This window comes from Humulus lupulus, chromosome X (genome assembly GCF_963169125.1).
Source record: "Humulus lupulus chromosome X, drHumLupu1.1, whole genome shotgun sequence".
NCBI lineage: Eukaryota > Viridiplantae > Streptophyta > Magnoliopsida > Rosales > Cannabaceae > Humulus > Humulus lupulus.
This window is the reverse complement of record NC_084802.1, coordinates 2837557-2909645: the sequence shown is the minus strand read 5'-3', so window position 1 is coordinate 2909645 and position 72089 is coordinate 2837557. Positions and strand designations below refer to the sequence as shown.

General features: G+C 32.8%; 4 protein-coding genes and 1 pseudogene across 6 annotated transcripts; 3 read left to right on the top strand and 2 right to left on the bottom strand.

Moving 5' to 3' along the window:
• Positions 1 to 23487: 23487 nt before the first annotated feature.
• LOC133803307 (omega-amidase, chloroplastic) lies at positions 23488 to 27297 on the bottom strand. Of its 3 annotated transcripts, XM_062241301.1 has the most exons (11): positions 26941 to 27294; positions 26695 to 26811; positions 25901 to 26125; positions 25420 to 25513; positions 25235 to 25309; positions 25010 to 25088; positions 24663 to 24678; positions 24325 to 24405; positions 24114 to 24196; positions 23894 to 24016; positions 23488 to 23801 (listed from the first exon to the last, which is right to left on the bottom strand). In XM_062241301.1, exons 1-10 carry the CDS (start codon positions 27229 to 27231, stop codon positions 23938 to 23940), a joined length of 1140 nt encoding a protein of 379 aa, XP_062097285.1. In that variant the 5' UTR covers positions 27232 to 27294; the 3' UTR covers positions 23488 to 23801; positions 23894 to 23937. The 3 variants fall into 3 exon arrangements, 2 of the variants coding, with proteins under 2 accessions (XP_062097285.1, XP_062097286.1); XR_009877875.1 differs by lacking the exons at positions 23488 to 23801; positions 23894 to 24016 and having other exon boundaries at positions 24113 to 24196; positions 24325 to 24413; positions 26941 to 27297; XM_062241302.1 differs by lacking the exons at positions 23488 to 23801; positions 23894 to 24016; positions 24114 to 24196 and having other exon boundaries at positions 24320 to 24413; positions 26941 to 27297.
• Positions 27298 to 31207: 3910 nt separating this feature from the next.
• Positions 31208 to 34495, top strand: LOC133804494 (uncharacterized; annotated as a pseudogene).
• Positions 34496 to 36575: 2080 nt separating this feature from the next.
• LOC133804843 (pentatricopeptide repeat-containing protein At1g05670, mitochondrial-like) lies at positions 36576 to 38297 on the top strand. Its single transcript, XM_062242967.1, has one exon. It carries the CDS (start codon positions 36602 to 36604, stop codon positions 38258 to 38260), a length of 1659 nt encoding a protein of 552 aa, XP_062098951.1. The 5' UTR covers positions 36576 to 36601; the 3' UTR covers positions 38261 to 38297.
• Positions 38298 to 49623: 11326 nt separating this feature from the next.
• LOC133807430 (PHD finger protein ALFIN-LIKE 4-like) lies at positions 49624 to 52211 on the top strand. The gene is made up of 5 exons (XM_062245762.1): positions 49624 to 49829; positions 49911 to 49943; positions 50907 to 51135; positions 51271 to 51415; positions 51743 to 52211. Exons 1-5 carry the CDS (start codon positions 49733 to 49735, stop codon positions 52004 to 52006), a joined length of 768 nt encoding a protein of 255 aa, XP_062101746.1. The 5' UTR covers positions 49624 to 49732; the 3' UTR covers positions 52007 to 52211.
• A 6703-nt stretch (positions 52212 to 58914) lies between these two features.
• LOC133803468 (uncharacterized) lies at positions 58915 to 60801 on the bottom strand. The gene has a single exon (XM_062241520.1). The coding sequence runs from the start codon at positions 60175 to 60177 to the stop codon at positions 59092 to 59094; it is 1086 nt and encodes a 361-aa protein (XP_062097504.1). The 5' UTR covers positions 60178 to 60801; the 3' UTR covers positions 58915 to 59091.
• Positions 60802 to 72089: the final 11288 nt, after the last annotated feature.

Below are 72089 nucleotides of genomic sequence, written 5' to 3'. Positions count from 1 at the left end.
AGACAACGGTCTGTAGATTTTGAGATAAACCTACCTAATGCCGCCATCCTGCTAGTCAAACTTTGGATATCCTTATGTTTCTGAGGTGAAGGCATATCGATTAGAGCCTGGATTTTGTCTGGATTAGCTTCTATTTCTCGAGCATTTACAATGAAACCCAGGAATTTTCCTGAAGATACTCTGAAAGAACACTTCTGAGGATTAAGTTTCATGTTATATCTCCGTAACACGGCAAAGCATTCTTCGAGGTCATCAACATGGTTATTGTTAAGTTGAGATTTAACTAACATATCGTCAACATAAACTTCCATGTTATTCCCTATTTGTTCGGAGAACATCATGTTCACAAGCCGCTGGTAAGTCCACAAGGCCTAATATAGCCGAAAATACAAGGAGGGTTTTTTTAGACAAATAAAAACCCTAAAATAACCATAATGAAAAGGCCCAAAACAAAAGCCCAAAATGACATGTCTTTTGACTCCAAATAACAAAAGCCCAAAATAATAAAAGGAAACAAGCCCCTAAACTGAATCAACTTTGATGAGCAACACAAGCTTTTATTCACCCTTAGTAGTGAACTCGACCTCTTCCTGTTGTATAATTCTCCGGACTAAGTGGTTAAGTTCTTCTTTGAATCTCCTAGCTCGCGCCCTCGTCACCAAACCAACTGGAACTTGAATTGGGTCGTTAGTCTTGATGTCCTCATCATTCCCCCCCTCTTGAGAAGGATTTGTCCTCAAATCGTCACCTACATCAAAAGGACTCAGATCAGAAACATTGAAAGTAGCACTAACATTGTACTCACCTGGTAAATCTAGTCGGTAGGCATTGTCATTGATTCGTTCTAGCACTTGAAACGGACCATCTCCTCGAGGTAGCAATTTGGAACGTCGTTGTGCTAGAAATCTTTCTTTCCTTATGTGCAACCACACCCAATCACCGGGCTCAAAAACCTACTTGTGACGTCCCTTATTAGCTTGCTTAATGTATTGTTCTGTCCTCCTCTCTATGTTGAGGCGTGCCCTCTCATGGAATTGCTTCACAAATTCTGCCTTCTTCTTGCCATCTAAATTCACATGCTCAGAAACAAGTAATGGTGATAAATCCAAAGGAGTTAAAGGGTTAAAACCATAAACAATTTCAAACGGTGAAAACTTAGTAGAAGAATGTATGGAACGATTATAAGCAAACTCAACATGTGGTAAACAATCCTCCCAAGTCTTAATGTTCTTACTAATGATAGCCCTCAACAAAGTGGATAAAGTTCTATTAACTACTTCTGTTTGACCATCAGTTTGAGGATGACAAGTAGTAGAAAACAACAGTTTCGTTCCAAGTTTACCCCACAACGTCTTCCAAAAGTAACTCAAGAACTTAGCATCCTGATTTGACACAATTGTCCTAGGCATACCATGTAATCTCACAATCTCCCTAAAGAACAAATCTGCAACATTAGAAGCATCATCAGTTTTATGACAAGGTATAAAGTGAGCCATCTTAGAAAACCGGTCTACAACCACAAAGATTGAATCCCTCCCACGCTTACTCCTCGGTAAACCAAAAACAAAATCCATTGAAATATCAACCCAGGGTGAACTAGGAATAGGTAGTGGCGTGTAAAGACCATTTTGTTGGACTCTCGATTTAGCCTACCTACAAGTGACACACCTACCACAAATTCGCTCAACATCTCGTTTCATGTGTGGCCAATAAAAGTGCTCTTGTAACATAGCTAGAGTCAGTGACTCCAAAATGTCCCATCAACCCTCCACCGTGGGACTCTCGAACTAACAAATCTCTCAAAGAACAATTAGGTACACACAACCGATGCTCCCTAAACAAGAAACCCTCATGCCTATAAAACTTTCCCTCAGCAGATTTTTCACAAGCACCATAAATCTCCCCAAAGTCATGGTCAACATGATAAAGTTCCTTAATGTGCTCAAAACCAAATAATTTAGCATCAAGAGTAGAGATTAAGGTATACCTGCGTGAAAGTGCATCAGCAACCACATTCTCCTTACCTTGTTTATACCTAATGACATAAGGAAATGTCTCAATGAACTCAACCCAGCGTGCATGTCTCTTGTTTAGCTTATGTTGTCCTTTCAAATGTTTCAAAGATTCATGATCCATACGAATCACAAACTCCTTCGGCCACAAATACTGATGCTATGTCTCTAAAGCTCGAACCAATGCGTACAATTCTTTGTCATAAGTGGGGTAGTTAAGTGCAGCCCCACTTAGTTTCTCGCTAAAGTATGCAAGTGGTCTCCCATCCTGCATAAGAACAGTGCCAATACCAATACCAGAAGCATCACATTCAACTTCAAATGTGTTAGAAAAGTTAGGTAAAGAAAGTAAAGGAGCGTGAGTAAGCTTGTGTTTAATAAGCTGAAATGCCTCCTCTTGTGCATCACCCCATTTGAAGGCAATGTTCTTCTTGATAACTTCAGTAAGTGGTGCGGCGATGGTGCTAAAATCCTTTACAAACCTCCTGTAAAAGCTAGCAAGTCCATGAAAACTTCTAACATTACTTATACTGGTGGGGATCGGCCACTCTTGGATGGATTTGATCTTCTCCTCATCAACCTCAATACCTGTAGCACTCACAACAAAACCTAGGAAAACAAGCTTATCGGTGCAGAAAGTACATTTCTTGAGGTTAGCATATAATTTCTCTTTCCTAAGTACATCCAAAATCGAATGCAAATGTGAGGCATGATCATGCAAACTCTTGCTATAAATAAGAATATCATCAAAATACACAACAACAATTTGTCCAATGAAAGCACGCAAAACATGATTCATCAAGCGCATGAAAGTGCTAGGTGCATTAGTTAATCCAAAAGGCATGACTAACCACTCATACAATCCATGTTTAGTTTTAAATGCGGTCTTCCATTCATCACCTCCTTTCATTCGTATTTAATGATACCCATTCTTAAGATCAATCTTAGAAAATACACAAGAACCATGCAACTCATCCAACATATCATCTAAACAAGGAATGGGATGTTGATATTTTACCGTTATGTTGTTGATGGCTCGGCAGTCAACACACATTCTCCATGTCCCATCCTTCTTGGGAACTAGAATTACTGAAACAGCACATGGACTCATGCTTTCTCTCACATGCCCTTTCACCAACAATTCTTCAACTTGCCTTTGAAGTTCCTTCGTCTCCTCCGGATTGCTCCTGTATGCTGGTCGGTTTGGGATAGAAGCACCGGGAACAAAATCAATTTGGTGTTCAATCCCTCGGATAGGTGGTAAACCATGTGGTACCTCCTCGGGAAACACATCCTCGAACTCCTGCAAAATAGAAACAACAACTGTAATGCCCCGAATTCTCCGTTGTGTTTAACGGCGTGAATAGTAGGCCAGGAGGGCCATACTTGCTTAATTATGTTATTAATTGATTAAATTCATGTATATGTTGATTATATTATGATATGATGTGAAATGCATGCATGTGAGTCCATATTTCTTATTACAGGGGTGTGATGGTAATTTGGCCCGTTGAGGGTAAATTAATTATTTGTACGCATGTTGGTGATATATCTTGAGACCACATTATGATGTGGGTTTGTTCGAGCCATTTGGCATGAGACGATCAAGGAAAGTTAAATATCGGTTTGGTCATAACGGGCTTAAGCTCGGGGCTCGGGGTGAGTCTCGGGGTGTTTTAATGATTAGAGTGTTACCGGGCATTAAAGGGTAACGGGAGGTTAATTATTGGTGTTTGAGAATATTGAGATTAGCAGGAATTGGGAAGCGTTAGTTATGATTAACGGGATTAGTGGAAAGTGCCAAAATTGCCCTTGAGTTGGTTTTAGAAGCTTTAAAGGACCTAGGGGTATAATGGTCATTTGGGATTTGGATATATATGATGTTAAGATGGCTGTAAAACAGAACCAAAAACAGAGTTTACTTCTCCTCCTTCCCGTACCTTCACCTTCCTTCATCTTCCTTGTGAGTTTTGTGATCTTGTTGAGGATTTGAGCTTAGGAACTAAGCCTTGGTACTTTGGGAGAGTGTTCCACTGTGGAAGAGCACCATAACCTGAACTTGAGGTAAGATTTTAGCCATTAGTTTCCATGTATGCTCTGTTTTCGTTTTAGGATTTCAGCTTTAGAATTTGGTGTGGAAAGTTGGAATCAAGGGGAGTTCTTGGGATGTTTTACTTGGGTTATGATGAGGGATAGTTATGGGTGGTGTTTGGTGATTTAAATGGGTATTTGAAAGAGGTTTGGGTGGTGTTTAAATTGGGTTTGAAGGGTTGGTTCCAAGAGAAATCGTAGGGGAAGAAAAACAGGGGTTTTGGCTGAACTGGGTGTTGCGCCGCGGCATGGCTAGGGAGAGCCGCGGCCCTTGGTGAAATCTGAGTTTGGGCGCCTCTGTTTGAGGGGCGGGCCGCGGCATGGCCAAGGAGGGCCGCGGCCCTTAAGGCATTTTTGGCCAAAGTGGAGTTTTTAGCATGGGGATTCAAGCCTAAGGCCTCGGAATTGAACCTACTACCCGGTTGAGTAGTGTTTGAGGTCCCGGAGGTTAGGTTTTGGTTTGTGAACCTTTTATTATTCATTTTATTGATGGAATCCCATAATTTGGTTATGACCAGGTAACTGCTAAAGGACCAAAACGTCGATCGTTCTCAAGGTCACTCTTTTATTCATTCTTGCTCGAACCCGAGGTAAGAAAACTGCACCCAAAGTGTGACATGCATGGATATTTGTGAGGCATGTTAATTGTATAAATATGGACATGGACTGAATAGAGAATCGAAAAAAGTGTTAGTATCAGCTGTGAGGCTGTGACTTATTTGTCAAGCTCGGCAGTGTTACTGGACACAGGTCAGGAAGCGCTGATTTATTTGTCAGAACAGCCTTAGCGTGAGTCACGCAAGCCAACAGAGATTAGATCTAATCGACTACTAGCATTGAATGACTCAAGGAGCATTAATGCCTGACCGACCCTGAGGGTCGATGAACAAACAGAGCTTGGAGGCCAGTGGCTTACCTAGCAGCCACTCTCCCGCTACAAAGCAGAGCTTGGAGGCTAGTGGCTTACCTAGCAGCCACTCTCCCGCTACAAAACAGAGCCTGGAGGCTGGTGGCTTACCTAGCAGCCACTCTCCCGCTAAAATCATGTGTTATTCATTTGTTTGAAAGCTTTATGCTCAGTGTGATTATAATGATAATCATTTGATAATGTTTATGAAAATTATTATGTTTTCTTGCTGGGCTTTGGCTCATGGGTGCTATGTGGTGCAGGTAAAGGGAAATAAAAGCTCACCTAGCCTTGAGTGGAGAGCTGATGTGGTGTTGTGTACATATGCGGCCGCTTGACCACCACGGCCAAGGAGTTCTCAGAGGAACTAGGGGGTTTACCCTATTTTTGCCGCTTAGGTCGGCGGGATTGTAAATTTCGAACACTAGTGACCATTTTGTACTGAGAACAACTTGTAACCATTTTGTTTAGCTCTGCAGAGCAGTTTGTAATAAAAATCTCCATTTCCTTTTTATTGGTTTAATACCTTAACCTGTTATTTACACTTAGAGCACGTTTTTGACCAAAGGACTCAGGTAACGAGTCAAATTTCTGGTCCACTGTTCACCGTAACTGTTCTGGGGTAGCCAGGGCGTTACAACAACACTAGGCAGTGAAGAATCAAGTTGGTTAGTGTTTAAAAGAGCCTACTTGTACATGAGTACAACGACCGTTTTGCAATCAATGCTCGCTTAACCTCACTTGTTTTTGCATAAAAATTTCTTTGTTTTCTCTCTGATTTTCCTTCTTTGGCTGAACTCTTCTCTCTCTCACTTGATTCGACCTTGCTCTTTGTTTGTCTCTCTTTGCCCTCACTCTCATTCATCTTTTCACTCTCTTTCTTTTGCTCACTCAATTTCTTTTGATCACTCAACTTTTGCAACCTCACTTGATCTTCATATACTTGTTTTGGTGTCAATGGAGCTAGAGTGATTGTTTGTTGATGGAACGTGAATGAGTACTTGTTGGTGAAGCCATCATGCTGCACTCGCCGATCAAATTGCCAAGGTCTTCCTAGAAGGAGATGTCCAACATGCATTGGAACCACATCGCACAATACTTCATCCTCGTACTTGCCAATTTGAAATGATACAACAACCTGCTTTGTAACCCTTACTTCACCACTATCATTCAACCATTGCAACTTGTATGGACGAGGATGTCTAAGTGTTGTGAGCCCCAACTTCTCAACCATGGAAGAACTAGCAACGTTAGTGCAACTACCACCATCAATAATAACACTGCATACCTTGTCTTTCACATGACAACGAGTGTGAAAGTTGTTCTCTCGCTGCACCTCTTCTTCCTCTTCTTTTGCTTGCGAATTTAAGGCCCGTCGTGTGACTAGTGCAAGCATCTCACCAGATTATGCCCCAAACTCCTCACCACCCATAGAAGCGTCCTCCAATGGTGGCATGTCATCAAGATCATCTTCCTCTTCAGAATCTATCTCCTCATTATCCCGAATTACCATAACTCGCTTGTTTGGGCATTGGCTAGCTATGTGTCCTCTCCCCTGACATTTGTAATAATTAATCTCACTAGAACGGGACAAAGTAGGGGCTGTTTTACCTTGAGAGGCTGTGGTTATGGTGGCTGGTTTTGGCTCGGTTTTAGGCTTGAGAGTGAAAGTGTGTTCTTCCATCTTTGGATAATTCGACCACCAAGGTGTTGCACTTGAATTTTGTGGGATTTGTCTCGGATTTGAACTTGTACTACCCCTCTTGAGCTGCCTCTCAACTTTCATTGCCATATGCACCAAATCTTCTAATTCTACATAATGGTGTAGCTCAACTGTATTAGCAATCTCTCGGTTCAATCCATTCAAAAACCTTGCCATTGTCGCCTCCCGATCTTCTTCCACATTGGCTCTAATCATAGCCATCTCCATCTCTTTGTAATACTCATCAACACTCTTGGAACCTTGACGAAGACCCTGCAACTTAAGGTATAGATCCCGATAGTAATGAGCTGGTACAAAACGTCGCCTCATCACCCTCTTCATATCATCCCAAGTCTCAATAGGACGATCTCCATTTTGCCTCCTATTGATGCACAATTGATCCCACCAAACAACAACATACTCAGTAAATTCAATTGCAACAAGTTTTACCTTCTTCACTTCGGAGTAGTTGTGACAATCGAAAACCAACTCCATCTTCTTTTCCCACTCAAGGTATGCCTCAGGATCACTCTTCCCTTGAAATGCGGGGATTCTCATCTTGATATGTCCCAAATTATTATCTACCCAGTTCCTAGCTTCTCTATCTCGGCCATACCTCCTATGGTTACCCTCTGACATCCTATCATACTCTTCCTCTAAATCTCCCCCTTTAAACTCTCTTTCACCCTCAACATCCCGTTGTTGCACCCTGTTCCTCCGTGCCCTCCATTGCGTTCCCTCTTCTACCCTATCCAATCTCTCATGTATTTGCTCACACTCTGCCCTCATCATCCTCCGCATCTCCCCCATTAATGCTTGAATTTGTAGATTCGGAACCTCAGGTGGTGGAATCTCATTGCTTGCATTTTTCTCTGGATTTTGTGCCATGATGGAAATCTGCAAAATAAGGTTAGAATAATATGGAGAAAAGACCTCACCAGACTCCCTCACGTGTTTCACTCGAACAATATTTTCACTCAAATCCACTCATGTTTCACTCAATTTCAAAGGCTTTTACCCTCAAATAGGCTCGCACCTTTGCCTTTTTCCACTCGTATTCTTCTTTAAGTTCTTTCAAAACTAATCACACAATATCATGTAGGATTCAAGTAGCAAATCAAACCAGAACAAACCAAACGAACATAGCAAAACTGATGATTTTTAATACACTTGCATGAGGATTTGGCAAAAGAACCTCTAGGACATATGGAACAAGATTAGAACAATTTTTTTTTTTAGTTCGAATCCTCTTGATTTTTCTTCTTCTTTCTTTTCTTTCTTTCTTTCTTCTTCTTTTTTTTTTTCTCAAATGCAGATACAAGGAATGATTCGAAATCAAAACGAATTGGATTTCACAAGAGAAACAATAGAGACTCAATGCAGATTCAGATTTCACAAAAAGAAAAGAGAAACTCAACCCACATTCGGATTTCACAATAAGAATAAGAGAAACTCAATCCCAATTCAGATTTCACAATAAGAACAAGAAAAAAAACTCAATCCCAATTCAGATTTCACAAAAAGAACAAGAGAAACTCAAAGCCCTAATTCACGTTAAGAACCCTAATTCACGATTTCAGAAAAAAAAAAATAGATAGATTTTCAACAACCCTAATTCAAACGCACCAATTGAGAAAAGAATCGAAAAGAAAAACAAGGAAAAAGGATAGGCCAAACCGTATGAACCTAGTCTCTGATACCAACTGATACGAATCACACCAACAAGTGTGACGAAACCCGAACCAAATCTGGACAAACAACCCAAGAACACTCGAAATTGGAATGGATAACCGCGACCCAATACTTAGTAAAGCATGAACCTTGGTATAGTGAAAGACGCCACAAACGGGGATGGAATATCCGTTTGATAAGTCAGGTTGAACGCCACAAGGAAACCCTTGATAAGTTCGAAAAGTCTCTTCAAGAACTCAAGAAGAAAACCTCACAATATTTTTCATTAACCAAAATAATCTAAATTCCAAGTTGTCCACAAGGCCTAATATAGCCGAAAATACAAGGAGGGTTTTTTTAGACAAATAAAAACCCTAAAATAACCATAATGAAAAGGCCCAAAACAAAAGCCCAAAATAATAAAAGGAAACAAGCCCCTAAACTGAATCAACTTTGATGAGCAACACAAGCTTTTGTTCACCCTCAGTAGTGAACTCGACCTCTTCCTGTTGTATAATTCTCCGGACTAAGTGGTTAAGTTCTTCTTTGAATCTCCTAGCTCGCGCCCTCGTCACCGGACCAACTGGAACTTGAATTGGGTCGTTAGTCTTGATGTCCTCATCAGAGTTCAATGGACCCCATACAAGCAATCCCCTCTCCTGAAAAACTGTACAGTGTTGTTGCACAAGCTTTTAGGTCACGAAGCGCGAGTCCCATATTTTCTAAGGTGGCCTTATAGAGAATGTTCACTGAGCTCCCATTATCAATGAGGACTCGGTGAACCCTCTTGTTCATGAGCTGGAGAGTGATGACCAGTGGGTCGTTGTGAGGAAACTGAACATGGGATCCATCGTCCTCAGTAAAGGTTATAGGTTGAGATTCAACCTTTTGGTACTTTGGAGCTCTGGGTTCGGGTTCATAAGGGGACCCGTCCCCATTTTTCAGCTCGTTCACGTACCGCTTCTGGGCGTTCTTGCCAGATCCTGCGAGGTGAGGCCCACCCGAGATGGTTACCACATCTTCTCCATCAATCAGAGGGGGTCTCTCTTCTTCCTTAGCATGGGAATTGTTGTTTTGAGCAGGCGGCAGCGCAGTTGTCCTCTGGCTGGTAGAAGCCTGATTATTGTTCTGGTTCCTAACATACTGCCTGAAGTATCCTCTCGAGATCAGTCATTCGATCTCGTCCTTCAGTTGCCTGCATTCATCAGTAGTGTGCCCAGTATCTCTGTGAAATCGACAGTATTTACTGGAGTCTCTCTTGGACTTTTGATTTCTCATGGGGTCTGGACACCTAAAAGGGACCAGGTTTTCATTAGCGAGGTAAATATTCTCCTGAGACCCGTTGATCTCGGTGTACACCTTGTACACGGAGAAGTATCTTTCCCCTTTCTTCTTCTTTCCCTCTTCTGCCTCAGGGTTACTTCCTTCATTCTTCTTTCTTTTGGAAGGCTTTTCTGTAGGGGGTTTTGAGGCTGATGGGTCTGCCGAGGTCGAGGCAGAGTTTACGTTTATCATTGTAGTTATGGGCTGATAGGTCATATTCAGCGTTGACCTCGCCTCTTCTACATTGACAAGCCTCTGAGCTCATCGATTAAACTCAGTTAAGGACCTCACAAGCTTCCTCTGCATATCTTCCCAGAGGGGACTTCCCGACATTACCTCAGCTTGGACGACCATTAAATAACCGTTGTCGTCTACATCCCGAGCTCGGGCGACTTCGAGATTGAATCTTGTAAGGTAGCTCTTTAACGTTTCATTTGGTTGTTGCCGGACGTTGGTCAGGGTCGATGCCTCGGGTCTTACCCCAATCATGGCTCTAAACTGCTTCTTGAAATCTTTCGACAACAAATCCCAAGAAGTGATAGAATGTCTCTTATATTTTTTGAACCAGTTTTTCGCTGTCCTGTAAGCGATGCTGGAAATAACATGCATCTGAGCTCGTAACCCACATTACTTGCTCTCATTATAGTGTTAAATGTACTCAAATGACTATACGGGTCGGATTTCCCTTCAAAAGGTGGGACATGAGGAATCTGAAACCCTTGAGGAAACAGAGTGTTGGAAATGTGGGGAGCGAATGGCTCGAGCTCCTCATCAGAATCTTTGTCCCGATTCCAACCTTGCTCATTCTATAAGAGCCTAAATGCTCTTTCCAGTTGGTCAATTCTATCCTGAACTGGGTCCACAGAGGGTCTCGCCTGAAATTGGTTATCATTGATCACAATTCTAGGCTCGCGCCTTCGCACGGGATCCTTGCGCTCATTTAGGCGATATCTCAGATCTGGGTTCGAGGGATTACCACTACCCCGATTCAGATTCAGGTGTTCTTGCAGGTCAGGGTGGTTCCGTTGGCTCCCAGTATTTCTACTTCCTTGATCATACATACTGACTGATCTGGTGTCCCCTGATTTGTCACTGGCGAGGCTCGTCGCATGATTGTTTCGAGATGGATTCCTTTTAGGCTGCCTTGTCTCTGCAGTGCGAGACCGAGACATTTGGCTTCCCGTACGTTGGGCGCCTCTCCGTTCTCTAGTCGCTTCTCCATTCCCCTGCTTTTGTCCAGCCCGACTTTCCCTGTCACCCTTAGTCGGTTGTGTGTTCCTCCGAGGCGGCGGGGGATATCTTATTGGCGATGGAGGGAACGGTATGGGTGACGGTGGCTACCACCCATTTCTAGGTCTGGATGGTCCCGAGTTCGCCTGTGCCAGCTCAGTAACATTCTGCATGTTACCATGATTCTGAGTCCGAGCCTCTGCAGGGGCTCGGTTATTCCCAGTTTCAGCTGGTAACTCAGCAGTTGAGTTAACCAGAGCTCTAGCCCGGGTGTTTCTTCGAGACCTCGAGAGAGCAGGTTGCTCTGCCGGTGGCGGAGGATGCTCCCTTCTTCTTGTGGCAGCATTTTTGCGAGGTCGCCCACGAGGCCTGCGGTGAGGAACATGAACGTCCCGTGGAGGTGGGGCTTGGTTCTCAAGCGAAGGTTGAGGCTGAGTAGCCTGCGCCTTCGCAACTAACCTGGCGAGCTCCTTGTTCTGCTTCTTGGCCTCAGCCAACTGTTTTCTTAACTGTCAATTTTCTAGTTCCACAATGGGGACATATCGCTCGGGATTATAATACATGTCCTCATCGTCCCTGGGAGCCGGAGGTGCCGGAGGTCCTCGAGAATCGGAGGACTCACTTATTTCTTTTGGTTCTAGATTCATCATTGGCTGCGTCCCAGGACGTCGTGAATAGTTTTCTTCAGGAACATTCTGATCATTTGCAGCCATAGCTAATCAGGGATTGTACTGCTTAAGGCTCTCAATGAAAGTACCAAACTGTTGACGTCGTTTTTTGTCAACTTAAAATGTAGAGCAATTAAACAATAAGAAATATGGCGCAGACGAATAATATGGTAAAACAACAAGAATTTTACGTGGTTCAGCAGTTAACTCTGCCTAGTCCACGAGTCTATTTTATTAAGACTTGGAGATTTCTAGAAATCCTTCAGGGATGAATTCTCCAGAATTTCTCTCGGTATATCAAAAGATCTGTCCTCTACAAATGTTCACGAACTCTCTATTTATAGAGAGTTTTCAGAGTTCATTCCCACATATTTCGGGAAGGTACTTCTGTTTATTAATTAAAATAATGATATTAAATACTGTAATTCCTATATACAAGGAAACGTCCCCTGAAGACCAGGGGGCGAATAACATATTTGTTAATGTAACGCCCTGGATAGCCAAGACCGCTACACTGCGTGTTTATAAAGTGCTAGACTTGCTAATCAAGTCATTTAGTTAAAAGCGTGTTATTGAAACTATAAAGGAACTAGGGTTAAAATGTTTTGGTCTCAAAAGTCACATTTTTCATAAAGAGAAATTTCCTGTTTACACGGGATCCCAAAAATATTAAGTTTAAAGATTTTTTACAAAAGACGCAAGGTTTAAATACAATATCAGGCCATATTAAGGCAAAACAGACAGTTAGGCAATCCCCGTCTTGATCCACTCCTCGACCATGGCGATCGAACTGCTGGCTATGTACATTCAACCCCACAGCTCTCCATCTCAGGGTTGGTCCAGCTTGCCTTTGCCTTTACCTGCACCACGTAGCACCCGTGAGTCAAGGCCCAGCAAGAAAACACAACAACAGAGCATAAGCAATCAACAGACAAATCAATATTCCATATTGCATAACATATTCTCAACCATACTAAACATATCAACTCATATCATATATCAGTTCACAAATGATAACTAGGGCTAGCGCCCTCAGGCCGCTCCCTCCGTTATCCCACTGACTCCGGCCCGCTTAAACTGAGCTCAGTGAATATTAAGTTGTCATCGGCTACCAGTGGCCAAGCAGCGCCCTGTGCGCAAATATTGTGTACGGCACCCTTAGGCCGCTATCACATGTCCCATGGCATGATACCATCATTGGCATAATACAAATATCGGGAGCACTTAGTCCCATCACAAACATATAACCGGGTGCAGTTTTCTTACATTTCGATACGTTAGCTTTGATCACTCGACTCCTTGAGCACGATCCCTTTCGAGCCCTAGCGCTCACCTATACACAACCATAGGCCAAAGTCATCATCAAACCTCAAATCCAAAACCTAGCCTCAGGGCCAATCCCGAGCCCCCGGGAAATCCTAGTTCCACCAAACAAGGTGGTGGAACCAAACCCCAAACCCTTGGTCAAAAACCCTTGCAAACAACCCTAAAATCCCCTTCTGAAAACAGGGCAGCGCTACAGCGCTCTTAGGAGGGCACTACAGCGCTACAAGCAGAAGCAAAATCCCCCAGGAAGCTTGACCTAGCGCTACAGGGCCCAAAGGTTAGCGTTGTAGTGCTAGTCACAGATAGCCAACACTTCAGTTTTCCCTCCTGCGATTTCCTCGAACCAAACTCAACCAAAACTTCTCCAAACCTTCACCAAACTCAAAAACAACCTTATGAACATACTCCACTCATCCCAAGTACCCCAAATACTCAAAACCCAATCACATGCATCCCTAATCCCAACATTCACCATGGCCACCTCTAGACATCAAAACCCAGCAGAAATCAGTTAAACATCAGAGTTAAAGCTCAGAACTTCATACCTTTAATGGGAATTCGATTTCTATACAACCTCTACACCTCCTTAGCTTGCTCTTCCTCAACCTTTGCTCTGAATTCCCTAAAGTTCCCATCAAACTCAGCTTATACACATAGTTCAAAAACCAAAACCATCAACAGAAGAAACTACAAAACCTTACCTCAAGTGTTAGGGTGTTCTTGCTAAACCCCTGCCAATTCTCCAAGCCTAGCTTAGGATCCTTGATGCTCAGCCTAACCCAGCTCTCCTCTGAGCTTTGCTCCAAGAAAAGTGTTGAGAGAACCACAAACCAACCCTAGAGAATACAACTCTGTTTTTCCTTCCTTTTCTCTTTTCTTTCTTTTCCCTCTTTCAGACTTCTATACTTTTCTACAACTTCCACTAACATAAAGCCTTAGCATATCTATTCCTTGCAAGCCAAATGACCTTACTGCCCTCCCCTTTAATCTCAGGTCCTTTAATCCACTTAAGGGCATTTTAGTCATTTCACCCCAATTCCCGCTAACTCCTCGAGTGTCTCAAATATTTACCGCTTAATTCCCAATACCTAATTAATCTCCAATTATATTCCTCGATGTCAAAATAGACTCCAATATACTCACTAAATTCCCATTTATACCCCTAGGCTCACCCTGAGCCTGGTATAAATCCCTGCCTTGACTTTTTCGCTACTTTGCTCACAAGGATCGTCTCGAGTCACAGATCACAGATATATCCACATAATAATGCGGTCTCAACAATTATCACATATATTAATACAGTTATGCCCATAATGGCCAAAATTACAATTATGCCTTTCTAACCTGATCAGGGCCTACATGCATACTAATACACATAGTCATGCATCTCAAATATTCAAATAGTCATACAACATGCTTTAAATCATAATCACGTATCTTACTCATTAAAATCACACATAATTCCCATTATGCCCTCCAGGCACACTAATCAAGGCATTAAGCCTTATTAACGAATTTGGGTCGTTACAGTTAATATCCCTTTAATGTTGGGATGTTACAACAATAAATATCTTTAAATGCATGGAACGCGTTACATCAGATGACCCATTAAATCTTTCAAGGTCAGCAATCAGCATCATGTCGGTTCAGGTCAATAGATAGGTTACGAGCTAACCGCCTTACTCCAAGACTAGCTCGGAGCGAGTAGATAACATCGAGGCTGTTACTCTCCGAGCTTGTACTCCTGCTGAGCTCGGGCTACTTGATCCGAAGACACCCGACAACGGATATACCCCGATGCTAAGTTCTTTCGATCTCAGAGAGAACTTCGAGGTTAAATGTCTTCGAGGTTGTCATCTTGCTTCGAGGGTTTGACATATGGGCCACGAACATGCGTTTTAGATATCTCGAGCTCACACGTGTCGAGTCTAGCTTTCGAGGTCACAATCTCGGGTCTCGAAATCTAGGTGTAACAGTAAACTATTCGGAATGTTCTGAAAATTTACAGGATGCGCTCTAAATAGCTACAATATACATGGTCATAAAAAAATCGCAATGAAATTTGTTCATGGGTCGAGAACACTGAGAGTCCCACCGGTAGGACTTAAAGTGAAACCTCTATAAGAGAATTGTCATATATATATATATATATATATATATACTTCTCTTCATTTGTTTTCCTTGTCTGAAGTTTACAAATATTTAAGTTATTCTAACTAAAGAAACAAACTAATAATTAATTAAATTTGCAAACTTAAGAATTTTGTCAAAATTAATAAATGGATCAATAAAAATATATATTTTTCAAAGTGTGTTTTGAAAGGGAAAATCACGTTTTTTTTTTTTTTTTTCATTTTCAATGATATGTCGACAATACCACTGCACATGTTTAATATTTTCGAATATATATTAATACTCTTAAGAAAAATAAACGCTCTTTTCATCAAGCGAAAAAAGAAACTAAATCACCAACACAATACAAAAATAAAATATAAATTTAATGACTATAATTATTTGTTTTTTTTGTCAGGCATGACTATAAATTCTTATTTGCGATAATTGAAGATATTTTATTTGTTGATCAACAAGTTCTTTTTTTTTAATCTGTGGTATTTTATTCATGTGAAATCTCGCAAAGGCGCAATTGTATTATACTTATAATTAAATATATATTTGACAAAATACTTATAGGTATATAAATATATTTAAAATTTATATAATTTGTATTTTTACACTAATTTATAATAATCCTTAATAAAATCTTGATTATGTCTAAAGAGACAGATATACAAATATCAATATATATATATATATGTGTCTGCTTATGTATATATATATATATTTATAATACATATATAATAACACACATATATATATTAGTTCGTATAATACTAAGTATCTCTAATATTAGATTCGATTGTATTTATTATAGTGTACTTATATGCATGAGAAGTACGTATATACTATCTACCCATTTTCGTAGCTATATATATTATAGAAAATTAGTTTAGTTGGTACTATTAAGAAACCGAAGTAATAGCCTTTTTTTTTATGTACTACCATTCCTAAAAGCGAAGTAAAAACATATTGAATGGCTTTTACTTCAGTTTTTTTATATTCTATGTGTCAAAAACGAAGTAAAAGCCTATATTACTAGTAGTGGGGAAACATAAGCTCACAATATTGTTAAAATATTAGTTTGAAAATAATTCGAACTCTCTATTAGTTTATTATTTTCACCATCTTAAATTTTTTTATAGTATTTAGTTTAATTTAATTTTAAGTACCAAACATGACTTGCAATTAATTATATTAATTAATAATTACTGATAAAAATAAGTCTAACTTTAAGTACAAAAACTGTAAGTGTATATGATAATAATGTATATCAGACTAATTAAATATGGTAATGATGAACAGTTACACCTACCATATAATATTGCTCTTTTTTAATTTATATTAAACGAAATATTGATTTCTTTTCTAAATTTTTAATTATTGATCACACATAATTATTATGTGACCCACATTTATAAACAGTCTTGCTTGATGATCAACATAACAAAAATGTGTTTCTTCAAAAAAAAAAAAAAAAAACTCTCTTTTTTTTTGTTTTTTTTCTTCTATTAATTTTCGTTATTGCTTATATGCATACAATGTATATATAGGAATATTAAAGTTTAGGGTTTGACAATTATAGCGGAAAGTCATGTATTTGAAATGAGGACCTAATAAAATTTGTAAAAATATCATATAATAAATAAGAGTACAATTATATTAGGTTGCTTTTTTTAATCAATATATGCATGATCAAAAGAACTTATATGTATATATATATATATTAATATGGATTTTTTTTTTTAAAATACGATTTTTTTTTAATAAATATGGCTTTTTCATATTAATAAGTTTTTATACCTAGCATAAGTTTCAAAAAGTGATATATAAATATATCTTTTTATACGGACAAATAAAATTATGGCTTATTTTCTTAACGTTACATTTATATGAAAAAAAATTCTCATATTTTTCAAAAGAGGGCAAACAAAACTATATATATATATTGTAAATTCCACTATTGATAATATGAGTAATTGGTTAAAAGTGATATTTTTTTAATATAAATTTGAAAAAAAAAAGTTTTCTTTTAATATTTTTTAGCAAATAAAGTAGTATTTTAGGCCGAGTATCAAGTTTATCTAACAGAGTATATCAAGTATGTAAGTGTTATTTTATAAAGACTTAAAGAAGAAGAAAAAATCCAATAACTCCCGCTAATATTTATATATATATATATACTATTACTTAGTTTTAAAATTATAAATATTATTTATAATTTTAATAAAAATTAATTCATTATTTTTTTAAATATATATAATAAAATAAATTATAGTTCTATAATATATATAAATATTTATATCTATAATTTCTACATAACATCTAAATACAACATTGACTTAGATATATAAATTTACATGGCTACATTACATATATATATAAATTACAATAATATTTAAAAAACAATTAATAATAAAAATAAAATAAGAATCGAAAAAGTTATAGTGCAGACAATAATATATGCATCAACTATTTTTAGTTTCTAATATATCTCGCAATGTCCTTTGGTAAATTTGATGAAGAAAAAGAGTTCCAATCACTTGATAAAAGTTAAACTATATCACACAAAGTTGTTGCACGCATGACTAATTTTTTTTATACTTGTGAGAATTAACATGTTTTAACCTTGTTTTTGGTACTGTAAATTATTCAGAATTTTCAGAAAATTTACAGAATGTTCTAAATAGCTACAATATACACGGTCGTAAAAAAAAATCACACCAAAAACTATATACTGGTAAAAAAACACTGAAAATCCTACCAGTAGAACTTAAAGTAAAGCTCTTATTAAAAAAATTGTCCTATCTATTTATAGGACAAACAATAATTACCAAAGCTAGGGTATAGCTAGGGTTGGTGCTTAATTATATTGTGTTCATAATAATAGATAATTATTGGGTCTCTTTTTCTTAGAGCTATATATAAGTTTGTCTCTCTGTCTAGCCATATATCTAAGTGATGGCCTCTCTTATATATTAATTCAAATAATAAATTAAAACCCTTTATTGTTCATCATCATATGGTGCACCCCACGTGCACCCGCAACACCTTATGAAGTGCTTTCTTTAGGTCTCTCTATCTGTCACGTGCGCCTCATATATGATTCAAATATGTCTCTTTCATAATTATTATATGATATATATATTTATATAATGTAATACATTATTCACATGAGACATGACCCATTATATATATATATATATATATATATATAATGCCCTAATAAACTTAAGCCTATCCATTGGCTAGGGATGTTATTAATATTGATATGTATGGTTCATTCCTATTCCCTACTTGAAAACAATGGCTAGCTCATTGTACAATGGATCTTATAAGAGAATTTGGTTCATCATCATCATCATCACCCCAAGACGAAGGAACACTTCTAAATTCATATATATACTTTCTTCTATCATATATGGGATGTATATCTATATATGTATTTATATATATATATATATTATGGAGTGTGGGTTTGTTCCTTCCTTTGACTCTCTTGTCACATATTCCTCCAACAAAGCTATTTAATTGATGTTGACAATTCTATCTTTCTCTCTATATATATATTCAAAGAATGAAGTGGAACTTATTTTATGAGTCAAATAAAGAAAATTCAAAATTTTATTTAAAAATTTATATAATTTTTTTTTTCAAAAATTTGGGAGAGCCATGGCTACCTCACTATAGTTGTAGTTACAGGAAATTAAATAAAATTTCAAATAATTTATGATTGTACAACTTGAGGCGCATGCATATTAATATAGAAACAAGTTCACTCTTGTATCTAAACAAATACGAGTTGAATTACTCATTATAAGGTATAACTAGCAGACAAGTGTATGAAAAAAGCGTACACATATGAAGTAACTTGGTAACTCTGTTGAGTGAGAAATTCGAGTCAACTTAACAGTCTACGACAACTAGATAGTCCCCAGATCGTTTCTTGCGCCAATAACTTAGTTTAAATAATGCATTGCTGAATCGCCAACAACTTTTGACATAACTTATGTTACTACGACATACATTGTTATATAAAAAAATAAAGTTGCAACTAATTCTCATGTACCGAAAATACCAAAAGTATCTATATAAGTAGTGATTAAAAAAAATCACTACTATAATAGCTCCCCCTATATAAATATTAATCTTTATATAAATTTTATCACTTAGAATATTTTTTTAGAATTTTACTCAATGATTAGATTGATTAAGCAGTAATCAAGAGTTTCTTTTAAAATATTATAAACAAATAAAATGAACATTAAATCTGTAATTATAAGAACATAAAAATTGGTTAGTCGGTAAGAGTGCAGATGACAAGATTTGTATTTTTGGAAAATATTTAAGACTTGTTATTTATTACAGTTATATCATTATATAACAAGTTTTATGTGAACAATAACAATATTAAGATTCAAAAGTTTCACTTTCCATTCTTTTTTGAGTGCTTTTTCATTAATTATATTTTGTTTTATGTTGGAGTTGATTAGTTAGTTCTTCTCAAATTGAATTGTTAAAATTTATTAGAACAAAGAATGTATTTTGTTTTGTTATTTTCACAAACAAATTAAATCAAAGTACTCTTTTTGTATGAAAGGGTCTAGTCATTACCCAACATTTTGGACCCAGATAGAAACTACATCCATAGATTCATTCATTTTGAGAATTTTCAACTTTTGATATAATTTTGACCAAAATCTGAAAGCTTTATTTCTATTCTGTTTTTAATGCTTTTTATTTGTTTGAAATATTATATATTTTTGCGATTATATATATATATATATGTCTGCGATTATATTTCGCCCAAAAATAATGACAAGCCAAGGGGACAAGTGGCCATGGCTTTTCTAATAATATCCAACATTTTAATATAATATAATTATTTTAGGGAAATTCACAAAAAATATTTAAGGTTTAAAAAAAATACTAAAAATGTTAAATCTGTAAAAAAAAAATTATAAAAATATGGAGTGGTATAATCATAAATGGAGAGTTTTTTTTAACAAAATTTACAAATTTATAAGAATACAATTTTTTTGTAACTAAAATTTATATGTTTGTAATCATATGTTACAATTTTATAAACAACAATTACTGACTAAATTAAAAATTGTAACAGGTGATTACAAAACGTAACAAATTGTTATCCGTATTTTTCAAATTTTTTAAAATTTACAAGGCGAGGTGTAATTTTTTCATTCTTTAAAAAAAATACCTTAAATATTAGTTAGTACATCTTTATTGAAAGAAAAAAAGAAAAAGAAATTAGTTCCTTTTATACATTGATTCTGGTTTCGTTACTATAGTTCAAAACAATTGTAGTGAGGATTATTTTTCTTCATGTTGGACTATGATAATAATGAAACTATTTTTTTTTTTTTTGAGGGTGGGTCTAATGTTTATAAATATTAAAATAAAAGATTTAATATTGTAAGTTAAATGATAATGTCACATTGAATTGGTCATTTCGTGTTTGTATATATATTTATTGGAAAGAATTGATTTTTCGGTCATTTCGATATGGTCACATTATAATATAATTTTTTCATAAACTATAAACTTTGTAGAGTTTTACCTCTTAAATTATTATTATTTTTTGACAAAAATGCTCTCTAAACTATGGAAATTATTGCAAATATGTCTCTTTTGTTACATCTTGTTATTTTTTAAGCAATTTATTATGTAACCATATGTCACATGCATAATTACAGTACGATGATCTATTTAACCAATTAAAGTTCGTCGAAATCGAGTTTATTAACGTTAAATATACAAAAATTAGTTCTAAAAATACAGATATATATTTTCAAAATTTGTCATTATATCACTATGTATATATGTATTATTTTGTTAGGACTGTCGAATTCTTTCACATTAGCACAATCTCAGTGCTCCGTAAGCAAACTTTTTTAAAAAAATAAACGAAATATAATATAAAAAGCACATTTACAATAATTGTTTTAATTTAGAGGAATTTTCGCTATGAAAAAAAATTCGAGGGCAAAACTTTATAAAGTACATAATTCAGGGAGAAAATTTTCTATTTAATATAAATATATTTATTTACCGATATAATAATGTGTGATATACTCACTCACTATAAAAGCTTTTAGAAGCTAGATCCTAGAGTAGTGAATGAGACAACACCCATTGGTTTTTTTTTTTTAATGCAATTAAGTTTTACATTTTAGTCCTTCTTGTTTAGATTGTTATTATTATGCCTAGCTAAATATCTTTCAATTTAACTTTAACATATAATTTTTATATTTTGCATTTTACTTATGTTTTTATTTATAGCAGGGTTTATACTTTTTTGGACCCTGTATTTTGTCTCATTACTTGTTTGGACTCTGTGTTTTGACAAATTACTTTTTAGACCCTATGTTTTGTAAAATAGTTAAAATAGAACCCTAAACTCAATTTTGATGTAGGAAAAATTGAATATAACAACACAGTTTTTAAGCAGAATGATTTTATTTTTGTTATGAATTATTAGTTTGGTAAATTATTTGAGATTTTAGTTGAGAAAACATTGACTAAAATCGGGTTTAGGATTCTATTTTAACCATTTTACAAAACATTGGGTCCAAAAAATAATTTGTCAAAACACAGAGTCCAAACAAGTAATGAGACAAAATACAGGGTCCAAAAAAGTATAAACTCTTTATAGTATTGTGTTTTTAATAATATTGTATCTCTATTATATAAATCATTTAAATCCAAATAAATAACATCATTTTACCTATAAATCAAAAGTAGTCCAAACTAAACTATATTGATAATATTTATTCAGTTTTCTTATATAATTAAAAAATAGAAAGAAAGAAAAAAGAAGAAGAAGAAGAAGAAGAAGAAGCTTGCTCTTATTCGAAGCAAACTAATTGTACGTTTTGCTTTTCAAAAGTTGAGTCTTTGATCAAACTTTGTGCGTTGTTTCATTCCTCTCTTAAATATATCTTTGTATACTTTCAATAAAGGAGAGTTTTCTAACATTTTATTGTGAATTTTTTGGAGGTTCCATTCTTTAAAAAAAATCTTCTATTTTGATGGTTTTTTTTTTTTATAAATATATATATATATGGTAGGTAACCATTTGGTATCTGTGTTTTTGCAAAGTATCATTTTAGTACCCTCTGTTTTCAATAATGTTCATATGGTACTCTGTATTTTAAAATTGTACATATTTGGTACCCTAAATTCAGATTTAATTAATAGAATTTTACCAATTTAATAAAACTGTTGTCAATTATGTAAGTTCCAAATTTAAATTTAATTACTTAATTACATATAACTGATGACAGTTTGATCATATTGACAAAATTTTATCTATCAAATCTGAGTCTAGGGTATCAAATATATATAATTTTAAAATACTGGATACCATATGAGTATTATTGAAAACAGATCGTACCAAAATGATACTTTGTAAAAACATAAGGTACCAAATAAATAAATTTTCATATATATATATATATATCAAATAAATTATTAAAGTGAGAATGTAACCAAGTCGAAGAAGAAGACCGTAGAAAGAATAAAAAAAAGAGGAAAAAAATAAGTTAATTAACCATAGAAGGTGACCAATCCATGAGTAAAGAGAATTTTTAACTTTAATTTTTTTTTAATGAATAAACTATTGAAGTGATTTCACATTTCATTATATGTTTAGATTTTGTGTTTTGACAAATTATTTTTTGGATCCTGTACGATTTTAATGAATAAAAAATTGAATATAATAACACAGTTGTTAGACAGAATGATTATGATTTTATTCTAAGTTGTTAGTTTAGTTAATTATTTGTAATTATAGTTCAATTTTTTTTTATTAAAATCAGATTTAGTTGTCTATTTGAACCATTTTATACAACATAGGGTTCAAAAAATAACTTTTCAAAATGCAAAATCCAAACAGATAACAAAACAAAATACATAAATTATTACAGTAAAACAAATCTCAAATTATTATTATTAATAATAATATTATTAGAGAAATGAATTATAACAAGTTATCTTGTTTATATAGCTTAATCTATTTTAAGGATTCAATAGTTAATAACGTTCTAAAAAAATTAAAAACCCAACTCAACTTCGAGGAATTGAAATCTAATATCAACCAAATTTAAATGGAACATTAGATAAAATAACGTAGACATGTTGAACTGTGGATTTATTATTTAAAAAAAAAAAAAAAAAAACTAATTTCTTTAAATTATTGTTTATATACTTCTTTTGTTCATAAACTAAGATATTTTCCATTCAATATCTAAGGTTATGTAGTTTTAAAAATTAAATACATAAGACACTTGATTCATTATTTATTTTTTTTAAAAATTTAAAATTTATTTTCAATTTGAAAATATAATTTTTAAATTTTCTTTATCTTAAAAAAAATAGTTAACCAATCAAAATTCTATAAACACATGTTTTGAAGGCATAATATATCAAACTAATATAGTAATATTTATGTCATTTGCAATTAGCAACAAATGGATGGTCCCAAAGAAACGACACTTTAGTTTTGTCTGAAGTTTTTAACAACAATTTATTTATAAACTACATGTTGTCGTTTTTCTCAGCAGCCGATGTCGTTTTTGTAGAATCAAAAAACGACATGTAGTTTATTGGTTATAATCTGCTGTCGTTCAAGTAAGAAAAAAAACACCTTCAAACAAACAATTGGAACATCCTTTAATGGCATATGGTGGGAGCAATCCTTGTTTCAGACAAACCGTTCTAGCCAATTCCTTCCAAACCTTCCTCGTACAAACCAGATAGAACTACATTAACATATTGTTCCAGAACACAAGTTGATTAAGATTATCCTATCAAATGTGTTGATACAAACCTTTTTTGGATAAACCCCTTTGTCCAAACCGGTCTCGGGTTCATTCATTCAGAGTTCAATCTTTGAACATCTGCCAACTGGTAAAGATCCCCTCGCCGCTGCTTCTGTAATGGGAGGTTTGTCCTGAACAGTTTTGAAACAAAAATGTTACTGAATCTGCGACTCGATAAGTTTAGAAACTGAAAGCATTGTTGAGTATTGTTGGGGAGGGTGAAATAACCTTCGAAGCTCAACAATGGAGTAATCAATCTCTGCGATGATTATCGTCTCTTCGTGCTCTGTAGTAGCCAGAACTTCTCCAAACTGTTTCAATCGATGTTTCGGTCAGTGTTTTGTTATGCTAATAACACAAGGTTATTGAACCTTCAACGGTGTTCATCAAATATTAGCTTTGCACAGGAAAAAGAAGCTAATTATTGGTATCAACTTACTGGTCCGACGAGAGTAGAGTGGCCCCAAGCTACATACCCAGATCCAGTATCTCTAGCAGGAGAACAAGTCGCTACATACAACTGAAATCCTAAAAGCGTTATTAGGATATGTATACATACACACATACATACTTGTATTACTTACAATAGTTCTAATATGAAACTATTAAAGTTAACACCTCAACTTGAAACGATTTCTAGAACATGACAGAAGAATCTATGCCAAGAAGAATCTTTTACCAAGTTACAGTTTGATAGTATGGAATTCATATATTTCAAGAAAAACAGTAGATTTTCTGGTAAATGGTGTAAAAAAGATAAGAGATTTGTTATTATACCTGATTATCTACAGCCCTGCAGATGACAGAAGAGGGAATTCAAGTGAGAATGATTTCGTGCTGGAAATAAATACCATTGATAATAAAATCTAAAGAACAAATTTTGTTTAGCATGGACAACAAAATGGTTAAGAATGAGTCAGCATAAAATTTTACAGTTCTCAAAATGAGTGCAAAAGTAGTTTCTTTTTTTATTGTAAATGAAAATATTTTGAACAACTTCCAATCTAAACAAATTGCTTCTTTCACCATATCAATAAAGATGACTGATATACACAAGTCAAGCCAAGCCAAGAAACTCTATGCAGTGAAGAAATATAAAAATCTGAATGAAACAGTTATGATACCTCGCTCTCTGTAGTAATTCCCAATGCAAAGGTCCGGTAGTCATGTTGAAAGCCCCAGGATAGCATAGCAAGTGAGCACCTGAAATCAAAAACTTCTATGCTGTCAAGTTAAATAACTAAACAGAAAATTTGTTTACCGAGAAAAGAGTAAAATGGTTTGTTCAGAGCAGTTTCAAAAGTCAATTATAGGAAATCAAAACTGCCGTAGTTAAATAAAATGCCAACCTCTTGCTGCATAAATCATTGCTAGTTCCTGGAACCGAAGATCATAACATATACCTATACCGATTCTTCCCACATCTGCGTAAATTATTAAATGGTTAATTTCTCATCAAAAAATTGTATTCCCTTTTATCAGCAAAAAGAAATTTGCCAAAACGAATGAACAAGATAGTGTGATCATCAAGAACCTGTGTCCACAATTGTAGGACTCTGGCCAGCAGTTAGAGTCTTCGATTCAATAAAAGTAATCTTCCCAGGAATGTCAATATCAAAAAGGTGTATCTGCATTTACATGAATATGCAAATTATTGTTGCTGAATTGATGACCACCAAAATACTAAGCAATATAAAGGAATTAAAATATAATTTGCTCAGTCCTTTATTTTTCCAATAAGCATCAGAAATGACAAAGTGGTGGTGGATGAGATAAGAGAACCGGAGGAAAAGCCCAATTAAGTGATAGTAAATATCAAAGATACTCTGATCATCATAAAAACCCAACTGAAAGACATAAAACCACATAATGACATTGGATTCACTGGAATGCTGTCTCACATTTTTAGATTGGTAATTCCACTCGCAAATTCTCGAAAAGAATTAAGTAATTCCACATTTTCCGGAGTAAGACTTAAAACAAAATCACTATGACTATAAGAAATCAAAACCTACCTTCCTGTGTTTAGCTAAGAGCTTTCCATCAGTACCAAAGACACAACAAGCATTGTACAATTTATCTCCTGAACGCTCTGGTATAGACCCACCAACTATGGTGATCTTCAAAAGCCGAGCAGCTGCTGAAAGCATGGCTGTTGATGGAGATGCATCACCGCCCGCATCAATGTCTTCAGCATAAACAGGGAAGCAATCATTTGAATAAGGACTGTTCCATATTTCCTGACATAAAGATAAAACAAAGCAATCATTCTGTGTAGCACTAGCATAGGCTAAATAATGTTCACTTAAGAGGCGAATCGATAGCATCATTGAAGTTAATACTTTTATAAAATAATTCTAAGAGACCCCGAGAATCGATAGCATCATTTAGTTGCCAAAAAATGTGCAAACCCAAGAATATGCCAATTGGATTGTGGTAATGATTCCTTTTTCTTTTAACTTTCATTCTAGGCAATCTAACATAGAGTACTATAAGGTCACATTTGAATGGTATGATTGGGTTGTATAGGATTGAATAAAATTTATCATTGGAAAGATTAATCTAATAACCTAAACAATCCTCCTCGTATATCCTAAGGGAAAAGAATTACAACTTTCCATCTAGTTCCTCATTCACTTTTCAATGTTTTTTCTCTTATATTTTTAAATTCAATCTTATCCAACATAAGAGTTATACAAATATAAATTCCATATGACTTGAGTTCATCTTTCGAAAACACTAATTAATGGACAACAACTATTCAAATACAAAACAAAGTAAACATTCTTTTTTATTTATAAAAACTCACTGGAAGTAGAACGAGCTGAGCACCCTTTCCAGCAGCCTCCTCAATCGCCTTACGAGCATGAGCAATGTTCCTCTCCTTATCAGGGGTCACCGATAATTGACAAAGTCCGATCTTGAACTGACCCACATGGGAAATTGACCCCAAAACCAACAAAACCCATCTCAATACCAATCCCCGTAAGTACAATAATCAACACACAAGTAAGTATAACTAAATTCAAAATATTTTCAAGTACAAATAACTTGCCTTGGTGACAGGAGGAACGGGCAAGGGAAGAGCCGGCGGGGCTCGGGCCTGTTCGGGCTTGTAAGAGCAGGCCATTGGAGAAGAGAAAGTTTTGGTGCGAAAAGGGAACTTTGTAGTGAAATTGATACGAGTGTGGAGGTCTTTGGTGGTGGTGGGTTTGGGAGCGAGGAAGGAAGGTGTGGGAGAGAGTGGTTTTGGGTTGAGCAGAGAAGAGCGAGAGAGAGTAGTTGCAGAGTGGTGGTGGAAGTTGAGATTTTTGGAGATTGTCAAAGATGAAATTGCTGCTTTCATTTCGCTTTAGCTGTAACTCTTCTCTGATTTGCTATGAACTTGGACTTTGGATAAACTTTACTAGAAAACTTTATTTTTTTTAATGTTTTTCTAAGACTACTCCCGATGTAACGATCCGCGTCATTTTGACTGCTTTCTGTAATCACGATTTGTCCTACTTTTAGGAAAAGATTCCCAAGAGTTTACCCATCATAAGATTACTTAGATCAAGCACACTTTAATATATGTATTACTCATCAATCCATTTAAGCTTTCTTCATCAATCCATTTAAGCTCTCTTCAATTGTATAGCCTTATACCTACATATTCTGAGAATCATCACACTTGAGTTTCCCTAAACGATGTGGGATTACACAGCTTTTATACTTGACTTTCTCTAGCGATGTGGGATTGCACAGCTTTTACCCGGTCTTTCCCCCTACGCATCACGGTATTCTGACTGTCACACCCAATATGGGTGCACCCGGTCGAATTTTCGGGTTTTTGGTACACTGGGTTTGGATTTTGCGAGTTTCGTGTGGACAAAAGTGGTACCAAATCTGATCTAAATTTTTTAGATTTTTGTTCAAATTCTGGTTTCGTGTTTTGAGTTGGGTGGGATTGGGTTGGGTTGGGTTGGGCCAAATAAGCTTTGGGCTGAAAATGGGCTTTGGTACAAATTTTTCAAAAATAACATTTTTTTACACTTTTCTAATTTTTAAAGTTTGTTGTTAGTTTGTCTGAATTAATTTTTTTACAAATTGGGTCTTGGTAAAATTTTTGAAAAAAAATAAAACCATGAAACATAAATTTATAGAAAATTAAAAAATTATAAAAGAAATATGATATTAATGCATTTCAAGGAACAAACTACAAAAGTAATATACTAACTATAAAGTCCAAAGCCCAATCCGCTACCTATTATGTATTATCTAATGTCCAAAGTCCAAAAGGGATTAATTTAGGGTTATGTTTTTTAGGGTTTAATTTTTTTTTTTCAATATACTTAGTCGGGTTACCCAAACCCGTGCATGTTAAATTTTAGAACCCGACCTGACACATGTCGTGTATGTTAAACCTCTTTTTTTTAATGTTTTCCTAATGCTACTCCCAATACACCCTCTAATTCATTCTACTAAAATATCATTTTCTTTATTTTATCCACATTTTACATTACACTACACATCAACTTCTTTATAATTTCTTTTAGGCGTATTTGCGGCATAAATACACAAACTCTTGAATTTGCTACTGATATATACCCAAACCCCAAAAATAGCGGCAAAAACCCTCAAACTCCCAATTTGGACGGTTCTGTTGGTACCCAGTCCGTTAATACCAAGTTTGGACACTAACCAAAACACGTGTGGAGCTAGTATTAATTCCAGTTTTTATTTTTTTATTTCTTTTATTTTCTGTTTATTAATTGTTTTAAATAATTATGGAAAACCCTAAAACTAAAATTAAAATAACTAAAACCTAATATTGTCGTCCTCTTCCATTTCCAAAGTCGAAGCTTCATCTTGCAACCCAGTACTCGAAAGTTAGCAACAATGGAAGGTGAAAGTTCTTACAATTGCTACAATACGAAGTATAACAAGCTAAAAGGAAGAGCTCGTAAGGTTGAGGTAAGGGAGGAACACAATTGTTATTGTAGCATGCCCTGGGTGACGAGGACCTCTTGGACGAAGCAAAATCCAGGCTGTCGTTTCAAAGCCTGTCGATTTTTAAGGGTAAACTTTGAATCTTGTAAGCGTCTCCTTGTTAGATTCAGGTGAAATCCAGTCTGAAACCGACATGGTTCGGGTCGGGTTTGAGTTTTGAAACTAATGACACATAGGTACCCGATCCAGAACATAATTTAAAAAAAAAAAGAAAGACTTTAGAGATTAATGCATTTTTCAAAAAAATTTACCAATGCCAAATTTGTAAAAAATCAACATTACTAAACTAACAACAAAGTTAAAAAAGTTGAAAAAAAAAACATGTCAAAAATAAAAAAAAATTAAAAAAGTATAAAAAAAATTGTATTTTTGAAATTTTTTTACCAATGTCAATTTTCGGCCCAAAGCTCATTTTTGGACCAATCTCACTGAAACCCAACCAGACCAAACACGACACCCGAAATCACTCAAAAAACTGAAAACTTCGGAGTGAGTTTGGTACCCTATTTTCCTACCTGAAATCCAAAATCCCGACCTGTGTATACCCTTCCTAGATATATATGTGTTTATTAATTTTCTATTTTCAACAAAGACTACTTAGAGTAAAGCTTGTAACACGTGGATTTAGGCCTTTGGTTATTCTCATCTCTTTAAGAAAGAGAAATTGCTTCATCTGGTTATTTCCTCTCTTTGCAATACTCATTTACAATAATTAGAGAGAGTTATGTATAAGTCACCATATTAGGTCTAACAGTATAGCATTTTCAATTATATTTAAATTTAATATTTTTATATATTATTGTTGATTTATTTTAGTATTAAATATGTTATTTCTAATTTTATATTAATTAATAAAAATAAAAAGTTTAAATAAAACTGAATCTGATTAAGGTTTCCATGTTTGTTAAGTTATAAAGAATGATTTATACTTTTTTGGACTCTGTGTTTTTTCCCATTACCTGTTTGGACCCTGTATTTTGATAAATTACTTTTTAGACCCTATGTTTTGTAAAATAGTTAAAATAGAACCTTAAACTCAATTTTGGGCAATGTTTTCTCAACTAAAATCACAAATAATTTACCAAACTAACAATTCAGAACAAAAATAAAATCATTCTGCTTAAAAGCTGTATTGTTATATTCAATTTTTTCTTCATCAAAATTGAGTTTAAGGTTCTATATTAACTATTTTACAAAACATAGAGTCCAAAGAGTAATTTGTCAAAATACAGAGTCCAAATAAGTAATGTGAAAAAATACAGGGTCTAAAAAAGTATAAACCCTATAAAGAATGTGTTTGGATTTAATTTCGATTTTGTTATATATTAGAAATGAGTTGTGTAGGTGCATAAATAAGTGAGTCCAAAAATATTTTTTTTATTTGTATGGTATCTTAATTTATATTAATTTTTTAATGATTATTATTATTAATTTTCTTTTAGAAATGATAATAGAGAGAAGCATTCCATTAATTAGGTCCTCCCCTAGCTAATTCTAAATACGGCTACAAACCAGGCTACCCAACACTTCATATTATCTTATATTATTGAGAAATGATACGGGAAACAACACAATGATTGTCACGTACTGTTATTTTGTGTAATTTAATATTGGTTCTCACACATTTGAATTTAATAAATATTATGAGGTATCGATAACTAATCATAAAGTGTCACCTTACGTGGTATTGGACACCTTAAGGTATCAAATAACAACACTCTATATTATTATGAGTGATGTTATTCGGCACCTTAAGGTGCCCAACACCACATGAGGTGTCATCTTATGGTTGGTTAGCGATATTTCATAATATTTATTAAATTCAAATGTGTAAGACTCAATATTAAATTGCACCAATAGATGTACGTCACTTTCTTTTTGCGTTGGATAGCAATTCTCTATTATATTAATAGTTTCACAATTTTCAATTAAATTAAAGATATTAAGGCTCAATTATTATACATTAAAAAAATAGTTTAATAACAATTACAAATAATAAATAATAAAAAAAAACTAAATGTATTTTACAAGTATAAAAATAAGAAGCCGATATTTTCTTGGAGTTATCATAGTTTTTATTTGCATGTAAGAACAAAACTGAATAATTTGTATTATTATTACTACGTGTTCCGGACGTAAAAACCTAAAAGGTCCTCTTAGAAGATCTCAAACATGGTGGAAAAACCAATGCCCTCGATAAACATCAACCTTTCCACACGTTTTAATAAACCAAAATAGAAAGATCTAAACCCTAATAACCATCACCACCACATAACAAACACTACTTATCTTCTTCTACAACTCTTCATCGAACAGATGATCAGAGCACCAAAATGAGCCAAACACAGACAGTGGTGTGCGTGAAGCAAGTGAAGCAAGACCATGCGCCGGAGGATTGGGACGAGAGCATGCCGCTGCCGGGCGACATCATCGAGGGTTTCGCCGAGAAAGAGGGCGCCGAGGATGAGATGTTCGTGGCGACCAAGGCCAAGAATGAGCTGAGCTCGCAACTGGGGAAGATTAGCCAGCGTGGTGATCATGTGGTTTGGGTTAAGGTGAGGAGAGGTCATGATGTTTTGAAGCTGCGCACTCGTGTTGTCCAAGACAAGTGTTCGATGCTGCAACGAAGGTTTACTATCAAGGCTGATATGGATGATCGAAATCATGTGGCTGTGCTGGGGGACTTGACTTTGGAACAGTGTGCTGAGTTGCAAGGTATGTATAGAATTGTTTTGTGTCAATTCTAATAGCTGTTGTTATTTGACACCTTAACGTAGTAACCAACACTACACGAGGTGACTCTCCGTGATTGGTTAGCGATACTTTATGTTAGTTATAAATTCAAATTATGTGGATTCTGTTATTGGATTGCACCAATAATAGTATACCACTTTCACGTGGAATTAATTTTATAGCACCTAAATTATTGTGTTTGTACTACTTAATAAGTACTCAAGTTATTTTTTTTGCGGCAAAAGTATTTTTCGTCCATGTTTTGGTGTAGTTGTCTGTTTCGTCCTTAAGTCTGTCTATATTGTGTGTGAAATTTTCTTATAACTTGAATATATTCACCGCAAACATCTCTTAAATTGGGTATTTTCGCCGCAAACATATTTTAAAGTGTGTACTTTCGCCACAAATATCCATTTTAGTTGGGTACTTTCGCTTACGTTTTACAGACGAATTTAATGGTGAGAATTGACAGTTGTACCAAAATGCACCAAAATATAGACAGAAGGTACTTTCGCCGCAGAAAAAATAACTTGGGTATTTAAGTGCTACAAACACAATAATTTATGTACTTTCACCGCAAATAACCCTATTTTTTAAGTATACAACATGCAAATATTGTTCATTAATTATTGAGACTTACATTTCTACCAAAGGATTTATCAAATAATTAATCATATATATAATATGTTTATATCTAATTCTGGGTGTTGTCTAAGAGAATTTCTTGTATTTTTGCTTTAGTCTCTCAATAAATTAGAAATATAAATTTGTGACAATATCCAAAAATCCACCTTTAGTCAGATCCTTGCATATAAGAGCACTCACAATATATAACTTTTGTATAATAGAATCCTCTTCAAAATATTATGAAATTGTGTTAGAATAACACTCCATCAAATTTTATAAGATATAAAAAGTCAATTGTACATATATTCATACTTCTTTTCAATATATATATATATATATATAAATTAATGTATGGTGTAATATGATATGAATTTTAATGATATTTTTTTAAAACTTTCAAAACCTTAAAATAACACGACACATCTTATTGTGTGAGCACACATATTAGATTTTATTTTCCAACAAAACATTTTCAAGTAGAGAGAGAGAGAGAAAAAAATATACTTTTATTGAGTTTTTAAAATTCTTTACAAATTATAAGTAGTAAAGGGTGGAATTTTACAAGCTTAATTTTTTCTTTCAGACCCTTTTGTGTAGTTAATAAAAAATGATGAATTTTTCTTTCTTTTTGAAATGTTCATTACAACAGAAATGAGCAAAACCTTGGTCATTTCCAAGTGCAGTGAGTTCAACAAAAAAGGAGTTAAGTATGATTGGAAAGTAAAACTAGATAAACACTTACCAGACCAACGTTGCACAGTGGTTAGCTCTATTCTATTCATGCCATTTCAAGAGGAGAGCTCTATTCAGTCCACAATAGCAAGGTGCATGGCTTGGTTCACAGCAGCTCTTTCTTCTGGTGTTCCTCTTGTCTTTGTTAATATCCAAACAGAACAGATCATTCTCAACTTGGTATGTATATAAATTCACCAATGCTTTTTCTTATTTTTGTATATGGTAACACTTGTATAAAAGTTTTCTTTTCTTGACTTTTTAACTGAAGGAGAAGGAAAAAGAGAAAAGTACTACTTGGAGTTGGCAACAGAACCAAAATACTTCTTTCCAAATCTTGCAGGGTATAAGACTCTGGTATCTACCTGGAGTGGCTGAGGTTTCTCTTGAATTGATACCAAAACGTGGCGAAGAGCGATTCGGGATGGATATTAAGCGAACAGAAGAGGTAAGAAAAACTCGTTTTGGTAAGTAGAGTAGTATGTGATGCTGCAAGAGTAATAATATCCTTACATCTATTCGATGTCCGACTTAAGGTAGTGTTCTTTTCGAGCACCAATCTCGAATCGGATCTGTGGTTCAAGGTAGTGGTTCTTTTTTAGCACCAATCTCGAATCGGATCTCTGGTTCAAGGTAGTTATTCTTTTCGAGTACCAATCTCGAATTGGATCTCTGGTTCCAAGAAGTGGTTGTTTTTTAGCACCAATCTCGAATCGGATCTCTGGTTCGAGGTAGTGGTTCTTTTCGAGCACTATTCTCGAATCGAATCTCTAGTAATTTTTTATAATTTTGTTTGCTATTATTTAGGACCGGAAGCTCATTTGTGCAATTAGGTTATGGTGTGAGGGAAGAAGAGATTTTCTATTGGGGCTCTTTGTTATATATTTTTAGTTGGAAAATTACTAATAATTTTTTGAATACATGATTTTTGAGAAGTTACTTTTTAAAGAAAATACAAAATTTATAGAAAAAAAAAAAAATCAGGGGCTATTGCCCTTGAAAGCCATGAGGCTCACTTCTGGCTTTGAAATCATGCTAAGTTGCATAAAATTCTAACTCATAACTAATGAAGAATTAATGAAATAATCTATATTTTGGTGGTAAATTTTGACAAAAATATACCTATGTTCACATATGTGTTTTTATATACTAATTTGCAGGGCTTTATTTGTGTGTTCTCAATAACAAAAGGGTCAGCAGCCGATAGAGCAGGGCTGCGCAGCTTATACGACGAAGCATACTCGAGTGGACACATACTAGTGCTGTCTCGTTTGGAAAAGAAGAGCCTAATGCCCTCTAATGTCTGCTCAGCAGGGCTCATAAACTGCTGCGACCACAACGAAATCAGAGCAACACTCAGCTCAGCCATCGAGCAAATGGAGAAGATTCAGGTCCACGTTATGGCCTGGTCCAACCACACACGCCCTTCTACTCAGGCAGCAGCTGGTGCTGCTGCTGCTGCTGCGCTTAGGCCCCCCAATGACGATGATGATGCTGCTGCAGCATGTTCTTCCCCACCAACGCAGTAACATCAATCTCTATTTGTCTTGTATAAACTTTTTCTGTGTTTGTTGGTCAATTAAAAAAAATCTATTGCTGAAAACTATTGTATATATGATACATCATTGATTAATGATATGTGCACCCAAACATTACACACGGAGTATTTGTTTTGAGTAGTTGAGTTGTTTTGGAAAATGTAGAAGGACTTAAGATGAAGTCAATATTAAACTCTTGTGTACTAAATGATTCACTTTACCCTTAAAATACATGTGGGGCCCACACAAATTATTAACTTTACCCCCTTAAAATTTGAACCAAACATAGGAAGTGTTTTAGATTCTCATTCTTACTTTTACTTTACCTCATACCATACACTCCCATACCAAACACTCACAATGGTTCTTAATTTTAATAAATGTGATTGACTAGGTTAGACTGTCACATCACTGTGTGTAATATTTGAGTGTATATTTTGAGTGCATATATCATTACTCTACATTATTAGATCAAATATTATACAAAGTAAGTTTTATTCTTCTTCTAATTCAGTTCTTTTTTTAAGAGATGTTAGGAGACAAGATCAAGATCATACTAAATACAAAAGAAATTGCTTTAAAAAAATGTATTTGAAGTATACATACATACTATACCAATGGGAGAAAATATTGTTGTACACTTTTTCGGTTTCCCTCTTAATAAAGTAAATGAGTGGTAAAAATGAATTCCATTAAGTTAGAATATGGTTGCATGGACCACATGATTTGCAGACATAAGAACTGTGCTAAGGTTATCACACTAAAGAGTTGCTAAAATTTTGTACTCAGCTTCAGTGCTGGAATGAGATACCGTTGGTTGCTTTTTTTAAGACCGTGAAATGAGGTTCGAGCCAAGATATACACACAAACCTAAAGTGGAACGTCTATCATCAGGATTCGATGCCCAATCAGCATCACAAAATCCTACCAAGACCAAGGAAGGAAACTTGCAGACTTGAAAACCATAAGTGAGTGTGCCTTTTAAGATATCTCAAAATACGTTTTACAGTTTTCGAATGAGACTCGAGTGGTTCTTGTATAAGTTTAGATACTTTATTAACAACATAAGAAATTTCAGGTCTGATTGTAGTTGCATATTGACGAGCTACAACCAATTGAAGTGCTCCAACGAAGCTTCGATATAATGTCGGATCTGAGATAGGATCCCTCCCATAAGCGGATAATTTTCCCCCACCAGTCATTGGTGTAGACAAACGGTTAGCAAATTGCATTTTTTTCTCTACAAATAAAATAATGAACATCTCCAAGATCTTTAAGTACAAAAATTGAATTGAGCTTGAAATCAAAGAAGACATCTGAGAACTTGAACTGCCAATTTGGCCCTGTTTCTAACTCTCTTCAATCATTTTGTTTCCATTATTTCATATTTATTAGATAAATTTACTTTAATTAATTTTTTTACCATTTTTTGTAAAATGTATCTTTTTTTTTACGATTTTAGAATATATGACTTGAATAGGTGTATGTATGGTAGATTTTTTTTATATACATAGGGTAAAATGTAAATATTTGGTACAATACAAAAATACTTGTTATAAAAAATTGTATTTTGAAGAAAAAGATTATTATAACAAAGTTATTAAAAAATTCGTAATTATTATAAAGTAATATATGCAGCAAAAGTACCTAAATTATTAAGTTATTTTTTTAGCAATGAAAGTACATTCCGTCCATGTTTTTGTACATCTGTGTGTTTCGTCGTTAAGTCTCTCACTATGACGTGCAATTTACATATACTTTTGCCGCAAATATCTCCTAAATTGGATATTTTCGCCACAAATGTCTTTTGAATTGGATACTTTTGCCACAAATATCCATTTAATTAGGCACTTTCACTTACGTGTCACAATCGAACTTAACAGTGAGAATAACCAAAACATGAATAGAAGATACTTTCACCGCAAAAAAAAAAACTTGGATTCTTAAGTGTTACGAACATAATAAATTGTTACTTTCTCTGTAAATATCATAAAATAATTTTTTTTAGAGTAAATAAAATAAAATTACTTAAATTATTAGTTATTTTTAATATGCATGATTTTCCAATGGAAACTTAGCTCTGTTTCTGACTCTCCAATGGCGACGATGATACGTAAAGGCCTAACAAACCCCTCTCAGGCTCTTCCCGACCAAGCCATTGTGACCTCCATAACCACTCTTCTCCACACCCTAAACCCCAAAAAGGCTAACCCTTCTGAACTTAACAAGTTCTCACAAAGCTTAAACCCAAGCTTAGTCACCCGAGTGATCAAAAACCAGACCGACCCAGATCGTGCTCTCTTCTTCTTCAACTGGGCTTCAAACCCAATCCCCAATCCAAACAACTATTCCCACACCCACCTCTGCTACGTCGCCATAACTGACCTCCTCCTCTCTCACTCCCTCTTCTCCACCGCCTCATCACTGCTGTTACAGTACAATAGACTATCTGATTTCATGGTGGGAAGGTTGATCAAAGCTCATGGCGACCGTGGCGATATCAGAGGCGCGATTGATTGGGTTTACAGAGCGAAAATGATTGAGAATGGAAGGTGTTTGTATTCGTACAATGCTATATTGGGTGTCTTGGTTAGGGCTTGTAGGATTGGTTTGGCTAAGGCTTTTTATGATCAGATTGTGAGGGAAGATGTGGTGAAGCCTGATGTTTATACTTACACGACGATGATTAGAGGGTTTTGTAAAATGGGTATGATTGAGGGTGCGCAGAAGGTGTTCGATGAAATGATTTGTGGCCCGAATTTGATGACTTACAATATTTTGATTGATGGGTTTTGCAAGAAGGGTGATATGGAGGGTGCTAGGAGGGTATTGAGACTTATGATGGAGAGTAAGCATTGTTTGCCTGATACTGTGACTTACACAACTTTGGTTGATGGGTTTTGCAGGAGAGGTGAAATGGAAGAGGCAATGGAGTGCTTGAAGGAAATGGAGGAACACGGCTGCGAGCTGAATGTAGCGACTTACAACGCGTTGATTCATGGGTTTTGTTTGGTTGGAGAAGTTGATGAAGGGAAGAGAATGATAGCAAGGATGAGGTTGAATGGTGTAAAGGATGATGTAGCAACACACACAGCTGTGTTGAAAGGGTTGTGCATTGCTGGGAAGCCTGATGAAGGTGTTGAATATCTAAAAGAGATGGCTGTTTGTGGCATGAATTTGGATTTGAAAGCATATGGGGTTATTGTAAACCAGTATTGCAAAGAGAAGAAACCAGATAAAGCAATTTCTCTTCTTCAAGAGATGAAAACCAAAGGCCTTAATCCAAGTGTTTCGAGCTTTAACTCAGTTCTTAATGTTCTTGTCGAAAATGGGGATTTAGATAGAGCTGTACTACTTTTGAACCAGATACCTCTAATGGGTTGCCATCCAAATTACTTGTCATGCGACATGGTTATTCGTAGTCTTTCTCGGATTAGAGGTAGGATGAAAGAAGTTGAAGAGCTCGTTGGCTCGATGATTCGAGATGGTCATAAGATCGGTAGCGCCTTGTATGGTTGCTTAATTAAGGGCTACTCTGAGGAAGGAAATGTGGATATGGCAGTGAAGATTTTCTATGAAATGGTAGAAGAGAACTACATCATAAGCTTAGAAAACTTTTCAGCTGTTATCAAGGTGTTGTGTGCGGTAAAGAAGGTCAATGAGGCTGAGATTATGTTTAATGACATGTCTAGAAGATGCAAAATGGTTGATGTAAATAGTTACAGAAGAGTGTTAGACGAACTAATAAGACAATGAACTCATAATGAGACCAGTTTGAGACTATTGTGTTTCTTTATGGCTTTCGGTAATGACTCAAATCTGTAGATGGTGCTTTTAGAAGGACCAAGTAATGAACTTAGAAAATACTTTGCACATATGCTTGAAAAATCACAAGTATACTCTCCACAACTCCAACTCTATCTTCCTCTGCTCACATACACAAATCACCACCACAGTACAGTGTGATTTCGGTTTTAAAATATTAATACACTGAATTTTAAACTGCATTGCATATATCTCTATATATAAAAAATAAATTAGAAATATATAATTATTAATTATATTAATATAAATTCAAATATTATAAAATAAGATTGTTATAACTAGATATTTATTAATTATATTAATATATATTCAAATGTTATAAAATATTTAGACTAGATATCTAATAATTATATTAATATAAATTTAAATGTTATAAATAGTATTATTATGATGTTGTAATATTATATATTTTTTAAAAACCATAAACAATGTTTTGGTTTAATTTTTCTTTAATATGTTTATGTCATTATTTTATATATAATATTGTTTATTTATTTAAAATTTATATGACAATCATAAAAACTTAATAAAATAATTAGTAAGTTTTCTAAATAACACTAAGCAAACGTGCATTGCACATTACTTGTACTTAGTATATATATTAGGTAGAAACAACGTGCAATGCACGTTTGCTTAATTTTAAAGTTGTAAATATACTTATTCAAACATGTATTTTTTTAATTATCATATAAATTTTAAATAAATAAACAATATCATAAAAATAAATATAAATATGTTTAATATAATGTATGACATAAATGTATTAAGGAAATTAGGGCAAAACTTTGTTTATAATTTTAATAAAAATCCGTTCGCTTTTTTTAAAATATATAATAGAATGAATTACACTTTTATAGTATATATAAATATTTATATCAATAATCTATATATATATATATATATGACATCTAAACAAAACATTAGCATAGATATATATTTACATGACTACATGACATATATATAAATTACAATAATATTTAAAAATTAATTAATAATAGTATAAAATAAGGGAAATTCTGGCGTCCCTCACAGGATTAAGTCCTTTATGTGGGGCCCAGAAATTTGCCAAGTGTCAAATGTACATTGGTATTAAAATGTTGACTTTTGAGTATTTTGACTTGGTATAACCGATTGTGTTTTTTTAGTTGGCACTGTTTAAATAAGTGGGGGTAGAAGCGTAATTTTAGGTCCAATAAATAGTACAGTTGAGGGTTTTATAGTAAATATAGGTAAGGGTTGAGACTTATTTACGATTGTGGACACGTAACTATTTGACTGGTACTAAGTAACTATTATAATTGATTTAGACAAATGTATAATAAAATAACGTAACAAAAACTGAAGCTTTTATATTTTTTTATGCTGTATAAGAAATGAATACAAAGGTGGTGACATCTACACATTTAAATGCTTAATGATAAGTCATTTACTTAACATAATAAAATACGGTGGCCACTGCATGATCATTTTCAAAAGATAAGGTCCAGCCAATTTGTCTTGTACACACACAGACGTGTATATAGTATATTTAAAATGGAAATTTCCCTCTTCCGATGACCACAAAAGGTTATATCCATAGTGTTATACTCCATGAAAATAACCTACTAGTTGAACCACCTACATGATTAATATCAGTAATAGCTTAATTAGATGACTGGTGCATTAAGTTCAGGGTCCACTATGTCCTCCAACTCCTGGAAACACAAAACCATAGTGTCAATTGCATCTTGCATTCCATTCACAGTGCACCATTTTATTCCAATGTTCTCAATTTCCTTACGCACGGATTGAGCCTGCGTCATTGCTTCGTTGAACTTGCGTATTTGCTCTGCAATGAAACATTGAACATCTACTGGTTCTGCTCTCCTAGGTTTCGGTTCGACGGGGTTACAAACAACTTCATAAGGAGCGATGGTTGTCAACTTGATCCCAGGTGCTGGTTTGCTGACTTGAACATGTACTGAGTTCCTCAGAGACTGTACGTAATTGTCGATGGTAGTATCCCAGCTTTCTGGGACAACTTTTGGACTGTTGGACTCAGCCTGGATGTGTAACTTTTCATCCTCCTTCTTTGAATCCTTTCTTGAGGAAGCCATGGGGTTCTTTTCAGAATACATGTCTTATCAGAGTTGGGGAGGAGAATAACCTTGTTCGGTTAGTCGGGGGAGGGAAAGAAACTGATTCAGTTTTCATAAGTTTTTTTGAAAAAAAAAATGCAGTTTACACGAAGCCAAACCATAGCCGGTTAATGGGTACACATATGGGGTATTTCAGTATTTTTGCACACCCAAAGCCTTCACATTAAATCCAGTCGTTGAACACAAAAATTGCACACATCCAACGACTCACATCGACTTGAAGGACTAAGTCCTCTCAATATAACTGAGGGACTGTAGAAGTGCCCATAAAATAATAATAGAAAAAGTCAATGTGCAGAGTATTACATGCATCAACTATTTTTAGTTTCTAATGAAGAAAAAAAGCTCAAATCACTTCATAAAAAATAAACTATCGCACAAATTTATAAGATAAAAAAAATGATATGTATGGTTTTAGTATTTTTAAATAAATATAATTTAATTATTTAAATTATCATAAAATATCTTATTTTAATTAATTTATTTATTTATTTATTTATTTTTGTATAAGTTTATGTTTGTTCTAGTTTTTGAATTTGGCAGTGACAACAAGAGATTATATATTATATGTTTAATATAATATTAATATTATACATGAATTTTAAATTTAAGTTTATTGCTAGTTTTTTTTTAAAAAAAAGTTTGTTGATAGTATATTATATTATATGTTTAATATAATATTATTCTAATACGTGGAGTTTAAGTTTAATTAAATTTTATTTAAATTATAAAACTTATGATTTTATTATTTTTAAATAATTATTATTGTAAAATATCTTGAAAATATTCTATTTTAATTTGTTTGATTATTTATTTAAATTTAAATGAAGTTTACAATCTACGATTAAATATAATAATATTCATATTATATATAGAATATTCTGTTAAAGTTAACAGAAAAAAATAAAAAAACGGTTAAAATGAATAATTTCGGTTATCTACAGCATTTTTATATAAAAGATATATATATATATATAAGTGAATCATTTCTTATATTATTTTAATTTTATCATTTTAGTTAAGAATTATTTCATAAGCATTTTTATTTTCTATACTTTTTTTATTTAAAATTTTGAAATTATTTTCATTCAACATTTAAATTTTATATGACATTGTAAAAATAAAATAAAATCGTCAAAATTTAAGGGAACTTTTTAAAAATGTGGATTTTTAATAGTAATATGATTTAACTATATTCCTAACTTTTTGAAATTTGATTTTTAAAAAGTCATACTTTTTGGGAAAAGTTGAGAACTACCAACTTTTAGTAGTAGTTAACTAAAATTATACATTAAATATATTTAGTTAAATTTTACCCATTATTATCATGAGACTTCCCAAATTACCATTATTTGAGCATATGGTTCTAAGTGTTGTTGTAATGTGTATTATATGTGTCATATTATAGTTAAATTAGAAATGCATTCTAATTGTAGTGTGTCATATATATGTGTGACAACTATATTTATAGGAATGTATTTAATCTATGAAAAATTATTCTTTAAAATGTAAAAATTAAGGCTTAAAATGTAAACCATAAATCTTAAAATGTAAACAACAATTAATTAAAATATAAGCCTCACCACGATACTTCAAAAGTTTAACCTCGAGGCTTAAAATCTAAATCACAATTCTTCAAAATGTAAACCACAAAGCTTAAAATATAAATCACTACTCTATAAAATTTAAACTGCGACTTGTAAAAATTTAAAACATAAGGCTTAAAGTTAAACCACTAGACTTAAAATATAAACTACAACTATATAAAATATAAATCATAATCTCTTAAAATCTAAGCCACGATTCTTAAAAATTTAAACCACTAATCTTTAAAATTTAAACCACCACAAGACTTAAACACCTCTTTAAAATTTAAACCACAAGACTTAAAATTTAAATAACAACTCTTTAAAATTTAAACCACGATGCTAAAAAGTTAAACTACTTGGCTTAAAATCTAAACCACGACCATATAAAATATAAACCATGATCATTTAAAATCTAAATCTCGACTCTTTAAAATTTAAACCACTAGTCTTTAAAATTTAAACCACGACTCTTTAAAATTTAAACTACAATGCTTAAAATTTTAAAACACAACTTAAAATTTAAACCACGACTTTTTAAAATTTAAACCACAATGCTTAAAAGTTAAACTACTAGGCTTAAAATCTAAACCACGATCGTATAAAATATAAACCATGATCCTTAAAAATCTAAACCACGACTCTTTAAAATTTAAATCACTAGTCTTTAAAATGTAAACCACAAGACTTAAAATGTAAACCACGACTCTTTAAAATTTAAACTACAAGCTTTAAAATTTAAACAAATACTCTTTAAAATTTAAACTACAAGGCTTCAAATTTAAACAAATACTCTTTAAAATTTAAACCACAAGGCTTAAAAGTTAAACCCACGATTAAAATCTAAATCGCGACCATATAAAATATAAACCACGATCCTTTAAAATCTAAATCACGGATCCTTAAAATTTAAACCCTTAGTCTTTAAAATTTAAACCACAACTTTTTAAAATTTAAACCACAAGACTTAAAATTTAAATAATGACTCTTTAAAATTTAAACCACAAGGCTTAAAAGTTAAACCACGCGATTAAAATCTAAACCCCACGATCATATAAAATATAAACCATGATCTTTTAAAATCTAAACCACGATTCCTTAAAATTTAAATCACTAGTATTTAAAATTTAAACCACAAGAATTAAAATTTAAATCACGACTCTTTAAAATTTAAACTACAAGGCTTAAAAGTTATACTACTAGGCTTAACAAAATAAAATGTATATATTTTTAGCTATTAATTTAACTATGTATTTGTTGTGTTTCTTTGTTATTAAATATTATTTAAAGCTATTAACTAACAGTAAAAATAGTTGAATATGATTGTTATGTGGCTTCTTATGCTATCCTAATGAGCATGTGTTCAACTCTTGGCAACTACAATTGACACAATTTTTTTTTATAGCATGCCTAGACACCTAGTGTGGAGAAAATGTATAATGGGAACATTCATTATAAACCTGAGTATAAAAGTAAGAGGATTAATAAATGGGTAAAAATTAAAATGGTTATCTAAAAGTAGGCACCTAGTGTAACGCCCTGGAAAGTCAGGACCGTTACACTGTGTGTTTATAAAGGTGCAAGACTTGCTAATCAAATCATTTAACTCAAAACGTGTTACTGAAACTACAGTCGAACTAGGGTTAACAGATTTTGGTTTCAAAAGCTTCATTTCATATGAATAAACATTCTCTTTTTACATGGGATCCCAAAAGTATTAAGTTAAAGATTGTTTACAAAAGATTCAAGATTTAAATACAGTGATTAGCCACTCTAAGGAAAAACAGACAGTTAAGCATTTTTTTTTCGTCCTGTTCCACTCCTCGATCGTGGCGGCCGATTAGCTGACTATGTACATTCAGCCCCGCAGCTCTCCATCTCAGGATTGGTCCAACTTGCCTTTGCCTTTACCTGCACCACGTAGCACCCGTGAGCCAAGGCCCATCAAGAAAACACAATAACAGAGCACAATCATTCAACAGACAATCAGATAACTCATACCGCATAAGCATGTACTCAACAGTTTAAGCATTCATGTTAATCAAGTATTCAGCATACCAAGTATATCATTTCATATCAATAATCAATCCACATATGATAACTAGGGTTAACGCCCTTAGGCCACACCCTCTATTCATCCCACTGACTCCGGCTCGCTTAAACCGAGCTCAGTGAATATTAAGCTGTCCTCAGCTACCAGTGGTCGAGTCGCGCCCTGTGCGCAAGTATTGTTTACGGCACCCTTAGGCCGTCTATCACATGTCCCATGGAATAATACCATCTATGACATCATACAGATATAGGGAGCTCTTAGTCCCATCACAAACACAAAACCGGGTGCAGTTTTCTTACCTTTAGATTTGCTAGCTTTGTTCGATTGATCCTCAAGCACGATCCCGTCTGAGCCCTAGCGTACACCTAGTCACAGCCATAGATCAGAATCATCACCAAACCTCAAATCCAAAACCTAGCCTCGGGACCAATCCCGAGCCCTTGGGAAGCCCTAATTCCACCAAACGGGGTGGTGGAATCAAACCCCGAACCCCCGGGCAAAAACCCTTGAAAATAACCCAAAACCTCCTTTCTGGAAACAGGGCAGAGCCTAAAATGCCCCAGCCCTGCACAACATTTTCTCCTTCGAATTTTCCCGAGCCAAACCTACTCAAAACTCAACCAAACCTCAACCAAACTTCAAAGCAAGCCTCCCAACATCCTCCACTCATCCCATAAGTCCCAACCACACAAAACTCAATCACATGCACTCCAAATCACAAAATTCACCATGGCTGAACCTAAAGCTCAAAATCTCAGCAAAACCACAGAAAACACAAAGCTTGGAACTAGAGTTTCTTACCTTTGATGGATGAGTTCAACTTAGATTACCCTCCACACTAGCTTGGCCTTCACCTCCTCAAAGCTCAGCCTCAACTCCCTAAAATTCCCCACCAAAACTCAGCTCAAAATCCACAACAATACCAAGAACTAGAAATTGAAAACTACCTTGAACCTTACCTCAAAAGATGAGTATCCCCTGTCAATTCCTCAAGCCAAGCCAGGGACCCTAGCCTCAAGCTCCTGCCTAGACTTATCCTGAGTTTTAGCTCCAAGAAACCTCAAGAAATGGATAAGAGACCTCCAACCGAATGAGAGAGAGAGAGAGAAAGACTTCCAATTCCCCTTTCTTTTCCTTCTTTTCTTTCTTTCCTTCAGACCTCTACTGCCTTCTACACATTCCACTAAAGTATAAAACTTAATAACGCTTATCCTTTATAAGCCAAATGACCACAATACCCTCCCATAATTCCTAAGCCTTTTAATCCACCTAGGGGCATTTTGGTCATTTCACCCAATTCTTGCTAATTCCTCGAGTGTCTCTAATATTTACCACTTACTTCCCAACACTTAACTAATCACCAATTATATTCCCCAACATCAAAATAAACTCCAATATATTCTCTAAATTCCCATAAATACCCCCAGGCTCGCCCCGAGCTGGGTATAAATCCCCGCCGTGACTTTTTCGCTAAACCGCTCACTAGGACCGTCTCGAGTCACAGATTACAAATATATCCACATAATAATGTGGTCTTGACAATTTATCACATATATATACAGTTATGCCTTCAACGGGCCAAAATTACAACTATGCCCTTCTAACCTAATCAGGGCCTACATGCATACTAATACACATAGTCATGCATCACAGATATTCAAATAGTCATATAACATGCTTTTAAATCATTAAATCACATATAATCCAATTATGCCCTCCCGGTACACTAATCAAAGCCCTTAAGCCTTATTAGTAAATTTGGGTCGTTACATCTAGTCTAATTTCTTATACTTTTTTATCCATTAAGTTAAAGATTTTCTCATGAAATCATATACAAAACTTTCTAAAATTTAAAAAAAAAAACATACAATCAATAACAAATGTAAATTTCCATAAAAATAAAAAGTTAAGCGGCAATTTTTTTTTATATTGGTTTATTATAATGTATTATCACTAAGACAAATTTAGTTCATTTTTCTAAGGCTAAATTAGAATAAAATTCAGTGAAAGCTAACTCCTCAACTAATCAAGGAAATCAACTATTTGAAACATAGCTAAAAAAAGAAAAAGAGCACTCGAATACTAATTTTGATTCTTCCATGGTTCTAATAGCTTGGTCCATCAAAATCCCAAAGATTTGGTTATTGGAAAAAATTAAAATATGAAAGAGAAAGATGGGGCTTATAATATTTCTTTGTCCCCAAACATGGAGACTTGAAATCAAAACGAAAGTTGAAAGTGGCAAACGACATGAAATCACTCTAGTTTGATGATGTCGTTTTCTTGTTATGGTAAACTAGTCTTATCAAACCATTCTTTTCAAGGACGCACCCACACCCAAGTTTCTTTTGGTAAACAATGGCTTTACAATCATTATTTCTTATTCTTTTCTTTGGTTAATTTCTCTTTAAGGGTATATTTGGTAGAGTGTATAGAAAATAAGGAGGAGAGAAAAAATATAAGGGAAAGAAAAGTTGAAGGAAATAAAATAAATGTATTTTCTCTCCTGCACGTTTGGTAGAAGAATAGAAGAAGAGAAAGGAAAACAGAAAGAACTAATTTATTTATTATTTTAAGGGTTTATATTTTTTTAGACCCTGTGTTTTGTTCCATTACTTGTTTGGACCCTGTGTTTAACAAATTACTTTTTGGACCCTATGTTTTGTAAAATGGTTAAAATAGAACCTTAAACTCAATTTTGATGAAGAAAAAATTGAATATAACAATACAGTTTTTAAGCAGAATGATTTTATTTTTGTTCTGGATTGTCAGTTTGGTAAATTATTTGTGATTTTAGTTGAAAAAATATTGAACAAAATCGGGTTTAGGGTTCTATTTTAACCATTTTACAAACACATAGGGTCCAAAAAGTAATTTATCAAAACACAAGGTCCAAACAGGTAATGAGACAAATCACGGGATCTAAAAATGTATAAACCCTTATTTTAATTGAAATTCAGAAAAGAAAAAAAATATTTTGGCACTTTTACCCTTACATTACTCAACTTTTGAAGGTTAATTTGGTCATATTATCATCAACTACAAAAGCAACACATTTTCTCCTCACATTTCTCCCTATTCTGGAGAGAAAATATTTGGTATTGGGTCCCACTCATTTTTTTTCTTTCCAATTTTCCTTTCCACTCTATATTATCTCTTACCAAACAACTCTATTTTTTTTACTTCTCTTCACTTTTCCCTCAAAATCCTTCCATCATCCGTCTTTTCTTCCTTAACAAACAAAGGGTAAGTGATTTTACATTTGAATGTAAATTTGTATGTACACCTAATTTTGCTATAGCATATAACTCATACATATAAATATTGTAAGAAGAACTAAGACCAACAAATTCTCAAAGTCTCAATGTTGAATTAAGACGAACTAGATGCAAAAATCGATTTGTGTCTAACTCTACTCGCTATTATTCAAATTCAGAGGCGACTCTGAAAGTAATTGGATCATAAGAAATCGACACACCTTAGTCGAGAATCGGCCTTGCGTGAATTGATTAAAAAAAACCCTAAGAAAGCTCGATACCAAACAACCATAGCTAAGAAATTGTACACTCAAAGAAAGGTATCATCGAAGACTTTCCAATACTCATTCTCGAGCGAAGAAGAAGTTCAAGACAAGAAAATCATAGAATCTCTTCCTTTTTGCCTTGCCTCGAGGGTTTATGGAGCCTTGGACACTATAGATTATTGAACAAGGCTCAAACCTAAGGTTCTCCAATTAAAACATTTTAATTCAAATAAAAATAAATAAACTTTTGTCAAATGGGTCCCAAAAATAGCAAAAAGAACTACATCACAGCCCTTGGTAATATCAACTTTTCAACCTTAAAAAATTCATACATTACCAAATTCAACGTATGAAAATTCATCTGCCAAAATAAAAAATAAAATAAAAATTGAGACTTTGGATCTAATTTTCATCTCTGGCAGGGAAGTTCATCTGCACATGCTCTGAACAAGACGAGATACTGGGCCCATTATGGGCCCCACTCAGAATTGGGCCCAAACTAGGCTCTGATCCAACCTTGACCAATAATTACATATCTTACGGTAATATAAAAAAAAAATTGTTTTATACGGTACCTTTAATAAATTACAAAAATACGGCTCTCTCCACCCATAAATTACAAAAATACGGCTCTTCCCACCCACTTATGTATATATATATATATATATTTACCTTTGTTTTTATTTTTTTGTCTTAATTTTTAATAAGAATTTAAGCCTATCAATTAATATAATAATAAAAGTAATAATAATTATAGTTACCACCTTCAATAAAATAAAGCAGATTAATTTATTTTTATTTAAAATAAATATATTTATTAATATTAAAGTTAATATTTATACAATTACTCAAAAAATAAATAAATATATATACAAATTACAATATGTTGTTAATTAAAATTAATATTAATAACTATATGTTATTATATATAATTAAAGATAATCACAATATTATTATTTTTTATAAAAATATTATATATATTTTTTAAATCATAGTTAGTCAAGTCTCAACACTCAATGTTAAACCAAAATCATAATCTAATCCAAGTTTCAAGTTTTGTTACAAAAATATATTTAAAGTTAAAAAATTAGTTTTGTAAATCTTTGTAATAATCATGTTAAATAAATTTATAAATATTTATGTAAATGTGAGTTACAAAAATAAATTTTTTAGTTGTGAAATTAATTTTGTAAATTGTTGTTACAAAAATGTAAAACTTGTTTTTAAAAAAATATTGTATTTCACCACTATATTTAATAAAATGTTTTATAAATAATGAATATCTTAAATTTATATTTTTAAGTTGTATAGCATATATATGATGGTTCATGTAATTTTTTGGTACAATATTGTAACAATATGAAAAAGTATAATAATTTTATGTATATTTTGTTTATGATTTTTTAACTATAAAATATTTTCGTAAATATTAGTTACAAAAATATCTTTCTTAGTTGTAAAACTAGACTTGTAAACTTTTGTTACAAAAATAAAAATTTTAGTTACGAATTTGTTTGTATGTTTTATCTACAAAAAAAAAAAAAAAAATCTACAATTCTATAACTGATTTTGTAAATATTATTTACAAACACGTAACAGATATTTACAAGTTCGTAACATATATTTACTAGTTTGTAAACGTTGATCACAAGAAATTGTATTTTACAGCTTTTATTTATGATTTTGCCACTCCGTATTTACAATTTTGCCATTCCGTGTTTTTATCAAAAAATTCCGTATTTTTGTAATGTACCGTATTTTTCAAATTTTTTTTAACTTTTAGTGCATTTTTGTAGATTTCCCTAATTTTAAGGAAAGGCCCCGAAAGTACCAAAGTAATAACCAATTAACCACAATACCACGTCACCCATTGGCGGACTCAATAACCCATTATAAAATCCAATTAATTAATCCAAGTTCACCCGATTCAAATCCGCTCCATTTTTTAGAGAGAGAAAGAAAAGAGAGAGAGAGGTCAAAATCTTTTATTTCCCTCTTTTATACTCTTCTCTCTCTCTCTCCTCTAACTTTCTCTCTCTATCTCTCTCTCTCTCTGGTTTTGGATTTTCAGTGAAGAGCTCTCTCTTCGTCTTCTTCGCGAGCATGGACGGGGTCGAACCTTACAACCCGCGCACCGTTGAGGAGGTTTTCAAGGATTTCAAAGGTCGAAGAGCTGGAATGATTAAGGCTCTCACAATCGGTACTTTCTTCTCTCAAATTTCTTACATTTTTGTTCGAATTTCTTCTCCTCTGTATAATTTTTGTTTGGTTTTTTTTGCAGATGTTGAAGAGTTCTATCAACAGTGTGATCCTGGTCTGGGTTTTGTTCCTCGTTTTTTTTTTACTTTAATTCTGATTTTTTTTACTTCGATTCCTGCTTCTTGTTTTTGTTTTTGTTTTTGGGTTTTTGTTTAATTGAAGAATGAGTTGAAAATGCTGGGAATGAAATTGTAGTAGGGTTTTTTTGGGTATGTGATAATTTTGAATTGAAAATGTTTTTAATTTTTATAATTATTATTATAATGATGTCATTATTTATACTTTTTCCCATCTTTTTGCTTTTACTGTTCTTTGTTGTACTTTTTTGTCGTGTTTTATTTTGTATGTGAAAACAAGTTATGGCATGTGCAAAAATCTATTTTTGTGAGTAAATTTGTTTCTCTTTACGTTTTTGCTTGTTTAATTGCATTTTTACACAAATAATCGGTAATTTATTTTGAGTTTTATTCTACTTGTTGAGTCCACCAATGTTCTTCGTTTCTTGAATTAATTCGTTATTTCTATGGTTAATCAATTGGATTCATATGTTGTAACTGGAAGATTTTTTATTCAGTTGTTTTGTTGGCTTATATACCCAGATGAGTGTGTTATTTTTGTAAATAATCAAGTTGACTTGGGTCCTTCATTTTTTTTTCAATTCATAAGAAAATCTTTAGTAATATTCCAAGAACTTGCTATGACAAATTATTCTAACTACATTGCGTTTGTGTTTGAATGACAAGTTTTTACTGAGAATTAATGGTATCTGGTCCTTGTTAGTACTTTTACAAAAACTACACAGAGTGGAACATCTTCTGCAATGTATGCTATATGATTGAATAGTCTAATTACAGTTTCTTCTAAGATTAGTGTTATTTTGTCATTTGTTTATAACTTGAGTACCGTTTTTAGTTCTATTCAATACAATCAAATTTGGAATGCTGTGAACCCGTAGTACACTACTTCTACAATTGTTGTAGAGCTTGCAACAGTGCCTTAAATTTTGAGTTTATCACAGAGAAGGAGAATCTTTGTCTTTATGGATTCCCGAGCGAGCAGTGGGAAGTCAACTTACCCGCTGAAGAGGTTCCTCCAGAGCTTCCAGAACCAGCACTGGGTATCAACTTTGCCAGAGATGGAATGCAAGAGAAAGATTGGCTATCTTTGGTTGCTGTCCATAGTGATGCATGGTTACTTTCTGTTGCCTTTTACTTTGGTGCTCGATTTGGATTTGATAAGGCTGATAGGTACTCTTTTCTTAACCCTGTATATGTTCAAGTGCTTATGTAGTGTACCCTTTTGTTTGACCACTTTTTAGAGCGAATTTGAACTTTCTGGTTTGATCTGCTTCTTTATTAATGTCTTGCTAACTGGCTCTGCAGGAAACGTCTTTTCAATATGATAAATGAACTTCCAACTATTTTTGAGGTTGTAACGGGAGGGGGGCCGGGGCCTAGGAAACAAGTCAGGGAGAAATCATCAAATTCAAATCATGGCAGCAACAAATCTAATAAGTCAAACACTAAGGTACAACTTAACTTTCATCACAATGTGGAGCACAGATTTTTTTCTTGTCTGCTTGGAGGCTATATTGCTAGTCTTTCCGGTGGTTATGTTATACACTATATATTAGGTTTGAGTTTAGAAAGATTTAACCTCTGCTGGGTAATATTTTAATTTTTGTTATCAAATGTGGAATGCAAAGTGAAGATATTCTCAATACGTTTCCTGTGAAAATCTTTAACACGCTCACAAGTGAGCTTGAAAGAGGAAGTTGTAAATGTTGATCAGTGAGCTACCCGGGTACCTGAAAAATTGTGTTGCAATGTTTTTTTTTTTTGTTGACAAATACAGCGAAGCTCTGAATCGTCCGCAAAGGCAATGATGCTGCCTAAGGATGAGGAAGAAGAGGGTTTGGAAGAGGACAACGAGGACGAGCATGGAGAGACACTCTGCGCTGCTTGCGGGGAGAACTACGCAACAGATGAATTTTGGATTCTATGTGATATCTGCGAGAAGTGGTTCCATGGCAAGTGTGTGAAGATCACCCCGGCAAGAGCTGAACATATCAAACAGTACAAATGCCCATCTTGCAGCAACAAGAGAGCCCGGCCTTGATCGTTCCTGGGAATCTTGGGTTTCGACTCTGTAATCCATGCGCTCTCTCGATTGCTAATTGGTCTAGTAGGTCAGGTTTATTATGTTCAGTTTTGTGTTGTGTAAGTTTAGGAATTTAATTCAGGTTCAATGTGTAGGTTGCAACTCTGCTTCTGTTACTACAGTACAGTGTTTTACTTTGCTAATGCTAGGGTATTTATGATCATTTTTTTCCCCTGGCAGCATGGGACTACATGGTATTCATATATGCATGAATTTAACTCTGTTTATATGATATTATAGTTGTCTCTGTCGTTTTACAATACAAGCAAGTCAAAACATTTGGTCAAACGACAGAAAATGGGCATGTGAGTCACGACATTTGGTCAAACGACAATAAATGTTGTGCTTTTCATGAGTTTGATTTTGCATCTTGCTTATGTGGTCCAAGTCCTTAATATTGGTAAGTGTATGATTTTACAAAATCAAACTGGTAATTTTCGTATTTGCTTTTTACTTTCTTTTTTAAACTTTTCAATACTTGTTAGTTGGTAAAGGGGACCTTTTGATGAATAGTTAGTGATTTGGTAAAGACTTGAAGTTAGGTTTGGGGAATTATTTCTTGGTTTGGTGGATTGGAGAGTCAAGCTCAAGTCAACCTATCTCAAAAGAAAAAAGTTTTGAGTGGTGATATAATCTACTCATACTTTGATAGGAGTTTGATGTTATAAAAGATTATTGTAATTTGTAACGTGAAATTAGTGGGTGTCCAACATCATTTGATGTAATATGTTAAATTCGATACATCACTAATATTGATCATTTGTTCAAATGTATAAATATATATATATGTTCAATTCGATATTAAATTGCATCAATCACGGTACGTTGCATCAAGTGCTTCGGTCATTGTACTAATATTTGTTATGAAACATTACTTTAGGTAAACAAAATTTACTCTTTGACATAGTTACTTTAACCTAATATTCCACAACATGTGTTACTTGAGAAATTTCATTTTAAAAAGAAAAAATCTCTCATTCTCATATTTGGTAGAAAATGGCCAATATTTCAGAATACATTTTGTATATTTTCCACCCAACTGATTATTGTCTTAAGTTGCTAAAAAAAGGAAAAAGAAAATTACTCTTGAATTATATATTTCACATATCACCTTAATATTTTGTGTATGTAATAATAATGTGTATCTAGTATTAATTTATTAAGCTTTTTTTTAAAAAAGAGAATAATGTTCAAAGAGTTCTAAAAATGTAACATTTATTATTATTTAGTCCAATCTTATCTTTCCACACATAAGCCTCTTTGTCTGAATTTAGAGAATTTTTCATGTTCCATTTTTTTTTAATTTTAAGATTCGAACTGATTGGGAAGTTTTCTCTGTTGTAATATTTTTCTTTAAATTTAATTTGGTATTTTAATTTTAAAATAAAGGGTCAATAGAACATTTAGTGGTCCAAGTACTGCCATGCCTACTTTCCATCTAAAATATTTTTTAAACACTTGTCTTAATGATTGGGACACAAATGTTTTTGAACTAGAACCACACCATGTTCATATGTGGTGACAAATATATAATTTTATTAAACACTTATAATTTTCAAAAGTGAGCTCTTTTTGGAAATCAACATTTTTAGTGCACAATAAATAAATTAAAAAAAAATTCTAAGTGAACTCAGAAGTCTGTTTGGTATTGTTTTTTGTTTTCAAAATTATGTTTTAAAAAATAAGAACAGAAGACAGTTTTTGTAATTTTCAAAGAACAACAGATGTTTGGTTAATGTTTTCTAAAAATAATTTTTTAGTTTTATTATTTTTTTTAAAAATCTTAAATAAAAAATTAATAAACATATTTACAAAGAAAAATTATTTAAAAATTTGTAATAAAGTAATCTGAAATAAAAAGTAATGAAAAATAAGGAGAAAGAAAGTAAGGAAATTTTTTTTGAGGAAGAATTGAGAAGAGAGAAATTGATGTAATAAAAAAAATAATAGAGAAAATGATGAGAGAAAATTTTGAGATATAAAAAATGAGGAGAGAGAAAATGATGATATAGGAAGTGGTTAGAGAGAAAATAATGAGATAATAAGTGATGAGAGAGAAAATGATGTTAGAGAAAATGAGATAGATTAATGAGAGTAAAAATTATGTGAGATAATAATAATTAAAAATGTTATATGAGAAAAAAAAATTTGAAAACAACTTTTTATTATAAACAAAATTTAATGTTTTTTGTAACTTTGTTTTTAAAAATTATTTTATGAAAATAATGCCAAACAGTCTTACTTGTTTTCAGAAAATAATTTTTAAGTTTTAAAATTAAAAATTAATTTTTTAGTTAAAGAGACAAACATCTCTTAATTTTTCTAAAAGTCACTACCCAAATCTATTATGATAATTTTTTTCCAAGAGCTCATATTTTTTAAATTTGAGGGTTATAATAATTATCGTCACTCAAAGTCAATTTATTATGTTAATTCAATTTGTATTACAGTTACAAAATATCATAATCAGTCTGTTAGTTTAGTTTATATCTTATTTATTTATTTATTAGTTTTAAGTTTGTTTATTAGTTTATTTGTATGAGTTTTGTGTATAGATTTAAAATTCTTGATTTCTATATTTTATGGATAGTTGGCTTAATTTAAAATCTCCATAAAAAGATACCTTTATTTTAAAAAATTATTAAAAATATAGTATTAGTTGATATCGATTTTGGTATATTTTTAATATGTAATATTATAAAATTGGGTTTATATTTTTTTTTGGACCCTGTGTTTTTTCTCATTATCTGTTTGGATCCTGTGTTTTGACAAATTACTTTTTGAACCTTATGTTTTGTAAAATAGTTAAAATAGAACCCTAAACCCGATTTTGGTCAATATTTTTTCAACTAAAATCACAAATAATTTACCAAACTAACAATTCATAACAAAAATAAAATCATTCTGCTTAAAAATTGTGTTGTTATATTCAACTTTTTCTTCATCAAAATTGAGTTTATGATTCTATTTTAACTGTTTTACAAAATATAGGGTCCAAAAAGTAATTTGTCAAAACACAGTGTCCAAACAAGTAATAGAAAAAAATACAAGGTCCAAAAAAGTATAAACCCTATCAAATTGATATATTATAATAAAGGATCGTAATGCAAACTTTTAAATCAATTGAAATCATAAAAATAATATAAAATATCATTTCTAAATCTACAAAATAATTTCTTCATAAGAAAAAAATTCATCAGATAAGTTAATTATCGTATAAAATATCTTCCACAACATCAACACATTCAAGATATTATTTGAAGAAATCCATTCAAAAACATTTAAATAATCATTTTCAGTTGAATTGAGAATTTTGATATTTTTTAAAATCTTAAAATACTTACATAAGAAAGATTCAACTTAGCTGAGTCAATGTAAAGAAGGGAAAAGAAGAAATAAATATATTCGTTTTTTTTATATAAACAATAGAATATATGTTTTTTGGGTTAAAAAAAATAAAAAATAATGAGTTAGTATAATGATATATTTATATCGAGTGCGATGTTTTACTAAAAGAATATTTTATACGAATTTTGTAAAATATATATATATTTTTCTATTTTATTTTACATTTTTATAATTTTGATAGGTACTAGATACAAGCAAGCAATATCATGTTTATTTATAGAATTTATTAATTATTTTTATTAAATTTATATTAATGTCATATAAATTTTAAATAAATATCATATTTAATTAAATAATTTATTTATTTTTGTTCTAATTTTTTAATTTGAGAATAACAACAAGAGATTATATATCATATGTTTAATGTAATATTAAATATTATATGTGGATTAAATTTAAGTTTCTTGCTAATTTAAAAAAATATATTTATTGTTAATTCACAATAGATTATACTATATGTTTAATATGATATTATTCTAATAAGTTAGTTTAAGTTTAATTAAATTTTATTTAAGTTATAAAATATATGATTTTATTATTTTTAAATAATTATTATTATAAAATATTTAAAAAAATATATCATATTTTAATTTGTTTAATTATTATTTTTTAAATAATTATTATTGTAAAATATCTCAAAAATATCATAATTTAATTTGTTTAATTATTTATTATTTTTTAAATAATTATCATTGTAAAATATCTAAAAAATATCCTACTTTAATTTTTTAATTATTTATTTTATTTTATTTAAATTTAAGTGTGTTGACGCCTTTTCTCGCCAACAGTGAAAGAAGAGCACGTAAACAATAATCATTAATGGCCAACTAAAATATTATAATGCAAATCACGATTTTTTACGTGGTTCAGTAGTTAAATCTGTCTGGTCCACGAGTCTTTCTTATTGAGTTTTAGGAATATCTCTGAAAATCTTTTAAGAATGAATTCTCCAGAGTTTCTCCTTCAGATTACAAAAATTCGGTCCCTTATAATGGTGCATGATCTCTCTATTTATAGAAGAGGATGCTGAATACTATCCCACATATTTCGGGTAGTTACTCTATATTTGCAAATAGATTAAATGACATTAAATGCCTGAAATACGATGTAAAAGGAAACGTCCTCGGAAAAAAACCAGGGGTGAATAGCTAATCAAATAATATCCCACGATTTTAGGGGATTTATAGTAATAAATGTAGACCGCGTCTTGCTATTGATGATTCATCAGGATATTCAAAGTTATTATCCTATATCACCAAGGCCTTACTCTCCCAGGTCTCACATCAACTTTCGAGCTAATAACATCTCCCGAGGTCACATGGCTTCGAGCTCGTACGCGCATCAGATTCGGAGCCCCTGATCCGAGATCATCCCAGAGAACAGGCGTACCTCGGGCTTATCCCTTCGAGCTCGTGAATATTTCGAGGCTACCATCTCCGAAGTCGTCTCTGTTTCGTAGGCTCGTTGTTTAGTCTTGGAACAGACTTCAAACTTTACGAGTTCATTCGCTGCGAATCTAGCTTTCGAGGTCACATTTATCATGGCTCGAAATCTGGGTATAACAAAATGATGTTTACAAACTACTGTTAAAATCAAGAATTTCCATTATCTACACACTTATTATATAGAAAAGATATAAACAATAGAATTTATGTCTTTTGGGTTAAAAAAAATAAAAAATTATGAGCTAGAATTAAGATATATTTATATCGAGTACGATGTTTTACTAAAAAAATATTTTATACGAATTTTGTAAAATATATATCTTTCTATTTTATTTTACATTTTTATAATTTTGATAGGTATATACGAGAAACAATATTTCAGTATTAAAAAATTACATATTTCAAAAAAAAATTTATTTTATGACCTTAAAAATGGTACAAAAACATTTATTTTTTTTAAGAAAAGTCCTAGTCTTTATTTATTATTATTATTATTATTAAAAAAGGAAGAAGATATTTTTAAATAATTAAGTTTGTTGTTTGTTTTGCAGCTTTATAAAGCTAGAAGTTAAAAATGAATTAAAGGCTTCCACTTTTGGATATCATTAGGTTTTTGAGGAATGAAGACAAAGAATGAAAGAAACTGAAGATAATGGCTTGTTTGGCCCACTGTTTTAGTTACCTTAATGTTCTATAGATATTTGTACCAAATAATTCAGAGCTTTAAATGGTCCATAGATATTTGTATGAGCAAACAGATTTGATTAACCAAAGCTGGTTTTCTTAAGAAAATAAATAAATAAAACAAAGCTTATTTATTGAGAATTCTCCTAATTCTTCATGCTAAGCTTTGAAGATTCTTCAACCACTTTCTATGGATTTCTTTCATTTTAAGGTCAAAAAATAAACTATTAATTTTACTCAAAGTAAAGATCTTATCATCACTCAAACCCTAAATTAACTTGTCCAAGTGGTTGTATTGTGTTTGTGTATTAAGTTACATCATATTTATATATTTTGACCAATTGGTGGTTTTTAAGGCTCAAAATTCTAAATGGGTTTGTCTAGTTTGAGTTGAAAAAGAGAAGACTTGCCTAACTTTGAAAAATTCTTATCTCATTGATATGATTTCCCATTATTTTGGTGATGGTGCTTTTTTTTTTGTTTATTTAATTAGGTTTTTTTAGGGGTATAGTAGGCCAATTACTTAGCCTTTGTTTGTTTTGGTTTGTGCATTTGAGTTTGAAGTATTATACTCTAAATTATAAAGATGGTGGGCTTATATTATTATTATTATTTTATTATATATATAAAAAAATAAAAAGATAATGTAATGTTAATCTTATCTATATGAATAGTACTTCTTAGTACCACTAATCACTCTAAAATGTATTAGACTCGAGCGAGATCAAATACTACAATAATTCAATATTGAAATGAAATAGCTTAAGAATAATAACATGTATCAACTAACGTGATATTAAATTTGATTAGTTAAATGAAACTGTCACGTTAGATAGTGTAATATTTTAAGGCACATATCATTAGTCGAACCTTAGACTCACAAGACAAACACACCACTCGATGGCATAATGATTTTTCTTTTTGTTCAATAACATAATGGCCTATATTATTACCATAAGAAAATTAAAATTAAAAGGGAAAGTGTGTGTCTTCATCAAGAGATTCTAATCAACTAAATGAAGTGAACAGTTCCAAACTCTTAATTTTTGGTATAACTTTTTTCTTTTTTGCTTGTGAAATCATAAAAAGAACACAAATGTTTGATTTTGATTAATACCAAGATGGTGACTAAAGAATTGGATTCTTTCTCTCACACATATAGTACTTTGAACAGTAAAGAATAGATATGTAAAAAAAGAAAAATAAATTAAAGAAAATACTAATTTATATATATATATTTATATTTACATCTGTAGTTATTTCCACGGTTAATAACCTATCTTCTAGAGTTTCAAAGCAAATATAATATCATAAAAGAGAGAAAACAAAAAAGCAAACAACAAAACAAAGAATTTACATTAATCCAAGGCAGCCCAATACAACCAAAAGTAGAACAAATTTTGAAGATATGGAAAATAAGATAAAATAATAATAATAAAAAAAAAAAAAAAAAAGCATCTCTTCCTGGAGTGTCTGTCTTCTGGCTGATTATTTCAAGATTTCAAATCAATCAAGAGTCTTGGTAGATAGTCGTTTGAGAAACTCATAAGTAGTGATCATGGTTGTGGCTGACATAGCCATGGAAGCCCATCTTGGCCCCAATCCTCTGTAACAAGCACCAAATCCACCTTCCTTCACCAAATTTCTCACTGTTTGAACAATTGTCAGTGGCCTTCTTTGCCCATTTTCCTCTCCATCCAACACTTGCAGCCTTGTTTTGATCGTATCCAGTGGCATAGTAATCAGAGCAGAAACCCCACTAGCCATGGCAGCACTCAGACCCTGCACCGCCAGGGTTGCTCGGGAGTCAGGCCTAAAACCACCACCACCACCAACACTACTACCACTGCAGCCATGGACTAAAGCTAAACCATTCTCATCTTTCTTTCCCATATAACAACCAAAACCACCCCAAATGAGCCGGTGTGCCACAGAGTATGAAGCCCACCAAACAGCATTTGATGGTGCATATGTCAGTATAGATATCCCAAAACCTCTGTACAATCCTCTAAAGCCATCTGAGTACATGATTTTCCTAAACGCATCTAAACCATTGTTGTAGTTATAGGTACTCACACTAGGAATAGAGTTCTTTCCACTGCTTCTGCTGCTGCTGCTGCAAGTCTGGACCATTAGTCTTTGGCTCACAACATCAATTGGGGTCCAAACCAATTGAGCAGCCATGGCCGAGCTCAACCCAGCTGCAGCATTAGCTATAGCCAGTGCTGTTGTATCTGAATAGCCTAATCTAACTGTGACTGTCCCAACATTACTCTTGGTGACTTCAAGAGCTGTCATGTAAAGCGCTCTAGCTGGGATCGTTCCCATCAAAGAAGTACCAAAACCTCTGTAGAAACCTCTGAAGCCTTCATGGCGCATGATGGCAAACGACATCTTGAAGCATGAGATTGGTGTTGGTGAGATTTGTTGCCTGGTTTTTAACACCACGATTGGATATAAAGCTGCTGAAACACCAGAAAATAGAGCAGCCCCAAGAAAGAAAAATCTAGACTTGTCTAGCATATGCCAATCTATATCGGCAGGGATATGAATCTCAGAAGCCGAATCGTCCTCGGCCATGCTTAAGCTCATCTTCGCCACCTTTAAAAACCACTAACAGAACCAAAAACTATGAAAGGAAAAAAAAAAAACCCTTTGGATCCAAGTGAGAAAATCTATCAAAGTTTCGTATATGATTAGTAGTAACTAAACTTCAACAGTCAGATAAGACAGTAAATATTGAGGACTAATATCAAACACCTCACAATCAAAGATTGACAATTCGAGATGAGTTTTCAGAGCAATTGGGAGAGGGTTTCTTTTTTTTCCTTTTTCTCAACCAAATTAACGACCGAACGTGGATCAACATTAATGGCTCGACCATTTCTTGATTGAAAAACCTGTACTGGTGATGATTGTTCTTACCAGAGCTGGGGGAGGAAGAAGGTCATCACAGCCGTTCATCGTGATCTTCAAAACTTCATCTCAGCGTGGCGAAAGTAAGAAAAACGGATCTGGCAGCCAAAATCTCGGTTGAGATGGAGAAAGATTCGATTTTGAATCAGCCCAGAAAATAAAGATCGAAGCTTTGGGGTTTCGGAAGAGAGAAGAAGAAGATGGAGGCGCAGGGAATGAGTTCAAGGAAAAAGGGTATCACAGAAAGCGAAGTGGATTGCCCATAACTCACTCGCACAGAAGGTGGGACTGTGATAGAGAGAGAGAGAGAGAGATTTTATGGATTTTTGTGAGGGTTTTACGGATAGAGGATAATGGACACGTGTCGGTTTTGGCTCTGCAAACCATGGGCAAGTTCTTATCAACACTTTACCGGCGGTGGCCGGTGGATTTTCGCAGTTTGTTTTTTCATTTTTTATTTATTTATTTTTTTGTTTATCTACTTGAAATTTACAACAAATAGGACAACAATTTAGGTTGGTATGATAGCAAATTATGAGGATAATTAGTTAATTGCTTAATCTATGGTAGGGGCTCTAAAAATAGCCCCACAAGCCTATTTTGTATTTATGACCCTTGTATTTATAATCCTTTCAACAATTTTTCACGCCATTTTTTTTTTAATATTGTGTATGTTGGAGTTATTTAAGGAATCGGTATATTTTCATAAAATTTTGAATAATTTACCGTATCAAAAATTAGGTTCAAATATGTTGTTTTTCACGCACATAAAAAAAATTAATCTCGCGTGCAACAACTTGTTTTTAAACTAATTTTCAGCACTGTAAATTATTTGGAATTTTCCGAAAATTTGCAGAATGTTCTAAATAACTACAATATAGACTGTTATAAAAAAAAATCGTACCAAAAACTGTTCACAGATTGAGAATATATATAGCCCCACCTTTAGGGCATTTTTTGAAGCCCCTACATTAGAAATTGGTAGGGGCTTTAATCAAACAAATACGTTATTTTGAAATTAAATAATGCTTTCATTAATTTTTATTTTTTAAAAATAGACTAAAGTAAAATAAAATATCATTGTCAACTATTTTTCTCCATGCAAATGTTATACAATTTAGAAAAAAAATCATACTATTTTGATTGGATGAAAATATAATAATAAATAAACTTTAAAAGAAAAAAAAATCGTGGACCTATAATATTTATAAATTTTAGTTTATTCCTATTTTGTATGGTATTAATTTAGAAATAATAATTATTTAGCGATTCAAATTTCTTGGACCTAGAATATTAAAATTGAAAATTTTATTATTTTAACATGTCATAGTTTAAAATTATTGGATAATTCTATGGTTGCGACTTCAAAAAGAGCCCTACCATTATAGCTTTTTTGTGTTCTCAACCCGTGAATAGTTTTTGGCGCAATTTTTTTTATGACCACGTATATTGTAGTTATTTAGAGCATCCTGCAAATTTTCAGAAAAATTCCGAATAATTTACAGTGCCGAAAACTAGTATAAAAACAGGTTGTTGCACGCGTGACTAATTTTTTTATGCGCGTGGAAAATAACATGTTTGAACTTAGTTTTCGGCACTGTAAATTATTCAGAATTTTCTGAAAATTTGCAGGATGCTCTAAATAATTATAATATACACGATCATAAAAAAAATCACGTCGAAAACTGTTCAAAGTTTGAGTACACAAAAGAGTCCTACCGGTAGGGCTCTTTTTGAAAGCCCTACCAAAGAAATTTCCAACAAATTATGAGGATAATTAGTTAATTGCATAATCTATGGTAGGAGCTGCGTAATCTATGGTAGGGGCTTTAAAAATAGCCCCACCAATGGGCTAATTTGTATTTTTAACTTGTAAACAGTTTTTGACTCGATTTTTTATGTGATCGTGTATATTGTAGTTATTTAGAGTATTCTGTAAATTTTTAGAAAAATCTGAAAAATTTACGGTGTCAAAAACTAGGTTTAAATATATTATTTTTCAAATGCATACAGAAATAAGTCACGATTGTAACAATATGTTTTTAAACTAATTTTCAGCACGTTAAATTATTTGGAATTTTTTGAAAATTTGCAGAATGTTCTAAATAATTACAATATAGACGGTTATTAAAAAAAATCACACCAAAAACTATTCACAGATTAAAAACACAAAAGAACTCCACTGGCAGGACCATTTTTGAAGTCCCTACAGTAGAAATTGGTAGGGGCTTTAATCAAACATATATGTTATTTTGAAATTAAATAATACTATCATTAATTTTTATTTTTAAAAAATAGACTAAAATAAAATAAAATATCATTGTCTACTATTTTTCTCCTTGCAAATGTTGTACAATTTAGACAAAAAAAACATACTATTTTAGTTGAATGAAAGTATAATAATAAATAACACAAAATTGTGTATAAAAAAATCTTTGAAACAATATACCTAACCTAACACAAAATTATTCTATCATTGCCATTCAAAAGATTCTTAGGCTAAAAAAATAGTTTCTTATTTTAACTTTCACTTAGTCCACAACTTGGTGTCCTGCACTTTATTATATAGATAGCCCAATCATATTATAAATGATTTAGTAATGTGTATTGATATGATTGCTTCAATTTTGTTAGAAGTATACTAAATCATATTGATACTATCACTAAATTCTAATTATGTCGAATAGGGAAAATGGCTTGCTTTCCTCGTTGTTGTAAATTAATACAACATTAACTACAAATAATAAAAAACAAAATAATTGGGTTGTAACGTCCTCTTAATCAAGGACCGTTACGCTTTCTATTTTAAATAGTGTTAGACTCGTTAAACGAGTTGTTTGACCATAATCGTGTAACTAAACGTGATTAATGGCTTAGGGTTAAAAATTTTGGTCAAAAAGTATAACTGTTTCACTAAAACGTTTACTTCCATACATGAGATTCCAAACTAACATTTAAAAAAGTTAATTACAATTGAAAAGTTACAACCAACCGACCTAAGCGACAAAATAGGGTTTGACCCTAGTTCCTCTGAGAAATCCCGACCGTGGTGGTCGAGCAGCTGCATATGTACACATCGTCACCGAAACTATCCGACTCAAGAATGGTCCAGCTTCCTTTTCCTCTTACAACCAACCGACCTAAGCGACAAAATAGGGTTTGACCCTAGTTCCTCTAAGAAACCCCGACCATGGTGGTCGAGCAGCTGCATATGTACACATCGTCACCGAAACTCTTCGACTCAAGAATGGTCCAACTTCCTTTTCCGCTTACTTGCACCACATAGCACCCATGAGCCAAGACTCAGCAAGAAAACTTAAACATACTTATAATCAGTTAATAACATGTTACAAAATCATAATAAGCATGCCTAGCAGTAATAATCCTACTCATGCATACATATCATTCATATAAATGACTACATCGTCATATGAGGCCAGTTGCCCTAAATAAAGGATTAATGAATCATATCGGGGCCCATTGCCCAAAATACATGATTAATGAATCATACTGGGGCTCAGCGCCCTAAGATATGGGACTAATAAGTCACCCAGGGTCCATTGCCCTATCCTCTATATAACCAGCCATTGAGCAGGCCCATCGTACCTGTCGCTTTAATTTTCCATGACCAATGGGTCGAACAATCGTATTATGCGCTCCTGATTATACTAAGATCATTATAATTATAATTTTAGCTAGAGTGACTAGTTATAATATATATACAATTATATGTGTGTATTATATAATATAATATTTTTGTTGATCATCACTTTATTAGTGCCTTCTCAAAATTATATTTTAGTTTTAACATATTTAAGTTGATACAATGTTAATATTGAAATTTATTTAGTATGTGTGAATTTATTTTAATAAAATAAAAAATATATAACATTTATTTTGATCTTTTAATATTTAAGAGCACTTCAATCATATAGTTTACCAAACACTCTGCTATAACTTTTCCAACTCATAGAGGATAATGGACACGTGTCAGTTTTAGCTCTGCAAACCATGGGCGAGTTCTTATCAACACTTTACCGGCGGTGGCCGGTGGGTTTTCTCAGTTTGTTTTTCATTTCTTTTGTTTATCTACTTGAAATTTACAACAAATAAGACAACAATTCAGGTTGGTGTGATACCAAATTAAGAGGATAATTAGTTAATCGGTATTTAAATTAGTTTTCGGCTATGTAAATTATTTAGAATTTTCTGAAAATTTGCAGATGCTTTAAATAATTACAATTATAAAAGAAAAAATCGTGCTGAAAACGGTTCATAGTTGAGACCATAATAGAATCCCACCGGTAGTGCCCTTTTTGAAGCCCCTCCAGTAGAAATTTTTAGGGATGCACACGGATCAGGTTTTCGAGTTTTGGGTGCATTAGGTTTTGCAAGTTTCGAGTAGTGGAAAGTGGTACCAAATCCAGTCCGAAATTTTTTAGTTTTGGAGTGATTTTGGGTTCGGTCGGGTTTCGGGTGGGATTGGTCAAAAAATGACAAGTTTTGCAAATATTCGGGTTTTCGAGTTTCGAGTTTTTCGAACCAAATATTCACCCCTAGAAATTTCCTATATCTTTTTCATTTATCATCTTAAACCAAAAAAATAAGTTATTTTGAAATTACAAAATAATTTCATTAATTTTTATTTTTTAAAAATAGACAAAAATATAATAAAATATTATTGTAAACTATTTTTCTCCATGCAAATGTTGTACAATTTAGACAAAAAAAATCATACTATTTTGGTTGGATGAAAATATAATAATAAATAAAATTTAAAAAAGAAAAAAAAAATCTTGGACCTAGAATATTTAGAAATTTTGGTTTATTCATATTTTGTATGGTATTAATTTAGAAATAATAATTATTTAGCGATTCAAATTTCTTGGACCTAGAATATTAAAATTGGAAAATTTATTATTTTAACATGTCATGGTTTAAAATTATTAGACTATAAGCATATCTAGTAAAGTTAAAAATGATTGTTTAGCTTGAAAATTTCAAAAAAATTAGACTTTAGGTTTGAAACTCAAATTGTGTATAAAAAAATATTTGAAACAATATACCTAACCTAACACAAAATTATTCTATCATTGCCATTCAAAAAATTCTTAGGCTAAAAAAATAGTTTCTTATTTTAACTTTCACTTAGTCCACAACTTGGTGTCTTGCACTTTATTATATAAATAGCCCAATCATATTATAAATGATTTAGTAATGTGTATTGATATGATTGCTTCAATTTTGTTAGAAGTATACTAAATCATATTGATACTATCACTAAATTCTAATTATGTCGAATAGGGCAAATGGCTTGCTTTCCTCGTTGTTGTAAATTAATACAACATTAACTACAAATAATAGAAAACAAAATAATTGGGCTGTAACGTCCTCCTAATCAAGGACCATTACACTTTTTATTTTAAATAGTGTTAGACTCGTTAAACGAGTTGTTTGACCATAATCGTATAATTAAACGTGATTAATAGCTTAGGGTTAAAATTTTTGGTCAAAAGGTATAACTGTTTCTCCAAAACGTTTACTTCCATACATGAGATTCCAAGCTAACATTTAAAAATGTTAATTACAATTGAAAAGTTACAACCAGCCGACCTAAGCGACAAAATAGGGTTTGACCCTAGTTCCTCTGAGAAATCCCAACCGTGGTGGTCGAGCAACTGCATATGTACACATCGCCACCGAAACTATTCGACTCAAGAATGGTCCAGCTTCCTTTTTCTCTTACAACCAGCCGACCTAAGCGACAAAATAAGGTTTGACCCTAATTCCTCTGAGAAACCCTGACCGTGGTGGTCGAGCAGCCGCATGTGTACACATCGTCACCGAAACTCTCCGACTCAAGAATAGTCTAGCTTCCTTTTCCTCTTACTTGCACCACATAGCACCCATGAGCTAAGACTCAGCAAGAAAACTTAAACATACTCATAATCAGTTAATAACATGTTACCAAATCATAATAAGCATGTCTAGCAGTAATAACCCTACTCGTGCATGCATACCATTCATATAAATGACTACAACGTCATATGAGGCCAGTTTCCCTAAATAAATGATTAATGAATCATATCGGGGCCCATTGCCCAAAATACATGATTAATGAATCATACTGGGGCTCAGCGCCCTAAGATATGAGACTAATAAGTCACCCAGGGTCCATTGTCCTATCCTCTGTATAACCAGCCATTGAGCAGGCCCATCGTACCTGTCGCTTTAGTTTTCCATGACCAATGGGTCAGACAAACGTATTATGCGCTTCTGATTATACTATGATCATTATAATTATAATTTTAGCTAGAGTGACTAGTTATAATATATATACAATTATATGTGTGTATTATATAATATAATATTTTTGTTGATCATCACTTTATTAGAGCCTTCTTGAAATTATATTTTAATTTTAACATATTTAAGTTGATACAATGTTTGTACGCCCTGATTTTCCCATGGGCTGATTAGCGAGCTGAGCTGCGGCCTAATCATGATTATCTCGTGGACATCCCCAAAATCGGAGCTTCCGTCATAAGGTCGTACCTCCTTAGATCGAGATAACCCCAAAGGTTTGCCAAGATTGCTTAAGACTTGAGTCCGGACTCTGGGGGCCGAAGGTCGAGTTAGGCATCCAGCTCGTGGTACGAGCTGGATTGGAGGCTATGACTCTTTGTAAAGTCAACACACGCAAGGTAAACGTGCACATATCAGACATCACGTGTCTGATATGCCCTTGACTTCTCAGACACGCAGCAGGAACGTGCGTATTCAGACACCCACGACTGGGTTGGGCCGTGCGGCCCATTATCTCCTTACCTATTGATTTGACCACACTTACGTGTCAGGTTTAGGAATTAATCATGAATGTCACAGAGTTGATACGATAGGTAGGAAGGTCACGGGATGACCTTCTTACCAACTCCCAGGTGCCTTCTCCTATAAATATGGAGACCCTGGGAGTTGATAAGGGTTGGATTATCTCTTGTAAGAAATATCCTGTAATCATATACCCAGAATAGAGCAATAATATTGACTAGTGGAGTAGAAAGATTTTAACCTTTGAACCACTTAAAAACCGTGTCTTGAGTCACCATTTCATTTTCTAAGATCACATATCTGTTTCGGTTCATTATTAGCACTAATCCATTTCTCTTATTTTCTTAAATTACATGTTGGCGAAGAACTGCGTCAACAATGTTAATATTGAAATTGATTTAGTATGTGAGAATTTATATTAATAAAATAAAAAATATATAACATTTATTTTGGTCTTTTAATATTTAACAGCACTTCAATCATATAGTTTACCGAACACTCTGCTATAACTTTTCCAACACATAGAACTTTAATATCTATAATTTATCAAACACTCTACAACTTTTCCCCACATCACAACTGTAGTTGCTCTTACCCACTGTACAACTACAATTATTTTTCCCCACAGCACAGCTGTACCAAATTGGCCCAAAGTAAACAAAATTATAAGGCCTAGATTAAACATGGCTTATACTAAGTCTTAGGCTCATGACATCTACAAAAATTTATTAACAAAAGGAAGCTAAATTTATTGGATACACTTGGAGTCCACGACTAAGGCGGACTAAACTCAAACCTAAGACTTCTAGCTGCTAATTTTAAAAAATAATTAAACTTTAATAGATATTAAAAAAATTAGGGGCTCCTAAATATAATTTTACTATGATCCAAAAATTATTGAAACTGGCCATTAAAACACTCAAATTATTGTACACTTAACTCTCATTCTTACACAATAACAATGACAAATTACAACACTTCTCCAAAAACTGCATTTACAAGCTCAATCTCAATACAAATGAATTCTCTTTCACACGGTCTTGCCTAGTACACAAGTTATATCCCAATGTTCCCTCATATTTTAGAGCAATCTCACAAGCTTCCTTTAACCACCTCACAAGCTACTCCAATAATCTCACAATATATGAATAATTAAAGCAAAAATTTCAACATAAACATCTAATCCTATATAAGTGTAAATCACTTATATATATATATATATATATGTATATGGCCAATTTTGGACTAGAATGACTTAGACAAGCTATATTTTACATTTTAAGAGCATCTCCAATGGAGTGTCAAAAAAGTAGTGTATTATTATATTTAACACATTTTAACAAAAGTATCACTTTAATGGTGTTCTAAAAAGTGTGACAAATTTAACATATACTAAAAATTGTGCAAAATTTGACACAGGATATAATATGAGCAAAATTTGACACAGCAATAAATGTCACTTTTTTATTTACTATATTGTCACTAATTTATTAGTTAATAATTAATGACTAACCATATTATTTTTTTATTCACATATACTACAATAAAAAATGAATTTTTTTTGTATATTATCAATAACTATTAAATGAATTGTTGATTTTTTTTTTATTAATTTGCATCTTGCGTATTAGACCAAAATTGTAAATATTGAGCTAAATATAATATTGACTTATTTTTTGTGCCTTACATCTTGCATTTGAGATAGCCTAATGGTCGTTCTAGATAGAATTTTCTCCGATGATGAATTAGCAAGGAGTTAATTTATTTTATTTTACATTTAAATTAATGTGTATAGATAGTATAACGGGTGAAGGTAATGCTGGTTTAGACAATACAAATAAGCGTTTATATACCATGTGTTATCTTATAAGAATTTAATAAAAATTAATAATTAAAATTAGATAATATTTAAATTCAAGTAAGGAATATTTTACCACACTGGTAGAATTTGTCATTTTTTATATAATAAAATTGTAGTTTCATTATAAAGTTTTCAATATAGCCGTTTTTTTTTAAATATATATATATATATAAATATGTGTTTATATCTTTTTGGACTTTGTATTTTTTTCTATTACTTGTTTGGACCCTGTGTTTCAAAAAATTACTTTTTAGATTTTATGTTTTGTAAAATGGTTAAAATAAAACCCTAAACCCGATTTTGGTCAATGTTTTCTCAACTAAAATCACAAATAATTTACCAAATTAACAATTCAGAACAAAAATAAGATCATTCTGCTTAAAAACTGTGTTGTTATATTCAATTTTTTTTCATCAAAATTGAGTTTAGGGTTCTATTTTAACAATTTTACAAAACATAGGATCCAAAAAGTAATTTGTCAAAACACAGGGTCGAAACAGGTAATGGAGAAAAATACAGAGTCTAAAAAGGTATAAACCCTATAAATATATATATATATATATAGGGGAATTCTCCTATAGGGGCTTCACTTTAAGCCCGGTAGAGCTCTCAGTGTTTACAACCCGTGAATAGTTTTCGGCGCGATTTTTTTTTATGACCGTATATATTGTAGCTATTTAGAGCAAATTTTCAGAAAATTCCGAATAGTTTACATTACCGAAAACTAGGTTCAAACATGTTGTTGCATGTGTGACTAATTTTTTTTATGCGTGTGGAAAACAACATGTTTGAACCTAATTTTCGGTATTGTAAACTATTCGAAATTTTATGAAAATTTGCAGGATGCTCTAAATAGCTACAATATATATGGTCATAAAAAAAAATTGCGCCGAAAATTATTCACGGGTCAAGAAACACTAAGAGTCCTACCAGTAAAGCTTAAAATAAAGCCCCTTTAAAAAAATTGTCATATATATAAATATATACATATAAAGAAGACTATAGTAATTTTGCACGCTAAATTCGACTATAGTTGAGTCTTAATATTGTGATGAATCATTGGTAAAAGTATTCAAATAAGATAGACATAGTTTTCATTTTGAATTTTGACAAGTCAAACCTTAGTATCACTTTTTTTTTAAGAAAGAAAATATTGAAGTCCAAATTTAGTTGATCAAACTAGTAATGTACTTATGGCCTTAAAATTCTCATTATTTAAGAAAGTGGTATTATATGTTTACCAAATAAATTTAGTGTTGATCAAAGTGGTCTCATCTTTGACCAGATCCTATGTATACCAAACAAATTTATACACTTTCTTTGGTTTTTGTTTTTAATGATTTGTTTTAGGCAAAAAAGCACACCAGTTTTAAGTAGTGATTTTATTTTTCAAAGGTTACAAATAGTTTTAAAATGCAATGTATTGGGTCTCTCCGAGCTTAGCTGATGGTTTTAAGTTTCAATGAACCATTTATATACTTTAATACACATAAGTTTTTTTTGTTTTTGTTTAAAATAACAAATTAATAAAAAAATTGTACTAAATGTTACACCCCAAATTTTAAAACAGATTTATTTAATTTTAAAATGTAGACTTGCCGGAGTAAAAGTCGAATGAGCAAAATAAGCATGCTCATCTATACAAGTGAGTCATGTACGTGCCATGCCATAAGCTTACCTAGAAATGTGGTGTTAGATCGAAAAGAACAATTTGATTCGGAGATCGACCTCGAAAGCTCGGAGGATGGTGATGTGGATAGCATTGTAACAGTGAGCTCGAACCACGGTAGGCTCTAAAGCGCATTCACGGTGGACGACATGCATTTATAGTACAAGCTTACAATCGTGGGCTTAGTTATAGTATTGTTTAATTAACCCGATATTTTGTACTTTAAATGTTTGTTTGTATTTTGAATTCAAATTAGATATTATTATAACTTTCCTAAAAATGTGGGAAGTAAAATCTCTATAAATACTTGATTGTAGTCATTCATAGGGGACAAATAATTTCTGGTACTCAAATTCTGGGAAATTATTTTCAAAGTTTTAACTCATAACATTTAATAATAGTATAAAAATCTATGTTCATTTATTTTCTTCCTTAATCTTTGAAATAAGCTTAATTGCTCTTATTCTTATTATTTTCACTAAAATTAACACTGGCAAATTAGCATCTATCACAAAACCCAAAAACCAGTGAACATATTGAAGTGTGAATTAATATTTGTGGGTCCATTCAATTCAAATCCAATATACCTTTCTAGAAAACTAACAAATTTAATTTGACACAAAGTGGCCCCATAAATATATGTGGCGCACTCATATCTTATGTTTTAAAATAATTTAATTTGGTTAAGATCTTGAAGAATTTACCAACCCAAAAGCTAAAAAGTAGAAAAAGAGTTGAAATCTCAATCTCAAAGTCATGACTTTTGAATTTTGGTTGTTTACTCAATCCATTCAATTATAGCATGGAAAACCAACAAATGTCATGATTCATGATAAATCCACTCCACATGTGTATATAATAAACAGACAACTTTCTTTATCTATATGGATATGCAAAACTTGGCTATTGTAAAGTTGAAATATTACATAACATGTAACGTCTCAAATATGCTAATAAGATTTAGTGCCTTGATTAGCGTGTTGGGGTAATAATTGATTTAATTATGTTATTACATGGTTAATTGTGATTTATTTGTATCAGTATGTGATTACTTAAAATAAATGGTTATATGACTAGATATGCATGTTTAGGAGAATTAAATATGCATGGGGGCCCGTTCTTGTTAATAAGGGCATACTTGTAATTTTGGCCCGTTGAGGACATAAATGTGATTATATGTGTGTTGAGCTTGAGACCACAAGATTGTGGAGATATAACTGAGATGTGTGA

What these genes read in the sequence shown, in the direction of transcription:
- LOC133803307 (XM_062241301.1), bottom strand. Translation starts at nt 27,231, where the DNA reads ATGAAAGCAGCAATTTCATCTTTGACAATCTCCAAAAATCTCAACTTC. An exon ending in CTCAGCTCGTTCTACTTCCA is followed by an intron (nt 26,126 to 26,694) that starts GTGAGTTTTTAT and finishes TCTTTATGTCAG; the next exon opens with GAAATATGGAACAGTCCTTA. An exon ending in ACTCTACTCTCGTCGGACCA is followed by an intron (nt 24,197 to 24,324) that starts GTAAGTTGATAC and finishes CGATTGAAACAG; the next exon opens with TTTGGAGAAGTTCTGGCTAC.
- LOC133803468 (XM_062241520.1), bottom strand. Translation starts at nt 60,177, where the DNA reads ATGAGCTTAAGCATGGCCGAGGACGATTCGGCTTCTGAGATTCATATC.
- LOC133807430 (XM_062245762.1), top strand. Translation starts at nt 49,733, where the DNA reads ATGGACGGGGTCGAACCTTACAACCCGCGCACCGTTGAGGAGGTTTTC. An exon ending in GATTAAGGCTCTCACAATCG is followed by an intron (nt 49,830 to 49,910) that starts GTACTTTCTTCT and finishes TTTTTTTTGCAG; the next exon opens with ATGTTGAAGAGTTCTATCAA. An exon ending in CTAATAAGTCAAACACTAAG is followed by an intron (nt 51,416 to 51,742) that starts GTACAACTTAAC and finishes TGACAAATACAG; the next exon opens with CGAAGCTCTGAATCGTCCGC.
- LOC133804843 (XM_062242967.1), top strand. Translation starts at nt 36,602, where the DNA reads ATGGCGACGATGATACGTAAAGGCCTAACAAACCCCTCTCAGGCTCTT.